This window comes from Anser anser, assembly GCF_964211835.1.
Source record: "Anser anser genome assembly, chromosome: W".
In the NCBI taxonomy this organism is placed as follows: Eukaryota; Metazoa; Chordata; class Aves; order Anseriformes; family Anatidae; genus Anser; species Anser anser.
This window is the reverse complement of record NC_139731.1, coordinates 11,937,213-12,009,301: the sequence shown is the minus strand read 5'-3', so window position 1 is coordinate 12,009,301 and position 72,089 is coordinate 11,937,213. Positions and strand designations below refer to the sequence as shown.

At 44.4% G+C, this 72,089-nt stretch overlaps 1 long non-coding RNA gene across 5 annotated transcripts; it reads left to right on the top strand.

Annotated features, from left to right (window-relative positions):
- Positions 1 to 21,503: 21,503 nt before the first annotated feature.
- On the top strand, positions 21,504 to 42,031 carry LOC310888768. 5 transcript variants are annotated; one of them, XR_014576145.1, is made up of 6 exons: positions 21,504 to 24,786; positions 31,471 to 31,591; positions 32,105 to 32,176; positions 32,791 to 32,852; positions 38,000 to 38,119; positions 38,823 to 42,031. It is a non-coding gene; the product is annotated as an uncharacterized lncRNA (long non-coding RNA). The 5 variants fall into 5 exon arrangements; XR_014576144.1 differs by lacking the exon at positions 32,791 to 32,852; XR_014576146.1 differs by lacking the exon at positions 32,791 to 32,852 and having other exon boundaries at positions 32,105 to 32,238.
- Positions 42,032 to 72,089: the final 30,058 nt, after the last annotated feature.

Here is a 72,089-nt window from a genome sequence, read left to right as displayed (position 1 = left end):
TCACAAAATATTGATGAGATTATGCTGAGGAGAATGCTTGGAATAAGGAACGCTGGCAAAGAAAGGGAGATCTGACTGGCAAGTTCAAAATATAGAGGTGGGTGAAAGGCAACTGAATATTCGATATGGAAAGTAAAAAATAAAAATAAAAAAACAGACAAAGCATGTCTGTTATTAATGGGAAAATATATTTCTCATAATTTGCTTATTGATATTTAGATTTTTTTTAAAGTGAAATAGTACAACTCTAAAAGCTTTTAGGTGTGCAATGTGAACAATTTCCTCTGTGTGCACAAGCACTTGTATTATTCTAACCTTTATTTCATAGTGCTGACTATGTATTTAGTACAGCAGATATTCTAGTTTTGGTAAGTTGATTCTTGTCTATCCATAAAATTCTGCTGACTTCTCTTTTGCGTCTAAATACTTGACTGATTATGGAATATCATGCATTTGTGAGTACATCAGAAGTCTTATTTAACAATTAGCTTCTGGAAAATCAAGAAAAAGCATGTGTCATGCATTTGCCACATATTTAAACCAGACTTTAAAAAAGCCATCTGTTCTACACTTAATTTTTAGGGCGTTCTTTATGATACAAACAAGTGTACCCATTAAAAAGGAAGGTTCAAAACAGTTTTGTGTACCTATTAGGAGTAGAGTTTGTGTGTGCGCACATGTGAGTGTTTATATGATCAGCAGCTTTCTTAGTCTCTAACTGAATTTTTCAAAAACACTGACAATACAATGTGTCTCCTGAAGGTGATGTTGTACAGCTTGTAAGCAAGCTAGAGTCTGAACAAAGACAATAGAGCTTCACGTTGGGTTGTGGGCAGTAGCCACTCATACAACTTGTGGTGCTTGTCTTACTGCTCTTAAATAATTTGAAATTGAGTAAGAGTTCTTTGGAATAATCTATAACCACATATGTGTTGTGATAATATAAGGCTTTGCAATGTTGTCTTACAGATTTTGGATTTTTTTTGTTGTTGTTGTTCAGAGGAGGTACGTTACAGTTATGCTTTGCTTATCCAAAACTGTTCTCTAAAAATTATGGGAACTACTTATTCTGTGTTTAATGGTGGTGGGCAAATTCCTTAGTCCATCTAAACTTAATATCCCCATACAGTGTTTGGACAATAGATTGATGTTATTAGAAACTATAAATCGAAGTTAAATTGAGGGTATAAATCATGCTTAAACCACAGAACAAAATCATGTTAATGTGAAAGTGCAAGTAAGTAAAGGAAGCTATAAGGTAAAGCAATTGCAGAGTTGTAGTGGGTTTACGTGGCAAGGTTTTGGTAGCAGGGGGCCATAGGGGTGGCTTCTGTGAGAAGGCTCTGGAAGCTGCCCCATGTTTGGTAAGGGCCTGTTGTGGTTTAACCCGGCTGGCAGCTAAACACCACACAGCCGTTCGCTCACCCTCCCCCCTCCCTCTCTGGGATGGGGGAGAGAAACGGGAAAGTGAAGCCTGTGAGTTGAGATAAAGACAGTTTATTAAGACAGGAATATAATAATAACAATAATAATAATAGTGATAATGATAATAGTATTAATAATAATAATGTGTAAAAAACAAGTGATGCACAATGCAATTGCTCACCACCCGCTGACCGATGCCCAGCCTATCCCCGAGCAGCCGGCCCCCCACCCCGGCCAGCCACCCCTATATATTGTTTAGCATGACGTCAGATGGTATGGAATACCCCTTTGGCCAGTTTGGGTCAGCTGTCCTGGGTCTGTCCCCTCCCAGATCCTGCTGCACCCCTAGCCTGCTCGCTGGCAGGACAGAGCGAGAAGCCGAAAAGTCCTTGGCCTGGTGTAAACACTGCTCTGCAACAATTAAAACATCAGCATGTTATCAGCGCTCTTCTCATCCTAATCCAAAACATAGCACCCTACCAGCTACTATGAGGAAAATTAACTCTGTCCTAACTGGAACCAGGACAGGGCCCCACTGCTGACCAGAGCTGAGCCAATAAGCGATGTTGTTTTTCACCTCCGTGAGAGCATATTTAAGACAGGGAAAAAAAAAAAATTCTGTGCCACACAGCAGCTGGGAGCATGAGAGGAGTGAGGAACAGCCTTGCAGGTGCCAAGGTCAGTGAAGAAGGAGGGGGAGAGGTGCTCCAGGCGCCGGAGCAGAAGTCCCCTGCGGCCTGTGGTGAGGACCATGGTGAGGCAGGCTGTCCCCCTGCAGCCCATGGAGTACCACGGTGGAGCCGGGTTCCACGCTGTAGCCCATGGAGGAGACCACAGTGGAGCAGGTGGACCTGCACCGACGGAGGCTGCGGCCTGTGGAAGACCCCTGCCAGAGCAGATTCCGGGCCAGACCTGTAGCCTGTGGAGAGGAGCTCACGCAGGAGCAGGTGACCTGGCAGGAGCTGCTGCCCGTGGGGGATCCAGGTTGGAGCAGTTTGCTCCTGATGGATGGACCCCGTGGTACGAACCCATATCTGGAGCAGTTCTTGAAGAGCTGCTGCCTGTGGGCAGCCCACGCCAGATCAGTTCAGCAAGGACTGCATCCTGTGGGAGGGACCCCACAACACAGGGGACGAGAGTGATCGAGAAGGAGCGGTGGAGAAGAAGCGCTATAGACTGACCATAACCCCCATTCCCCCGTTCCCCTGCGCCGCTCGGGGGGAGGAGGTGGAAGAGGGTGGATGGGGGGGAAGGCGTTTTTGGTTTCTTTCCTTTGTTTCTTGCTTCTCTAGCTTGTTAGTAATAGGCAATAAATCTTACTGTCTCCCTACGCTGAGTCTGTTCTGCCCGTCATGATAATTACTGTGCGATCTCCTCGTCCTTATCTCAACCCTTGAGCCCTTTTCATGGTATTTTCTCCCCATTCCTCTTTGAGGAGGGGGAGTGAGAGAGCGGTTGTGGTGGAGCTCGGCCGCCCACCTGAGTAAAACCACCACAAGAGTCTTGGTTAAAATATGCGCAGACTTGTTCAACTTTTCATGATAAATATGAGACATGCACAGCTGTCCCCACAGCAAAAGGTGCCTCGTTTGTGATTGTACTTCATTGACATGGTGGAGCTTGGTGTCCTGGTTTTAGCTGGGATAGAGTTAATTTTCCTCCTAGTAGCTGGTAGGGTGCTGTGTTTGGGATTAGGATGAGAAGAGTGCTGATAACATGCTGATGTTTCAATTGTTGCAGAGCAGTGCTTACACCAGGCCAAGGACTTCCCAGCTTCTCGCTCTGTCCTGCCAGCAAGCAGGCTAGGGGTGCAGCAGGATCTGGGAGGGGACAGACCCAGGACAGCTGACCCAAACTGGCCAAAGGGGTATTCCATACCATCTGACGTCATGCTAAACAATGAATATGGGGGGGCTGGCTGGGGTGGGAGGACTGGCTGCTCGAGGATAGGCTGGGCATCGGTCAGCGGGTGGTGAACATGCATTGTGCATCATTTGTTTGTACACATTAGTAGTAGAAGTACTATTATCATTATTATTTTTTTTTTCCTGTCCTAATAAACTGTGTTTATCTCAACCCACAGGTTTTCATTTCTTTATGATTCTCTCCCCCATCCCAGAGAGGGAGGGGGGAGGGTGAGCGAACAGCTGTGTGGTGCTTAGCTGCCGACTGGGCTAAACCACAACAAGGCTCAGCTACCCATCATTCTGAGAGCATGTGGTCAGCAGCTTGGCAGTTACCTGAACTGTCATGGAGCATCCCTTGCTTTTGCATCAGAACTTAAAGAGAGGTAGAGGTATTGATCATGGTCACAGAACTCCTACTAGGAGTTGAAGATGCAGTGTAGTGCTGTGGTCTCTTCTGTTAGTATGTGATCTCCTCCTCTGTCACCGTCTTCCCTAAGATAAGATACTGGAGAGGGTGCTATTGGTAGGCTGCAGGAGTTTGCAAGAGAAGCAGTCACACTTCTGTTTGTTGGATCAATAGGCTTGGGGGAAATGAAATTAAATAAATAGGGGTTAATGAAATGGAACTTGCACTGCGAAGAGTTCTGTAGATTTGATCAGTGGAGCTTAGGTTAGAAGAACAAAGATAATTCTTCTTGAAGGCTTATAGACTTTCATGTTTGTTTTCCCTTCATGGTAGAGTACATGGTGTGGAAGTATCTCTGAAATCTCTGAACAAACCCCAAATTTGCTTTTCATGAAATACGCTTTTTGTGTTTTCTGCATCTGTAGAAAAATTCTGCTTACTCTTAGCAACTAATAAGTGATGTCTGAGTTGCTGCTTATACCAAGCTCTGAATCTTTATTTTTACTGCACACTGTTTCGTTTGAGACAGTGTTTTAGTAGGAGTTGGTTTGCGCATAGGTAGAAAATGTGTACTTGAATGTATATTTGAATATACACAGCTACCTGTTCAAATACTTGGATACCAGTCCCAGAGCAGCAGGATATACACAACTCTGTGTCCCCTTGGATCTGTCTTTCTCTGCATCCAGTTCTGTTTTCCCAAAGTAGATGCAGGTTGGTGTAATGAGGCTTTTCCTGAACAGCACAGGCCCCCTCCAAAGTTACCAATTTGTTGTGTATCTGACTGCCACCAAACAGAATGGGAAATGTTTAATGCAAAAGCATGGGAATCTGCATAGTAAAATATTAAATCTGAGAAGTACAAGAAAGAGCAATGAGAAATTTATGATAAGGTTGTCAAATGTAATTCAAAGCCAAACATCTCTTAAAACAATAAAACAATAAAACTTCCCTCACACAGTCTGTGTTATCAGATTTTGTGATTTCCAGTTGAACTCGATACGTGTGCTGACATCTATGCAGAATCTTTCCAGTAATCCGTATTGTTATCAGTACGCTGATTTAAAAATCTTTACTCTCTGCACACTCTGAGCAACTGGATGGTAAACAAGCCTTGTTACTTATCTTTACCTTAGACTTTATGTGCAAACTTAAATACCGTATTCATATAAGGGCTGACCTTTTCTACAGTTGCAAACACGCTTCCAAATAAACCTTGAATTATTAAACTACCCTTTAAGTGAATGTAATGCAGTTCTCACGCTACTTTAGATTTCTCTATCTTCCATTCCTGTCTCACAGAAATGCTTCCAAAGGGCAAGTCTATCCTTCATAAGCAAAGTAGCTTTATAGTTTCTTAATTAGGCAAAAAATTCAGAGTCAAAGCTTTTGTTTGAGCAATGCTGAGATCCTATAATAAACATTATGGGCATGGAAGAAACTTTAATTCAGATGTTAATAGGCATATAAGGATCTGTTTCAAGCCATATTAAAGGACTACTGCTGTAATAAAAATTGGGGATTATCTTCTAAATTAGTAGCATCAGTCTGGTGACAGCAGTTCATGTTCTAGTAACTGTGCTGTTCCTGTTTAATTGTGTGCATGTTGTCATGTTAAGGGGTGTAGCTGATTAACCGTTACGGGTCCGGTCGGATTCAGGGTACTGAACTATCACAATCAGAGATTCACCAATAACGCACCAACCAATATGGGTCTGATCGGATTCAGAGCACTGAACTGCCACGGTCACGGATTCACCAATAACGTATAACCACCCTTACTCTAGCCGCGTTCAATGAGAACTGTCACAGCCAGGAACAATGCAGTTAAGTGCAATTTATTACAGCAACAGGTACACAGGTTCTTTGGATTGCCGGCGATAATTTACTGTCTGCAAAAGCAAGCTAGCATGCATGAAATACACAGGTGTGCAGCCTGGAAATTAACGCGTTAAAAGGCACAAAGACTCTATAGAGATTTCTAAGTTTCCGCGGAGACACCCAGTATAACCAAGTGTTCAAATCTCACCCAAAGGCATCCCAATGGGGGGGGGAAGAGAGGCTCAGCCCGTCGACTGATCCCAGGGGTCAGGAGGTCCTCAGGATGGTGTATTCCCTTGTGATGGTACCTCCCCTGAGGGTGGTATCTTCCCCAACGATGGTATCTTCCCTAATGATAGTATCTTCCCCGACATCCCCTCTCTCTTAGGCCAATTTATATTATTTTCTATCTTTTAGGTGGAGCTTGAGTGACTCTAGTCAAGCATATCTTAGTTATGATTGGTGAAAAGTTTTCCCGTCTCTGTTTAAAGGAATAGGCTCCGAGAAATTCAGAGTGCATGCGCAGTGAGGGGTGGTCGCACTTTGGAGGCGGGTAGCTTTTGGGATGGAGGTGTGTTTTGGTATTATAATGATATTATAATGAGCAAAAGTACACTAGAGTACAGCATTTGTCAAAACATGACAGGTCGTTGGCTCAGGGTAGCAAAAAGTGAGGCTTATCAGTCTCGGTGTGCACAAGAACAATCGAGTCCCCACCTGGTCACAGAGCCTAGCCGTGGTGTCTCCACTCCACTCTATGCTCCGTATTGTTCCTTAGAGTCAGCACACCAGGTTCCCCCAGTGCGACAGCATCTAAGGTTGGAAGCCTAGGGAACGCTCAGGTAATGCAGCTACACCCTAACCTGAAAGCCTCTTCGATGCTGTAAGGAATGGTCCAGCAATTCGTGCCACTAAGGGATTTGAAGGGTTAACATTGAGGCCTGGGTTTAGGTGATAAGAGAACAAAGGGATTTCTTCAGAGAAAAACTGCTGACTCTGCACGGACGTGCAGTAACTTCTGACAGCCGGCCAAGAGACCACCAGATAAGGAGGAAGAATATGAGCCTCCCCGTCCAAGCGGCCCCCGAGAGACTAACAGAGACTGATAAGCAGGCGCACCTGGGAGGACTTTGGATTCGGGAAACGAATTATAATAACCCTGCCTCTTTTAGAAGTAGTAATAAATATGTATTAGCCTAGGAGCATAAAAACCAGCTGCCTTACATAACAGGTGTGCGTCCCGGTGGAGCAGAGACTCCCGGCGCACCCAGTGCTGTTTGCTTGCCTCTATTTGTTTAATAAATTGTGAACTTTGATTGTAATCCTATTTGGGACTCAGTCATTTATAACAATTGGGGGCTCGTCCGGGATGGTCTTGGTTCCTGAATTCTGACTTGATCTAGGAGGGGCGCCCCCACCATTTGGTGGCTCCTGTTCGAGTCAGGTCGGGGCTAACGCCATCTTGAACCTGAATAAGGGCAAGCAAAGATTTAGATTTTTTTATGAGCTCCCTTTGCCGGCTGCAGCACTATATTTTGCCTGTAATTCTGCGCGCGAAGATCCGAACGAAGATGACGGAGTCGTAAGTATTTAAGGCGTATACCGTTTGGTTGGGTGGGATTCGGTTGCCTGTGTGTGTGTGAGAGTGTGACTGCGACGGAACGTAGTTCCGAAGCGATTGTGGAGGTCTTCTAACCGCGGTTCCAATCTCCCGTGAGGGACTTGGCCACTGAAGGACCGAAGCGATTCCTATAGGATTCGTGGGTGGGTGATAGGTCCTAAACCCCCTGCAAGACACTCTCACTAAGGCAACCAAGGGCTGTAGGAATTGCCACAGTAAAATTCCTAGATGGGTCAGACAAAATGGAAGACCCGGGACCAGAGAAAAGGGAGCAAATTACCAGACATACCACCAGAAAGTCCATTAGGGATAATGATTAGAAATTGGAACGATAGGGGCCCCAGAAAAGGAAAAAAGTAAATTAAAAATGGTCCAGTATTGTATGATAGAATGGCCAAAGGAGCCTTTAAGACCACATGTCTTTTGGCCTGTTTTCGGATCCTTCGAAGACTGGGTTTGCCAGGCCTTAAATATACATGTTAATTCAAAGGAACCTTTTTAGCCAGGAGGAAAGTGATTATGCAGGATTATGGATCAGGACTTCACGTCCTTTTCCAGCCTCAATATTTACACTAAAAGCAGACGAGAAGTTTGAAGAAGAAGAGAAAAAAAAAATAAAAGGAAAAAGATGATGAATGGGAGCCATTGGATAACCTACCACCTCTATATCCTAACAATCCACCCCCGGTGGTGCATCTTGTAATCCTATTTTGTTCTTAAATGTTTTGACTGTGTCAAGGAGGAAGGTGGGAGCATTATCTAAGTAACAGTTTAGAAGTTTGGGTATATTCGCGGTGGTGTTTGGTCAGTTTCCCAAGTATCGGGGGAGGGGGGCTGACTGATTATCAAGGCGGTAGAACGGAGAGTCACTTCTTTGGTGGTTCGGGCCTGAGCCCTGGGAATTTGGTAAGAAGGGGGAGAGCGAATTTATTTAGGCCTCAATACCTTTTAAACCCCCATCTCGACGGATACACAGGAGTGATTCCTTGTTTTGTGGGGGCTTACTAACAAAGTGCATGAGAAAAATTAGCATTCGGCTTGAAATTCGGTCTTGTTGAAATGTAAATTTTGTGAAAAAGGTGGTATTGTTTGTCTAGAAGACGGAAGGCTGAGTGCTTCAGGTGTTTTTCCGAGGTCCTGTGGATTTATGTTTGGAACGGGGCTCATTAAGAATCTGAAATAGTAAAGTTTGTATGTGGAAAGAAGAGTTTAATCCCAGAGAATTGGGACATTTGGGAAGAAGATTAGGAAAAGATAGTAAAAACCTGCAATAAAAAGGTTTGCGTGGAAATTGAAACAAGGGACAGTAACTAATATAAATAAATAAAAGGGAATGGGAAATCAAGGAAATGGGTAAAATCCAAAACAAAGACGTCCTAAAAAAAAAAAAAAAAGCCTCCTTGGGTGCATATTGGCACATTGGAAGGATACTGTTAGAAATGGGGGGCACAGAAAGCAAGAGGACTTCCACTAAGTATTGCAATCGATGGTGGCCACTTTATGGATCAATCTACTATAACAGTGTCTTGCAATTAATGTTGTTTTTGAGGAGAGAAGGAAAATAGGATGAAATGTTGTATACTGATATGTTGTTTCAGCATCTTGGAGGGAAAAGGGTATGGAATTAAGTTGGCCCCTGACTGAGCCTTTGGTGTTGGCATTAGAAAAGTACAGGCTGGAGAAAGATAAAGGAAGTGTTAAAAGGGTTGTTGAAGGTGTTAAAGGTGTGGCATGTAGTATTTGACAGAGCTGTTTGAAGTTGAATGAGCAGGGAAAGAGGATGTAGGAATGTTAATAGTTCTGCCTCAACCCGAGGCTGAGATCTCTAAATCGCGGGTGCGAGCCCTCTGGGGCAGAGGGACTGTGATGGGTCCGAGAGAGTTGTCATGGAAACAGAAAAGCAGCTAACTCTTAAAACAACCTGAGTTCCTGTGTGAGCTCAGATTGCCAATGGGACCGCTCAGGGAACTGTCAACGATTGCATTCCCCTGACCGACCCCCTCACTGAGACCCTAATCACCCCGGAAATTATGTAAATACCAAAATCTGGTTAAATTGGCTATTGGGAATTGAGAATCTGTTCCAACAAGGTCCAAAAGAAACCCCTATGGAATTTATGGAATTTTTGAATTTTTGGACCAACTTTGAAATGCAATGAAAAAAAAAATGGACCTGGCTTAAAAAAAAAAAAAAAAAAAACAGAGGCAATTGGCTAGCCTCTTTCCAGGGCAATCGGCCCCTGATATCAGAAAGAAATTGTCTTAGGCTGCAGGACAAACTTACAACAGTCAGGAATGACGGGGACCTGGGGCATCTACCCTAGCAGGTCCACTAGTTGAAATAAAGCTAGGAAACGAAGACAGAGGCTTGAATTTTTTTGGTTGTTGTTGGGTACAGGAGCTTCGTTCTCTGTGTTAATTAGTCTGTAAATGTAACAGGAGCAACATATTCAATGTTAAATAGTTTAAAAGGACGATTAGGAACTAAGCCACAGGGAAGGAGGAGGAACGGCCATTCTTACAACCCCTTGATTTGCGTTTTGGGGGTAAGGAACTAACCCATGAATTTTTGTATGTACCAGAATGCCCGATTCCACTCTTGGGACGGGATCTATTAGCCAAATTAGATGCAACAATAACCTTTGAGGATGGAGAATTAATAATGAAGGTACCTGAGTCCAAAGTAGGACAAATCCTAATGATCAAAGATAAACCCTTTGTTAATAGTCCAAGAGAAGTAGAAAATGCAGTTATACCAGCAGTATGGGAAACAGATGTACCAGGGAAGTCGAAACTGGCACAACCGGTAAAGGTGGAATTAAAGGAAGGAGCCAAACCTGTTTGAATCAAACAATATCCACTTAAGATAGAAGCTAGGCAGGGGACAGTGAAAATTATTGACAAATTTCTCAAATATCAGATTCTGGAAGAATGTAAATCGGAATACAATACTCCAATTTTTCCAGTAAAGAAGACAAATGGCGAGTATAGATTAGTACAAGATCTTAGAGCAATAAATGAAATAACAAAGGACATTCACCCGGTAGTAGCTAACCCTTACACATTGTTAACATCTGTGAAAGGGAAATATAAATGGTTTACCGTGATAGATTTAAAAGATGCCTTCTTTTGCATACCTCTTGATAAAGATAGTAGAAAATTATTTGCCTTCAAATGGGAAAACATATTGAAGTTTTTGTACCACATATGGTAACAACCATGTTAGAACAAAAGGGGGGGGCCACTGGTTATCACCCAGCCGGATGATGAAATATCAGGTAATACTAACTGAACAAGATGACATAACCTTGAAAACGACTAACCTGTTATATCCAGCAGTATTTCTAGGAACTGTTCCAGAAGAAGGACTGTTGGAACACAATTGTGTGGAAATAATCGAACATACTCACGCCAGCCGCGAAGATTTGAAGGATGTACCCCTTGAAAGGTATTCAGTGGGAATACCACACTCCGTGGCACCCACAAAGCTCAGGGAAAGTAGAAAGGATGAATCAAACAATAAAACAACAATTGGCTAAGTTAATGATCGAGACACAGCTGCCCTGGACGAAATGCTTACCATTGGCACTTTTAAACATAAGAACTAAACCACACAGTGAGACTGGATTATCATCATATGAAATGTTATATAGTATGCTGTCCTGGTTCCAGTTAGGACAGAGTTAATTTTCCCTCATAGTAGCTGGTAGGGTGCTATGTTTTGGATTAGGATGAGAAGAGCGCTGATAACATGCTGATGTTTTAATTGTTGCAGAGCAGTGTTTACACCAGGCCAAGGACTTTTCGGCTTCTTGCTCTGTCCTGCCAGCGAGCAGGCTGGGGGTGCAGCAGGAGCTGGGAGGGGACAGACCCAGGACAGCTGACCCAAACTGGCCAAAGGGGTATTCCATACCATCTGACGTCATGCTAAACAATATATAGGGGTGGCTGGCCGTGGTGGGGGGCCGGCTGCTCGGGGATAGGCTGGGCATCGGTCAGCGGGTGGTGAGCAATTGCGTTGTGCATCACTTGTTTTCTTACACATTATTATTATTAATACTATTATCATTATCACTATTATTATTATTATTGTTATATTCCTGTCTTAATAAACTGTCTTTATCTCAACTTACCGGCTTCACTTTCCCGTTTCTGTCCCCCATCCCAGAGAGGGAGGGGGGAGGGTGAGCGAACGGCTGTGTGGTGTTTAGCTGCCAGCCGGGTTAAACCACAACAGCCCTTTTGGCGCCCAACGTGGGGCTCGAAGGGTTGAGATATCGACAAATCTGACCAGAGTGTGTTAAACTAAAATTGGTATAAGTATTGGACCTGCTTAATAGTTGCTAGTCACGATGTTGATAGCCTTAATCTCCAGTCTGCTGTACCTGTATTCCAAATTGAGTTTTATAGTGCGTTACTTTCTGTATGTGCTCCCTGTTGCACTGTTTATCCTTTCCGGGCCCTGGTTTAAGATTGTTATGGTACTGTGCGGTGTAGCAATGGCTTATGAAATGATGAAATATCTGGTCACGACTTTAACCTGGTATTTGTACTCAGCACTGACGTCGACTCTATACTTTGGAACCCATATCTCGGAAACTATTAGCAATTACACCTATTGCCTGTTTTCGTTAGGGAGCCAATCTGTGGAGGGGACAGGGGAAGACATGTTTCCCTACCTGTTCACTCTCCCTTTCTCCTTCACCACCACCCTCTTATCCCCCGAGCTAGTTACGGTGGTTCTCCGAGATGTTGAATATCCTTGGGATACTCAGACCAGCCTGCTCTTGTTGTTATGTCTCCTGGATGCGCTTCAGGTTTTGTGGAGGGTTAAACAACTACTTAGGAATCTCATCCGGAGATCTGTCTTGAGGCGGGATAGTTGGCAGTGGCAGGGAGTATGGGAGGATATGGGCAGGTTTCTAGAGCAGTGGTCACCTCCAGTGTTTTGGACATTCACCCCTGAACAACTGCAAAATCCTAAAAAGCTGGCAGAATGCTTGAAAAAAAGGTGTCATGACTCTGGCAGTTCCAAAGTGACACAAATCACTGTAGCGTGCTGGGGTCTGGCTTGTGCCTATCAAGCTGCAATTGATGCTACTAGCAACCTAGCTCCCGCTCCTGCAGCCGTTCCAGGTCCAGCTCCTGCAGCTGCTCCAGCTCCAGCTCCTGCAGCCGCTCCAGCTCCTGCAGCCACTCCAGCTCCAGCTCCTGCAGCCGCTCCAGCTCCTGCAGCTGCTCCAGCTCCTGCAGCCGCTCCAGCTCCAGCTCCTGCAGCTGCTCCAGCTGCAGCTCCTGCAGCTGCTCCAGCTCCTGCAGCTGCTCCAGTTCCAGCTCCTGCAGCCACTCCAGCTCCAGCTCCTGCAGCCGCTCCAGCTCCTGCAGCCGCTAGAGCTCCAGCTCCTGCAGCCGCTCCAGCTCCTGCAGCTGCTCCAGCTCCAGCTCCCGCAGCCACTCCAGCCCCTGCAGCAGCTCCAGCTCCTGCAGCTGCTCACACTCCTGTGTCTGGGTCAGAGAAACGAGCTGTAGCAGTGCAAGTTGACCCCGCAGAGGGTATTCCAACCCCTGTGGCAGACCCTGTGGCTGGGTCAGAGAAACGAGCTGTAGCAGTGCAAGTTGACCCCGCAGAGGGTATTCCAACCCCTGTGGCAGACCCGGTGTCTGGGTTAGAGAAACGAGCTGTAGCAGTGCAAGTTGCCCCTGTAGACAAGGTGAAAAAATGGTATAGAGGCTCAGGTCGTTTAGAACGCAGACAGTCTTCTGCTAAGTCTGGGCATAGTGAAGATGAGGCTGGGCCATCAAAGGTGCAGGAGACTGAAGATGAGGATGGGGATGTCGAAAAATCAACAGTAATTACCCGGACTCTATACCAGCGTGAGCTACGAGATGTGTGAAAAGATTTTGGTTGCTGCATAGGTGAGCAGCTTGTCACCTGGCCGCTCTGGTGCTGGGACACCAGAGCCAATTATGTGGAATTAGAGGGCAAGGAAGCCAGGCGGCTGGGATCCCTTGCTAGAGATGCAGGCATTGACAAAGTAATTGGAGATGGAGCACGATCTCGCAGCCTCTGGAGGCATCTCCTGTCAGCTGTGCAGGAAAGGTATCCCTTCAAGGAAGAACTTGTATGTCTTCCAGGCAAATGGACCACCATGGAGAAGGGAATTCAGTACCTGAGGGAATTGGCCATACGGGAAGTAATTTATAAGGACCTAGACGACGCACAAACATCCACAGATCCAGATGCAGTCCGGTGTACACCACCCATGTGGCGGAAGTTTGTACGGAGTGCACCATCATCATATGCCAGCTCATTGGCAATACTAGCCTGGAAAGCGGAGGAGAATCCCCCAGTGAATGAAGTGACTAAATTACTCCGGCAGTACGAAGGAAATCCCTCCTCTTCCCTACAGGCCTGTGTCTCGGCTGTGGAGAAACTCTGAAGAGGTCCACCAACTTAAAGAGAATTTACCTTCCCCTCCACCTGAACGAACCAGTGTCCACCAACTAAAAGAGAATACTTTGGAGAAACTTTCTGAAAAGATCCACTAACTTGAAGAGAGATTATTTTCCTCCCCACCTGTACAAACCAGTGTCTCAGCTATTAGGGGTAAACGTTCATCTATGCAAGGAAGACAATATGGTGGGCACACACACCGCGCCACCCTGTGGTTTTACCTACGTGACCATGGAGAGGACATGAGAAAATGGGATGGAAAATCTACTGCGACCCTAGAGGCACGGGTACGTGAATTGCAAAGGAAAACAATTGGGAAAAAGGAGTTCTCTGAAAAGTTTGCTGCTTCAACTTCCAGCAGGCAGTCCTTTAAACACAGAAACGAAGATTCTGACCAGGACTAGAGGGGCCCTGCCTCCAGCCAGGGGGAGGAAAGGGACAATCGAGTTTATTGGAGTGTGTGGATTCGATGGCCTGGCACGTCAGACGCACAGAAGTATAAGGCTTTGGTAGACACCGGTGCACAATGTACTCTAATGCCATCAAGCTATAAAGGGCCAGAGCCCATCTGTATTTATGGTGTGACGGGGGGATCCCAGCAGTTAACTGTATTGGAGGCTGAAGTGAGTCTAACCGGTAATGAGTGGCAAAAGCACCGTATTGTGACTGGCCCAGATGCTCCGTGCATCCTTGGCATAGACTATCTTAGAAGAGGATATTTCAAGGACCCAAAAGGGTTCCGCTGGGCTTTTGGCATAGCTGCCTTGGAGACAGAGGACATTAAACAGTTGTCTACCTTGCCTGGTCTCTCAGAGGACCCTTCTGTTGTGGGGTTGCTGAGGGTTGAAGAACAGCAAGTGCCGATCGCTACCACAACTGTGCACCGGCGGCAATATCGCACCAACCGAGACTCCCTGAGTCCCATCCATAAGCTAATTCGTCAACTGGAGAGCCAAGGAGTGATCAGCAAGACTCATTCACCTTTTAATAGTCCCATATGGCCAGTGCGAAAGTCTAATGGTGAGTGGAGACTAACAGTGGACTATCGTGGCCTGAACGAAGTCACGCCACCACTGAGTGCTGCAGTGCCGGACATGCTAGAACTCCAGTAGGAACTGGAATCAAAGGCAGCCAAGTGGTATGCCACAATTGATATCGCTAATGCATTTTTCTCCATCCCTCTAGCAGCACAGTGCAGGCCACAGTTTGCTTTCACTTGGAGGGGAGTCCAATATACTTGGAATTGGCTGCCCCAGGGGTGGAAACATAGCCCTACCATTTGCCATGGACTGATCCAGTCTGCGCTGGAGCAGGGGGAAGCTCCTGAACACCTGCAGTACATGGATGGCATCATTGTGTGGGGTGACACTGCAGAAGAAGTTTTCGAGAAAGGGAAGAAAATAGTCCAAATCCTTCTGAAGGCCGGTTTTGCCATAAAACAGAATAAAGTTAAAGGACTTGCACGAGAGATCCAGTTTTTAGGAATAAAATGGCAAGATGGACGTCGTCAAATCCCAATGGATGTGATCAACAAAATAACAGCTATGTCTCCACCAACTAGAAAAAAAGAAACACAAACTTTCCTAGGTGTCGTGGGGTTTTGGAGAATGCATATTCCAAATTACAGTCTGATTGTAAACCCGCTCTACCAAGTAACCCGGAAGAAGAATGCTTTTCAATGGGGCCCCGAGCAACGACAAGCCTTTGAACAAATTAAGCAGGAAATAGTTCATGCAGTAGCCCTCGGGCCAGTCCGAACAGGACCAGATGTAAAGAATGTGCTCTACACCGCAGCCGGGGAGAATGGTCCCACCTGGAGCCTCTGGCAGAAAGAACCTGGGGAAACTCGAGGTCGACCCTTGGGGTTTTGGAGTCGGGGATACAAAGGATCTGACGCCCGCTATACTCCAACTGAAAAGGAGATATTGGCAGCATATGAAGGAGTTCGATCTGCTTCGGAAGTGGTCGGTACTGAAGCGCAGCTCCTCCTGGCACCCCGACTGCCGGTACTAGGCTGGATGTTCAAAGGAAGGGTCCCCTCTACGCATCATGCAACTGATGCTACATGGAGCAAGTGGGTTGCACTGATTACTCAGCGGGCTCGAATAGGAAACCCCAGTCGCCCAGGGATCTTGGAAGTGATTATGGACTGGCCAGAAGGCAAATACTTTGGGATATCATCAGAGGAGGAGGTGGTCTGTGCTGAAGAAGCCCCACTGTACAACAAGCTACCGGAAAATGAGAAGAAATATGCCTTGTTCACTGATGGGTCCTGTCGTATTGTCGGAAAGCATCGGAGATGGAAAGCTGCTGTATGGAGTCCTACACGATGAGTTGCAGAAGCTGCTGAGGGAGAAGGTGAATCGAGTCAGTTTGCAGAAGTGAAAGCCATTCAGCTGGCTTTAGATTTTGCTGAACGAGAAAAGTGGCCAGTTCTCTATCTCTATACTGACTCATGGATGGTAGCAAATGCCCTGTGGGGGTGGTTACAGCAAGGGAAGCAGAACAACTGGCAGCGCAGGGGCAAAGCCATCTGGGCTGCTGCATTGTGGCAAGATATTGCTGCCCGGGTAGAGAACCTGGTTGTAAAGGTACGCCAAGTAGATGCTCATGTGCCCAAGAATCGGGCTGCTGAAGAACATCAAAACAACCAGCAGGTGGATCAGACTGCTAAGATTGAAGTGGCTCAGGTGGACCTGGACTGGCAACATAAAGGTGAATTATTTATAGCCCGATGGGCCCATGACATCTCAGGCCATCAAGGTAGAGATGCAACATACAGATGGGCTCGTGATCGAGGGGTGGACCTGACCATGGACACTATAGCACAGGTTATTCATGACTGTGAAACATGTGCTGCAATCAAGGAAGCCAAACGGTCAAAGCCTCTTTAGTATGGAGGACCTGGGAGGACCTTGGAGTACTGGTTGATAGTCGGCTGAATATGAGCCAGCAGTGTGCTCAGGTGGCCAAGAAGGCCAACAGCATCCTGGCTTGCATAAGAAGCAGTGTGGCCAGCAGGTCTAGGGAGGTGATTGTCCCCCTGTACTCGGCTCTGGTGAGGCCGCACCTTGAGTACTGTGTTCACTTTTGGGCCCCTCACTACAAGAAGGACATGGAGGTGCTCGAGAGAGTCCAGAGAAGGGCAACGAAGCTGGTGAGGGGTCTGGAGAACAAGTCTTACGAGGAGCGGCTGAGGGAGCTGGGGTTGTTCAGCCTGGAGAAGAGGAGGCTCAGGGGCGAGCTCATCGCTCTCTATAGGTACCTTAAAGGAGGCTGTAGAGAGGTGGGGGTTGGTCTATTCTCCCACGTGCCTGGTGACAGGACGAGGGGGAATGGGCTAAAGTTGCGCCAGGGGAGGTTTAGGTTGGATGTTAGGAAGAACTTCTTTACCGAAAGGGTTGTTAGGCATTGGAATGGGCTGCCCAGGGAGGTGGTTGAGTTGCCATCCCTGGAGGTCTTTAAAAGACGTTTAGATGTAGCCCTTAGTGATATGGTTTAGTGTAGGACTTGTTAGTGTTAGGACAGAGGTTGGACTAGGTGATCTTGGAGGTCTCTTCCAACCTAGATGATTCTGTGATTCTGTGATTCTGTGACGATGGCTGAAATATAATATTTATATAAATATAAATAATATAAATATAATATAAATATAAAATATAAATAATATAATATAAATATAATATAAATATAAAGAATATAAATATAAAATATTTATATTTCAGCCATCGTCACAGAATCACAGAATCACAGAATCATCTAGGATGGAGAGGCCTGGCAGACTGATTACATCACACTCCCTCAAACCCGCAATGGCAAGCGCCACGTACTTACAATGGTGGAAGCAACCACCGGATGGCTGGAAACATATCCTGTGCCTCATGCCACCGCCCGGAACACTATCCTATCATGCACCAGCCTCTGGAAAAGTTGAGCGATACAATGGACTGTTGAAGACTACACTGAAAGCAATGGGTGCTGGGACATTCAAAAATTGGGATACACATTTGGCAAAGGCCACCTGGTTAGTCAATCCTAGGGGATCTGCCAACCGAGCTGGACCTGCCCAATCAAACCTGTTACGCACTGTAGAAGGGGATAAAGTTCCTGTAGTGCACGTAAGAAACATGCTGGGTAAAACAGTCTGGGCTACTCCTGCCTCAGGAAAAGGCAAACCCAATCGTGGAATTGCTTTTGCTCAGGGACCTGGATGCACTTGGTGGGTAATGCAAAAGAATGGGGAGGTCCGGTGTGTACCTCAAGGGGATTTAATACTGGGTGAGAATAGCCCATGAGTTGAATTGTAGTATGTTAATTACTATATAATACTGTATGTCATCACTACCATGATTGCTATATATCATAGATGAAAATGGTGATTAATTACAAGGTATTGGACAGAGTGTAACCTGAGCATGACATAAATGGTATGGAATAAGGGGTGGATATCTGTCCTGGTTCCAGTTAGGACAGAGTTAATTTTCCTCATAGTAGCTGGTAGGGTGCTATGTTTTGGATTAGGATGAGAAGAGCGCTGATAACATGCTGATGTTTTAATTGTTGCAGAGCAGTGTTTACACCAGGCCAAGGACTTTTCGGCTTCTCGCTCTGTCCTGCCAGCGAGCAGGCTGGGGGTGCAGCAGGAGCTGGGAGGGGACAGACCCAGGACAGCTGACCCAAACTGGCCAAAGGGGTATTCCATACCATCTGACGTCATGCTAAACAATATATAGGGGTGGCTGGCCGTGGTGGGGGGCTGGCTGCTCAGGGATAGGCTGGGCATCAGTCAGCGGGTGGTGAGCAATTGCATTGTGCATCACTTGTTTTCTTACACATTATTATTACTAATACTATTATCATTATCACTATTATTATTATTATTCTTATTATTTTATTCCTGTCTTAATAAACTGTCTTTATCTCAACTCACTGGCTTCACTGTCCGGTTTCTCTCCCCCATCCCAGAGAGGGAGGGGGGAGGGTAAGCGAACGGCTGTGTGGTGTTTAGCTGCCAGCCGGGATAAACCACAAGAATGGGAAAGAGCGCATCTTCCAGGACCAGGGGTAATACCGGCAGGGCAGAAATAACCACTTGCCGATCCTGGCTGGAAGAATAATAGTGTGCAACACAGAAATCATATGAGAGACTTGGGGTCAGAATGAGAAAGTACTTGGGGATGAATCCTGAGGACCTGGTATCCCAAGGGCTCTTGAAAGTTCATTTTGTGATTGAAGCCTGGCAAGATACCCAGAAAATGCTCCAGAAGGTGGGGGGATGTAGTGAACAGTCACTGGTGGCCCTCCTGCGGGAGACCCTGAACGTGTGTGCCAAGAGGAGAGATGAGAAGGAAAAGCAGAGAGTGAAACTAATGGTATTGACAGTGTAGCAGGTAGTGAGGCAGAGGGTTGCAGAAAGAGGAAGAAAATCTTCAGGGGGAGTCAGGGCCAGGATGGAAAGGAGAGGAAGAGAGATGAAGGAATGGCAGACAAGGAAAGATCAGGGACAGCCTTTGAATAGGAGGAGAGAAGGAAAATGGGAAAGTACAGGCTGGAGAAAGATAAGAAGAAGTCTTAAAAAGGGTTATTGAAGGTGTTAAAGGTGTGGTATGTAATGTTTGACAGAGCTGTTTTTTGAATGAGTTGGGAAAGTTGAATGAGCAGGGAAAGAGGATGTAGGCATTATCTAAGTAACAGTCTAGAAGTTTTGGTATATTTGCTGTGGTGTTTGGTCAGTTTCCCAAGCATCGAGAAGGGGGGGGCACGGAGGGGGCAGAATGCTCCACCAGGGGCCTCTCCACAGGCCGCAGGGAGCTTTGGCTCCAGTGCCTGGAGAGCCTCCACCCCCTCCTTCTGTGCTGACTTTGGTGTCTGCGGGGAGGTTTCTTACTCCTCGCTCTCCCAGCTGCTGTTGAGCAGCAGGTTTTTGTTTGTTCGTTTGTTTATTTTCGTGGATGTGCTCTCACAGAGGCACGGACTGTGTTGCTCATGGCTTGGCTCTGGGCAGCGGTGGGCCCCTCTGGGGCCGGATGAAATTGTCCCTTATCTGCCATGGGGCGGTTTCTGGATTCTCCTCGTGGGGGCTGCCACTACAGCGCCCCCCAAACCTTGCCATCAAACCCAATACACTGGGGCAGCTAGGTCATTACTGGCCTGTAAAGTATCAGGGATTAAATTAACTAATGAAACCCTAAAAAGTGATGGGGGTAGAAGGGGCTGGGATAACATTGCCACCTTTGGGGGATACCAAGCTGAGACTAGGGGATAAAATGATCTCTGGGCAATTATTGTATGTACCCAAGGCAGGGACTAACTTGTTGGGAAGGGATTTGATGATGAAATTGGGCATTCAAATAGTAAGTTGTTAGACTGGAATAACAGTGGTATTAATGGGGTGCTCTCAGGCCCTGAGAGCAAAGATATATTCACCTCTGACTGGAAAGACCCTGAAGTGGGGGCAGAAGCAACAATACAGATGGACAGTTTTACCTCAGGGGTTTACAGGGCCACCGATTAATTTGGGCAAAGTTCTAGAACAGATTTTGGAGCAATTCCAACCTCCCAAGGAGGAATTTCTATTACAAAATGTGTATGATCGTTTATTGTCAGGACAGGAGAAAACAGTTATGAAGGAAGCTACTAACAAGCTATTCAACTTTCTGGGAAAGCAGGGCTTGGGAGTATTGAAAAATAAATTACAATACGTAGAAAGAGAAGTCAGGTATTTAAGGCATCTAATGTCTGAGGGAAAACTGAGAATAAATCCAGAGAGGATTCAGGGAATTGTTGAAAACTAAGAAAGAACTAAAAAGTTTTTAGAGAAAGATTTTTTAAGGAATCAGGAGCCATGAAGTCTGAGGGAAAATGGATACTCCCTGATGGGAGAGAAATGCTGAATAAAGCACCAATGAGGCAAATATGATGTTTTACATCAAGAGAGTCATTGGGAGGTGCAAGCAATGTGTGATGTTGTGCTAAGACAGTATGTCTGTGTAGGAATATACACTTTAGTGAAGCAAATATGCAGAGGATGTACCATATGTCAAAAGGCAAATAAAAAGGTCATTTGTAACTCACCTAGAGGGGGACGGGAGCCAGGGATTCGACCTTTCCAAAGTATACAGGTAGACTTTACTGAGTTACCTACAGCAGGGAGACTTAAGTACTTGCTTGTCCTAATTGACCACGTGACTGGATGGGTGTAAGCTTTCCCCTCGGTATCTGCCACTGTGAACACGGTGGCTAAGGTATCACCGGAGCAAATATTCCCTAGATATGGGATAGCTGAAAACATTGATTCAGATCAAGGAAGCCATTTCACTTCACAAGTACTGCAAGGGTTAATGCAGGCCTTAGAGATTGAGTGGGATTTTCACACCCCCTGGCACCCCTTCTCTTCTGAGAAGGTAAAGGGAATGAACCAGACATTAAAGAAGCCATTAACTAAATTAGTGTTAGAAACCCAACTTCCTTGGGTAAAATGCTTACCTTTAGCACTCCTGCAGGTTCAAACAGCACCAAGAAACGATATAGGAATTTCACCGTATGAGATGCTGTTCGGATTACCCTATCTGGGCAGAAGGGGTGAGATACCACAATTCGAAACAAGAGAGTTTTCTTAAGAACTGTGTTCTGGGGTTGTCCTCTTCTTTGTCATTTCTCAGGACCCGTGGGAACTTGGGTCCTGATTCAGACCTGGAAAAGATCGACTCCGGCCTGAATGGGAAGGACACTTCCAAGTACTACTAACCACTGGAACAGCCATAGGAACTGCAGAAAAAGGTTGGACTCACTATACTCGAGTGAAGGCATCCCTCGACCCTAGTACCTGGGAAGCTGTTCCTACAGAAGACTTGCTAGAAGCTGAAATTGAAGAGAAAAATCTCATAGTGGACTCTGAGCGGGATAAGAGCTTGCAATTGTAAACTAACCTTTTATTTTCACACGTAACTAATGAGTGTGACTTGTGATTGAGAGAAAGGACAGACCTATAGTGAATTGAAGTGTTCCCAAGGGGGGTTTGTTCTAGTAGTAGTGTATGTCTTATTCTTTGTATTGATAATTATTTGGAAACCTAAGGGTTAAAAATAATGACAGGGAAAAATCAATTATTAATTTTGTTTTTAGTGACTGTAGGCCTCAGAGAAAGCCTTGGTCAATTGGCAACTTGGAAAAGGCATGACCAGATAATAGTAAGATGGGATACCCCATAAAAATATGGGTGACTGTGACAGAGGGTTATGTACCACAATCCGTCATGTTTGATGCTTGTGAGGTGTTAGCTTGTGGAGATTTAAATGCCCAACGACAATTGAGCAGAGAGAACAAATAACTGGGAGAGACCCAACAGCCAGATTGAGAATAGCTGTATGGAAACAATCCTCTATTGCCATCAGAGAAAGGGAGAAACTCAAGGAGAAAACAGGAGAGAAAACAGGAGGCTCTCTTTGAAATGCGGCACTTCAAACATTTGAGATTGAAACAGGGCATGGGGATGTGAATGCCTGGATAGAATGGGTCAAATATACTGTCCAGAGTCTCAACCATAGCGATTGCTATGCTTGTGCCTCGGGATGACCGATTGCCCAGATAGTGCCCTGCCCATTGGGGTGGACCAAGGACTCCCAGGGGATGCAATGTATGATTGCATTGTACCAAGAAAAGACTGCCTGGGGAAATGAGGCCTGTAAGTCTCTCTCTTTGCTGTTCCCTTCCTTGCGTGATAGCAATATCAGGGTTCCCCCTGCATTCTCCACAGCTATAGGTAACCATACAGCTTGCCTCTCACGGCAGGGTGTGAGTGCTACCCAGCATCTGGGAGAATTTGCCTTGTGCACGAGGACCTTGAATGCTACCGAGGACTTGATGGGAAACTGCTCAAGACTTGAGATCCCCAGGGCAGATCTCTGGTGGTACTGTGGAGGGAAGATCTTACGGTCCACCCTACCATCTAACTGGAGAGGCACTTGTGCACTTGTTCAATTAGCTATACCCTTCATCCTGGCATTTGAAAGAGAAACATCACAAATACCCAGAAGAAGTAAAAGAAGCTTAGGAGTATCATTTGATGATAGAGCGTACATAGATTCTATTGGGGTGCCTAGAGGAGTTCCCGATGAACAGGAAGCCAGGAATCAAATTGCTGCAGGATTTGAGTCACTGTTCTGGTGGGTAACAATCAATAAGAATGTGGATTGGATTACTTATATTTATTATAATCAGCAGAGATTCATAAATTATACAAGGGATGCGATAAGAGGAATCGCTGAACAACTAGATGCCACCAGCAAAATGGCTTGGGAAAACAGAATAGCATTAGGTATGATGCTTGCGGAGAAAGGAGGTGTGTGTGTGTGATACTGAGCAACCATTGTTGCACTTTTATACCCAACAATACTGCCCCGGATGGCACAGTAACTAGAGCATTGCAAGGGTTTACCACCCTTGCCAGTGAATTGGCAGAAAAATTAGGCATATTTACATCCTTGATCGTAGTAGCAGGAGTTTTGACAGCTGTTGGTTGTTGCATTATCCCCTGTGTAAAAGGACTTGTCCAGTGGTTAATTGAAACTGCACTATTGAAACAAATGACCACGAAGCCACCACCTTACTCAGATAAGTTGATGATATTAGAGGAAATGGAAAGCAAAGAAGGTGAAGAAGAGGAAGATATCTACCAAATTACACCTTAGAGAAAAGTTTTGCAAAAATCAACAATCTATAAAAAAAGAAAAGGGGGGAATTGTGGGAATAAAAATGTTGTTTTTGCAGAGTTACATTGTTTAAAGGTAAGGAATGGGGTATTGAGATATGCACTACTATCTCAGTGAAGTAGTAATTTATTCGCGATTGCAATGGCGGGCGTCCCACAAGCAGGAGCGCGCCTACTGGTTCCAAAACACAGTTTATATACTTTTTGATGACAGGACCCTCCCCTGTTTCCCCACTGGAGTGGGTAATCCAGGTTCACAATCTATCTGATGCTTCATAGACAATGCCTGGCCTTCAGTTGCCAGTCTGTTAAATTTCAAATTTCTTTAGACTTTTTTACTGTTTGAAGTGGTAATGTTTCTTCACTTATCTGACTTGACTTGACACCGTGATTTACACCTAATTGTTCTAAGGAGTCTGGTTGTCTGCATTTTACAAGGTCGCCTGCTAAGTTTTCTTATCACTGCAAGCATATCTCAGTACCCCATTCCTTACCCTTAAACAATGTAACTGCAAAAACAACATTTTTATTCCCACATAATGTAGCAGCAAAACTGTTGCCTGGAGAGTGTGCCTGCTGAGAGCCAGACGCAATTTGGAAACAGTAATAAGTTTCCCCGGATATGACTATTTTCACTCTGCTTTAAGGGGGAGAGAGGATGGAGAAGTGTTTTTTCCTAATGGGAATGCCCTTGAAAGAACAAGCAGGTGCAATCAAGGGAAAAATATACATATTGTGCAATTAATGTGATATATGGAGTAATAATTCGTGTCAAGAAGATGGTTGATGTTACTAAAGAAGTGGGAGATGTGGGAGTGTGGCCATGGGGGTCGACAAGCCCCATGGTTGGTGATAACATCGGGCTCTTAACGATGAGGCCATGAGGAATGTAAAGAGTTTAGAGGGAACAAAGAAGAGTGATTCAGGAGACGCCATGCCTTCTCGGGTTGCTTTTTCTCCCGCCTTTAAGGCATGGAAGTTGCTGGGTGTTTGCTGGTTGCCAGGCAAAGTTGTTTGACCAATGAAGAGTTAGTGGAAAAGGACTGCTGTGGGGCAAATGGTATAAGAAGGGAGCCTGTCCTCAGTATGGGATGCAACACGATATGATGAAGTTCTGTCATCAATAAAGTAGTAGCAGTTACTGATCCTAAAAGAACCCTGGTGTCCGTGTGGTCGTTACGCCGCAAATGGCACCCGAACAGGGACCTGAAGAAAAATAGGAACAGGGACATGAACAACAGGAACAGGGATAGGCTAACAGAACAGGGGCCAGGACAGGAACAGGGACGCTGATCGCCTAATGAAGATGGGTTCGGCCAAACTCAGCAAACCGCTCAAAGAAGCTCGTATAGAAAGTCGCTGGAAATAGGCACACCGGAGCTGGAAGGAAGCTCAAGCTTAGAGAAGCGGACCCGCGCGCACAACTGCCCCTCGCTGGCCGAAGGTAAGCAGTTGCGTGCTATGGGGAATCATATGTCCTTAGAAACAAAGACTGTCCTGGTAAACTTACATCTTATTACCTTTATTAACAATCAGACAGTTTATGATCCTGAAACATGGGACCAAATTGAGGTCAAGGTGTGGGACTCTGCTACTAAAAACGACAAGGTTGCGGCGGGATCGCTTGGCACCTGGCGAGCAATCTCTGAGGCCTTGAAGAGCCGTGTGCGACCACAATCAGAAACGTGTGGTTTGCCAGATAGTGAGGGAGCTGCGGGCTCGTCCACCGATCCTTCTGCTACACCATCGGCACAACTATTACCATTATTATCATTATTGTTATTGTTATTGTTATTATTGTTATTATTATTTTCCTGTCTTAATAAACTGTCTTTATCTCAACTCACAGGCTTCACTTTCCCGTTTCTCTCCCCCATCCCAGAGAGGGAGGGGGGAGGGTGAGCGAACGGCTGTGTGGTGTTTAGCTGCCAGCCGGGTTAAACCACAGCAGTCCTTTTGGCGCCCAACATGGGGCACGAAGGGTTGAGATAACGATAGATCTGACCAGAGTGTGTTAAACTAAAATTGGTATAAGTATTGGACCTGCTTAATAGTTGCAGCTGCAGGAGCTGGAGCGGCTGCAGGAGCTGGAACGGCTGCAGGAGCTGGAGCGGCTGCGGGAGATGGAGCGGCTGCAGGGGCTGGAGCGGCTACAGAGTCGATCCTAGGGGTTGGAGTGGCCGTTGGGCCTGTCACAGGACTTGGAGTGGCCGCAGGGTCTGTCACAAGGTTGATAGTAGCATCAATTGCAGCTCGATAGGCATAGGCCAGACCCCAGCTCGCTACAGTGATTTGTGTCTCTTCGGAACTGCCAAAGGCATGACACCCTTTTTTCAAGCATTCTACGAGTTTTTTAGGATTTTGCAGTTGTTCAGGGGTGAATTTCCAAAACACTGGAGGTGCCCACTGCTCCAGAAACCTGCCCATATCCTCCCACACTCCCTGCCACTCGCAACTATCCCGCCTCAAGACAGATCTCTGGATGAGATTCCTAAGCAGTTGTTTAACCTTAATCAAAACCTGAAGCGCATTCAGGAGACATAACAACAAGAACATGCTGGTCTGAACATCCCAAGGATATTCAACATCTTGGAGAAATATCGTAAGTATCTCGGAGGACAAGAGGGTGGTGAAGGAGAAAGGGAGAGTGAACAAGTAGGAAAAAATATCTTCCCCTGTCACCTCCACAGATTGGCTCCCTGATGAAAAAAGGCAATAGGTGTAATTGTTAATAGTTTCCGAGATATGGTTTCCAAAGTATAGAGCTACGAGATGTGCGAAAAGATTTTGGTCGCTGCATAGGCGAGCAGCTTGTCACCTGGCTGCTCCGGTGCTGGGACACTGGAGCCAATTGTGTGGAATTAGAGGGCAGGGAAGCCAGGCGGCTGGGATCCCTTGCTAGGGAACTGACAGTTTTGCACTGACAAAGCAATTGGAGATGGAGCACCAGGCTACAGCCTCTGGAGGCATCTCCTGTCAGCTGTGAAGGAAAGGTATCCCTTCAAGGAAGAACTTGTATGTCTACCAGGCAAGTGGACCACCATGGAGAAGGGAATTCAGTACCTGAGGGAATTAGCCATACGGGAGGTGATTTATGATGACCTGGACAACGAACAAACATCCAAAGATCAAGAAGAAGCCAAGTGTACACCACCCATGTGGTGGAAGTTTGTACGGAGTGCACCATCATCATATGCCAGCTCATTGGCAATAATGGCCTGGAAAGAGGATGAGGAACCCACAGTGGATGAAGTGGCTAAACAACTCCGGCAGAACGAAGAAAGTCTCTCCTCTTCCCTACAGGCCTGCGTCTCGGCTGTGGAGAAACTTTCTGCAGAGGTCCACCAACTTAAAGAGAATTTAATCTTCCTCCCCACCTGTACAAACCAGTGTCTCAGCTATCAGGGGTAAGCGTCCTTCTGTGCAAGGAAGACGATACAATGGTTACACACCCCGTGCCACCCTGTGGTTTTACCTACATGACCATGGAAAGGACATGAGAAAATGGGATGGAAAATCTACCTCGACCCTAGAGGCATGGGTACGTGAGTTGCAAGGAAAGCAATCGACTGTCCTGGTAACCTTACATCTTATTCCCTTTATTAACAATCAGACAGTTTATGATCCTGAAACATGGGACCAAATTGAGGTCAAGGTGTGGGACTCTGCTACTAAAAACGACAAGGTTGCGGCGGGATCGCTCGGCACCTGGCGAGCAGTCTCTGAGGCCTTGAAGAGCCATGTGGGACCACAATCAGAAACGTGTGGTTTGCCAGATAGTGAGGGAGCTGCGGGCTCCTTTACCGATCCTTCTGCTACACCATCGGCCCCCCCCGCCGCTGCTGCCATCGCAGGCCTTTGCTGTTACGCCCCCTGGTGACCCGAACGTTCCTTTTGATCCAGGCCCTGAAAAGGAGCCGGATCTTTTTCCCTTCGATCCGGGAGGAATAGGATACATAAGGCCCGAAGGCCGAGTTGCTTAACATCTTAAAGCGAGACATATTGTTCCCACGACTAGCCCTGGAAGTCTCCGGTGTTTGTAATCAAGAAAAGGAATGGAAAATGGAGACTGTTACATGATCTGAGAAAAATTAATGAAGTCGTGGAAGATATGGGAGCACTTCAACCAGGATTACCAACTCCAGATATGCTCCCCCAGTCATGGACATTAATAGTAATAGACTTAAAGGACTGTTTGTTAAACACTTGCCAGAATTCGGAAAACTTTGCCATGTTTATGTTTCAATTGATACCTTTTCTGATTGTACATATGCATAGGCGCACTCGGGTTTCTTATGAATATGTAAAAGCAATGTACTATATACTTAGAAAGTTCGACGGTTCTGCATGCATGTTGGTAGAGCGTAGACTCCCCACGCACCCAGCCCTGTTTACTTGCCTTTTATAAATATTACTAAATTCAGATTGAGTTGTATCTTCATTTATAACAATATACCTTCTTTCTCTATTCCAGTGATCCAGACCTGAGGAAATACAAAATGCTTGTTAATTTGAGGAGCTGTGGTTCACTTTACCTACTTCTAAATTTTGAATTGTAAGGAGGAAAGAATTTCATTATCCACTAGATTGGGAAGGAGGAAGTTTCGTGTCTTACTGTGTGTAGATGTGTTGCCTTTTGGTCTGGGCATGGGAACCATAGTCACAAAATGAAATCCCGGCCGTAGGCGAGACAAATGACTTGATTTATTGCTCTTTGAAACAGCTCTGTTTAGATTACTCAATCATATCTCTATTTTGAGCTGGGGCTGATTTTAGAATACTGTTAGTGAGAAAAGAGACTACCACCCGGAAAACCAGCAGAACACACCCCGTTTCAGACAATACTATTTGAGACCTTAGAGCTGTAAATGATGTAGATGATGTGCATGTATTAATGAGGGGTATAATAGGTTTCAGTGAAAGTGGGAGATAAGATGTGTTAATCTTGTATATTAAATAGTCCTACAACCATGAACCTTAGAATGAGGCTGTTATTAAATCTTTTCTTCGCTGGCTTCAGTTCAGTGAAACCAGTGCTTTTCGGATTGACATGTTTAAAGCCAGATTTTACCAGAAAGGACTAACTTTCTGAAGCCTTTGGTGTCATTCTGTTGTCATTCTTAGGTAGCTAGAGATGTGCGCTGCACATCATGCAGAAGAAAATCTTTGCAGCGCTCTTACATGAGGTACTTCCCTTTTTTGGAGTTTTGGGACACCTCCTTTAAAATTAGCATTATAATGCTTGTATGGAATTTTATTTGCCCTCAATGGCCTTTTAGGAAAAGGAGCATTGCATTTTTCTCATCAACAGTGCTGCAAACAGACTGTGCTCTAACAAGGTTAGAAAGACTGTCAGAATAGCAATAGTTTTAATAGAAAAAATATCTAGAATGATATGTGGTTTTTACATTCTCGCTGTTCTAGTTATAACACTGAAGGCATTTCCATAAGAAGGACAAGATTTTCTGGGCTTGCTGGCGTTTACTTTTTGCATTTCGGTCCAGTGATGTTTGTAGATTTTTGTCTCACCACTTGTACCATTTGCAGCTAGTTGAATTAAAATCTATGTGCTCCTGTCTGAGTGCATTCTTGTTTAAAAAGGGGGGGAAAGAAAGTTGAAATATCCTGGCCTGATGCAGATTGTGTAAGATACAGAGAGGCAACCATGGGAGATAGCAGCAGACAGAAGAATTCCCCATTGGCCAGGTTTCTTTTCCAGTGAGGACCTGAACAAGGAATCTCTTGCTCTGGGAGTAATGGGAGCTGCTCGCCTGGCTGAAGGGAAGCCTGCTTTTCTCTGTCAACATTCCCATTTGAGGGCTGTAAGGAAAAGGTTCAGTGAGAGACATCAAGTATATAAAATTAAGAGTGATGATTGATTGTTTCCTGCAAAGAAGCAGCAAGACAGACACCACTGTGTATTCTCAGGTGATCTCCATTCTGATAATAACCAAGACCAAACCTGATTACCTTCGTTATAAAATGAGGCGATGTTTTGTGATCTTGCATTCTCATTCTCTGCAAAGCAGACACCTTTTTGATTTACTAAGCATGTTCTTTAATTGAGATGGAGGTGCTATAGCTCTGCCTTTGGTGAGTTCAGGTTTTACATTCCATTTCTCTTTTGCCTCTCCATCCCCTTTTCTCCATGCATCTGACTCTGAGCTCGCATTTATCCTGTTAAATAACTCCTGTTACTGTGTCTAAACATAATAGGCTGACCATCCTTTCTTACATACTTCAATTCCCACATAGACTAAAAGCACCTTATCTCTCCTCGGGCTTCTGCTTGGAGCTCTGTTGTCAAATTGGAGCAAAGAACACGGCTGTTTTAATATCAGCTAGCACTGATATGGCAAATGGCTTTGTGTAAACAGGAACGGTGGCTACTGTGAAAGACTGGGAATTCTCACAAAGGCCTGTAAGTGAAACAGCAAGTATTTCCAGTGATAGGTGCTTCATGTAAAGCTGCGGCTGACTGTGTCAGAGGAGAGTGTCATTTGAGGAGGACTGCACGTCCATGTTTCAAAACGATGTGTTAGATCCCTCTATGTAAGAAAATTAACCTCCAGATTTGACAAGCTCTCTGTGCAAGTTTGGTTAAGAGAACTGTGATATCCAAGCGGATCACTAGGTGGAGCGACAGGTTCATTTTTCCTCTCGCAGGGGCTGACCAGTGCTTTTGTGGGCTTTGCAGATGCACATATGGTAGAATATTATCATTTTATGGTTACAATTATGAGCAATTTCATAGAAAATGAAAGCTAAGTTATGCAGTGTTCCTTTTATTTGTTTAATTTTGTGCTCTAAATATGTAAAAGGAAAAAACAGTACTCTGTGTGTGGATGGTGATAGGTGCAATACCTGCTTTTTTGGCTTCACCTTCTGACACTGTGCAGGTTGAGAGTATTTTCTGTTGTTCACAATGAAATGTGTGGTGTTGTTCTCAGGTGCCGGGACTGTTCTGCATGGAAATTGTACGTGGCTGAATCTCTGGGCTCCTTTTTTTCCCCACAAAAAAAGGATCATATATTTACTGGCTGATACACAAATGCATAAGTAACAAGTTTCCTAACAGTTTCCAGTGGAAGAGGCAGGGTAGCTGTGCCATCTAAGCAACTGCCAAAAGAAATCTTGAAATTCTGAAAGTTGCTGTTGACATTGGCAAAGCTCCCCTAAAAGGAGCAGATATGTTCTGAGAAAGCTCTTGCCAGTGTGGAAAACCTCCTGCCATTGCAGTTGTTAAGCCATAAGTAACTTTTTATGGCCCGTGGCAGGACCGGTAGTTGGTTATGATGATCTGCATGGTCTGTATTTTGTGTATTCAGGTTCTTAGTTTTTTCTGTTTTCAGATTCCTTGTGTTCGTTATTGTGAAAAAACATTTTCAGTGGTGTGAGTAGTGGCCCAACTTGTTTTGTGTGTGCTGTATTCTTCCTTCCTTTTCACTAGAAGAAACTCATTAGCACAGCTGGGCTGTGCAATAAACCTTTATTTTCTTTTTTTTCTTTGCCTGTAAGTATCCTTTTGTTTGTGTTAATGAAGATAAGGCTGGAACTGTGTTTTCCACTTGGAATGGAAAGTGCAAGCCCTGAGATGTTTTTTGCATTTATTGATCCAGGCACATCTGCTGGCATATGATGGTGTGTGATGTTTTTGTCCTTACCCACCTTTGAACCAGAGAACATGGCAGATAAACTGTCCAGGGTGATTGGCATATCCTGTGGGAAGGATTTATAATACATAGGATCAAATCTTATACCCCAAACTGCTCTTGCATTTTCAAAATATGATAGATTTCTCTGACTTCATATACAATGTTGGGAATTAGTTCTAGGTTTAAATGCTCTCCTTGCTCTCTTTAAACCATACTGGTTATCTTTTTGTTTGGCCAAGTTTTAGATGCACTACATGTATATTGTGCATCTCAATATTTTTCAGTATTTTTAAAGTGATCTTGGGAATTTCATCATCTAGGTGGAACAGAGCATCTTGGTGGATGATATAAAACTCAGGATGTCTATAAAAGAAATAATAATAAAAAAAATGCAAGTATTACGAATAAATCATACTGGTGATTAACCAGGGTAGGAATTCTTATATCTTTAATTGCTTTTTTTTTTTTTTTAGGATCAGTTTTAACAGTTGTCCTACAGATGGTATGGGTGGAAACTGAAAGATTATTTCTTGAAAACAACTCGTTCAGCTGTTCAGGAAACTACTTTTTTATTTCTGTTCCCACCTGATATCAGTAAGTCCAGAGAATAGATTTGAATGTGATACTTTACATATGCTTCCTGAAAGCTTAAAATGACTGCTATGGCTTTTTCTCTAACTTTGTGCTGAACTCTCTAGCTTTCCTTAAGGTAGGTAACCATAACTTAACTAATTTGTATGCACCATATGCAGGCTTGGCTCACTTCAAAGTGTAATCAAGTCATGAACTAATTACAATACCATATTCCCAAAGAACGTAAATTTAATTTACCTTCTAACAGAACGGGAATGTATTAAGCAATTCCTTGATACAAGAGCTGCAGCATTCAACAACATAATGCTGATGCTTCAAACAGAAGTGAAGTTCTTAACTTTTGTGGACCTTCTGACCATTTTCCCTATGCATCTTCCCTTTTTATTCTCGCATCTTGAGTTAATTTACTGACTGGATAACAATATTAAAATATTCAACTGTAGATTAAAATGTAACTGTTGGACTCCAGATTGCAGATCACTCTCTTATTTTACGTGACTTGCTTCTTTATAGCGTATTCAGAAATGTGCTTCCTGAGGACTTTGGATCAGAAGAAGACTGTGTTTTGAACTGAAGGCTCATAAGGTTCAGACCTGCACCAGATGATTTCTTTTAATACAAGTGGCTGTGCAGAAAATTCCCTACAGGTTCTTAGCATCATTGTGCCAAAGAGTCCACATAAACTCAGTTATATAAGAACGAGCTAAGTGAAGTTGTTCATAAAACATTTTATTAACTTCAGTCTTTGCAGCATCTTTAGAGTTTAGATAATAAACCTTCGTAGAAGTTACCAGTCTTTACCCTTTCTCAGAACAATGGTTCACATAGGTTCAAGCTACTTACTTTAATTTCTCTTAACTTTAAAGGTAGAAGAAATGTGTTGGGGTGACTTTGTTCTGTGCCTGGATGGTTTGATTTCTGAAATGCAGTCTTGTTGCTTTTCTGAGACGAGATTGTCAAAATGCAGAACTATCTATATATTGAACGCAAGTTGTATATTAAAAGTAAATGTGGGTCAGCTTCCAATGAAGTATGTAATTGTTTAATGCTAAAGGAAAGAGCTTAGAATATCTTAGTTTATATTTTAAAGTGTTCCTTTTAGATGTTAATTTATTAATACCAGCAGCTTATTTTTATTCATACGACTTTTCATATGTAAGTAGATGAAGCGGCATTATTTTAATCCTTTCTTTGGCTAGGAAGGAGAGAGAGCCTGCAGGTGGAAATCAGAATGGCATACATATTGCTTCTTTCCCAAAAGGCATAGTATCTTTCTTCTATTGATATGCAAAATTTTAAAGTAGAAAATGAACCTCATTGCCTCATGTCAAAATACTGAAAAAATATATGCTTGGATGATGCATGGAAAAATGTGGGCTCACTTCAGACTGAGCACACTTGTAGTGGAGTTTGCCACGAGGCTGTCGGGGGCCTTCAGGGTTCTGCAGACCCTGTGCAAACCCTTGTATCATAAGCATTTAAGTGGAGATCGAGCCTTACTTGTCAGTGGCATTTTCTAAGACATTTTTGGACTAATGAGTAACAGTGCAATAGGATGTCACAGTCATACAGGGTGCTAAAATTGTAGACACAGAAGCATGTCTATTCAGTGGATGTGAGCTTGCTTTGATGTTCAAGTTGCCGGGCACAGTCCAGTTGCACTCTGGAAATGGTGTAGTTGCAGCCAAACATAAAACAAAACATCAAAGCACAGTAAACTGGTTTAAGCACGATGTGCTAGATGCTGTGCTGTTGTGGCTGCACAACTTCTTGAATAGAGCTGGCTTAAACACACCTAGTTGGAGAGCAAGTGGGCAAGCTTGGGTCTGCCCGCAGCTATCTGAATAGACTTTTCTTTGGGGACTTAAGCCCTCTTTCAGTGCCCAGTCTAGCTTCAGCAGCCTTGATGCTTGGGAAGTCTCTTAGGATGTGTCCGCATGGGTGGATGTAGACAATCTTGCACTCTAAGCTAATCAGCTGCAGGATGGATCCGGGCTGTTAGTGCTGCACCTGGGCTACGTGACTTACCCGACAGCTACAAGACTTCCGTGCTGGAGCTGGCGTGTGGAGCGTGGGACTGCTGGGCTGCACCTGTGTGCGCAGATGTGCCCAAAGACTCCCCGTGCCACAGTTTCTCCAGGTGTAAAATGCAAATGCTATAGCTTATGCCTTTACCAAAACTGCTCGTGACAAACTGTTGAGGAGTGAGTCACTAGGTGAGGAGTTCTCATACACTGAAAACACAACAGGGCCTTTGTTACTGGTTTGATTGCCAAAAAAATATCTTGTTAGTAGTGCTCTCCTCTTATGGTAATAGCTTCTATAAAACTTTTTTCCAGCCCCAAATTCCTGTGATTGGAGTCTGCTTAAATGATTTTCTTCCCTTACAATAAAGGGTGGTAAAACCAAGCACTTCTGAAATGATACAGCATAAAAAAATCTCTCTAAAGAAAAAAATCCTGTTTGTTTTTGTCTTTCTTTCTTACGAGAAGTGATTTGGGAAAGACAGAACTTCAGCAAATAGCTCACCCTTGCAGAGTGGCCGGTGCTGGCTACATTTGGAAACCTCTATTCTAGATGGGCAGGCCAGTGGGTATCTGAATGGCTGAAAAGAGGACATTGCACACAGAAAGATGTGGAGGTTGATGTGGAGAACTCGAAAGCTATCTAGGAAGTTGCTGGATGCTCTAAACCAAAATATTTTGGTTTTTAAGGTGAGCTTTACTTACAGTCAGAGAAGCAGTGGAAATGCTGTACTGGGAACGCTACTGGAGGTCAGGTATGCTTGTGGCTAGTACTTTTCTCCACCTCTTTTTTTTCCTCCAAATTCTGGGGAAGCAAGGCTCTGTAGCTGGCTGTCCTGCTTCAGCTTGTGAGCGGGCTAAAAATATTCAGCAAGGATTAAGCTGGGCACAGTTGGTATGGTCTTAGCAGACATAAAAGCTTGAGGCTTTAGGAGTCGAGCTGGAGAAAGAGTAGGATTGAGACTTTGCAAGGTGGAGGGACCCTACCAGGCAGGGTGCTGCTGCTGGAAGAGTAGCCCCTCTTCCAGCTGCACGTTTCCTCTGCTTGTTTTGTGCCAGCTCCTGTGCTTAACTGACCCTTTGATTTGTCGGTTCGGTTCGCTAAGCCCTCAGGATAAGCGGGGGGTTTGGGAGAGCTGCAGAGCTGGTGCAGATGGAGGGGTGAGACTCCTGGGGGTGAGCAGAAGTGTGTCTCTGGCAGCAGTCGAGCATTAGGTTGGCTGTGCCTTCTTCTGAAGCCTCACCCATAAGAAATGTTCCTTGCCTAACGTTCCTCTCCCTGGAAATCTGTTCCTGGCCTCTGTAAGCATGCCACTGCTGCATGCAGTGGTCCCTCTTCGCAAAGCCAACTCTATCTCCACTGAGGATATTATCTCTTTAGAGCCATAAATGAACTCTTAATTCTATGACTTGCATTCAGTGATGAAATTAACTAACTTATTCTGTAAAACATATAGTCCTTGCAGTATGACATGTAAATGTAGTGTTGAAATCTTAACCTTTGCATTTCTGAAGTTGATTTTTTTGTCATGTCCTTCCCACCCCCCGTGAACAACCTAAATACTTTATTAACAAACTGCATGAAGTGTATTACTAGGATATGTTCAAATGCATATTTCTTGAATATAAAACTACAGTTTAGTGAAATGCCAAGTACCACTTCTCTCAGGTAACTAACATCTTGTAAATCCAATTTTTGTGCTCCTTTGTGAGTGTTTAGGCACACGCAGTTTTCTGTGGATTGCAGATCTGCAGGACTTGTTGTCTTATAGGTTTCTTCACCCTTATAGCAAATCCTGTTTCTTCTTTTATAAACCAAATTATGAAAATATTTGTCATTACCTATGTATTTGTTTGGAGACCACATTCCCATTGAACATGTGTGCCCCCATTATACCTGAAAGACTTAAATATTTTTGTGGCAGTGTTTGTTGTTTATTACCTGGCTAATTTGTAGGGGAGGAAAAAAAAAGATCATCTTGCTGCTTTTAGCAAAAATTCAATAGAATGGTAGAGTAAGATCTAATATTAAAGCTTTTTTTAAGAAAGTATTCTGCAGTAAATGTACCAGCACATTATGGAGAATTATCATAGTTAGAGCTATTATACATGTGCCTGCAACGAAAGAACAGTTTTTTCTTTTCTTTTTTTTTTTTTCCTTCCCTATTTGAAGCTTGATGTTTACTTACTTAATGAGCAAAGCAGGGCTTTGGACTATGGTGGCTGTAACAATATGTTGCTTAATGCAGAGTCATTGTCTGAATGAATGAGATTTTAATCTTCTAATACAGGAAGTTTTAACCATAGTTACATTGCTGATGGAATCTTCAAAGAATTTCAGAAGTATCTCAGCTGCCATTCAGGCTCATATTAACTATTGCCCTTCTCACTTGTTATCCCATAACTGGCTCTTGGACAATTAGAATTTGCTTTCCTAACACTAATCTTGCATGTCATGTTTGTAAGCTGTATTTTAAATAAATTTGGCAGCTGCAAGTAAGAGGTGGCAGCATCATGTGCACAGCAGGCGCTCTGCAGTCTGTAAAACACTATTTGGGCATCTCTCGTGGTACCCGTGCACCACGTATGTATGTGCTACTGTGAGGGCAATCTCATCTGGCTTCCAGACACGGCTGGTACCAACATTATGGTAAGAGTGCGAGTGGGTGCACGGCCGTCACTCGTGACCCCAGGGCCATTTTGGGTACTCGTTCTGTGTGCCAGCAGTGTGCTAGCTGGAGGGAGAATAGGGTGAAATCTGTTTGGTGGGGAAGGGGCTGCTGGAAGCAAAGTGAATTAAGAGGGCTGTAAAAAATTGATAAAGATAGGACTGTCTGTTTTTATATTCTGCCACACAACATGGGTTTAAATGAATTTCCCTATAATTTGTCTTCAAATACCGACATTTAACTCTTAGGCGGTATAAATGAACTGGCTTTTTCTAGAGTAAAATTCATGCCCTGTGTCCAGGCTAATATGTTCACCTACTATAAACATTACTGCCTGTGGTTACAACCGGAATAAAAAAATCCTTTTATATACATCATAGCTGGCAGAGACTCCTGAGACCACCACAAATCACTTCAGCCTTTTGGTGTTCTCTGACAAAATGAACTGAAATGTAAAACAGCCCAGGCTTCAGGCAGGCTGACTCTGGAAAGCAATTAGCTTGTTTAGACCATTGTTTGTATCCTCCTGTATTTCCAGGTGCTGAGCAAAGGTGGACTAGGAGCTCTCCTGATTGATTTAAACACTGGGCTTTAATAACCTCCCATTCCTTCCTTCCTAAAATGTTTTGCTCATTCTCTGTGTAGCCTTTCATTTAAAACAAAGCAAAACCGACAAAAAGAAAACCTGGCAAGTTCCCCCTTCCCCCAAAAGAACAAGAAGAAGGGAAGGAAAAAAAAAAAAAAAAGGTCATAACAGGGAATAACAAAGCAGTGAGTTATTTATGCAGCCACGATTGGCAAAAATGATTGCAACATGAATTTGCCCAGAAGCAATGATTAGATCATAAAAATGTTAAGGAAATCTGTAACTCAACACCATTTTATAGATTGAAGAAGTTTTTGTTCCCTACCTTAATTGCAGTGACTTGTTATTAAAGCATTTATTCAGAGTAATCTCTTTGGACAGCGAGCCCTTATCCTATCTGCATGCATAATTAAAAGTGAGGGGGGAGAAGGGGGAGCATAAATGGTTTACCATGCTACATGAGCAAGGGAGGGAATTACACAATGACAGGTGAAGAGCAGATTTATCTCCTGTTGGAATTTCAGTGCTGCAAGCAAGGCAGGACACTGTTGCTTGCTAATATCCTTGCAAACACCACAGTTGCTGCTTCTCCAGATTACTGTCCAAAAATCATTGCTGGTCTCTAAAAGGCCTGTAGCGCTGCATCTGTGGCTGTGGGTTTTTGAGCTGTCAGTGCTCAAGCAAAGAGATTGGATTTGGGTATGTGGGCTTAAGAATCCATGTCTCTGCTTAAAAATGGACTATTAACTTACTTGGCTGGCTATTTGTTTATTTATAAATAAACATTGGTAGTGTCTGGCTTTGCTGAATACAAATCAGAGTGTTGTAATTGTTCCAACTGAAACAATGTCATCACCTGCCTCCTGCTGCTGTCCCTTTTCCAATGATAAAAGAATTTGGTGCAATTCTTCTTTTTCCACTCTCTGAACAGAAGGAAGGTTGTATTTGAACATTCATCTCTAGACAGATATATCATCATTAAGCAGTTCTCAAACACATGGTATCTGTTTTTAAATTGTACTGTTATGGATCTGAATCGGATTTACACGGAGTAAGTTGGTATATATTTGACTCTAACTATTCACGAAACAGTATTTTTTCCTTAACTTCTGATGTCTTACCTCTGCAGCAACAGTACAGGGAATGCCAGGAACTTTTGAGCCTTTATCAGAAGTACCTAGCTGAGCAACGGGAAAAACTAACGCTCTCCCTCTCTCAACTCAGTGCTGCCAAGGAAAAGGAGCAGAAGGTAAGCTCTTTTTTCCATCTCCTTTTTTAATGACATATTCAAAACATCTTCTCTCTTCTAGAACTGTAACTTGAGTATGTTGTCTTGTATTTTACGACGTTGGTATCTATTTAGTGATTGGTGTCCCATGACCTTCCCTTAATACGTGAATTACAGGAAAAGAAAAAAAGAAGCAAGTTTTGGATCAATAAAATGGGTGAAGTTAATTGACCACGTTGTAGTGCAGTAGGAACCATAGGAACCCATGCCTTTGCTAAGCAAAAAAAGATAAGATGCTCTTCTGGTTTCTGTCCTTTTGTTTCTTAAACAGTGGAATAATTACAGTCACTATAGATACAGCCTTTCAAATTTTCACTGTGGCTTTTGATGACTGAAAAGGAGATTACAGATGATGTGTTTGGTTAATAAGAGCTTTCTCAAGTCTGTAAGGCAGCCCATCTGATTTGAGCTGTTTATAGAAGATTCATAATTATTTATGCTGTTTAAAAACAGAAAACATTGACTAGAGATACGTGTTAAATTAAGTGGTAAAATGGTTCTCAGATGTATATGCGGAAAGACTTGAAAACACGGTTGCTGAGATTTTTTTTCTGATAACTAGGTACTTGATTTGTATCCCTGTTGATAGCAGACAATACCCTGAAAATTGAGGCAATTTATGCAAGTGCTCTACCTAATGTTTTTACCTGCTGTTCTCTTTCAGTAGTTTCTATCAGTAAACGTCGATTCAGAGGCTATCCTACCAAAAAAAAAAAAAAAAAAAGACCATGGCTTTTTTAATAGGTTGGGCCCTGGATCTTTCTTTTGCTGATGATTATTAAAGACTTCTAATATGGCCAGAGGTAAAGTCATCAGGGCAGAGTATCCAGGAGGTGGCCTGACTCTGGACTCTCAGTGGTTCCCTGCTAACAGAACTGCACAGACAGATCCTACTTCTCAAAAGCCTGTGAAGGTAGGGCTGCGCTTTTAATTCTATTCAAGAAGTAGGTAGCAATACTGACTTCATTGGCAGTAGGAACAGGTTATTATGTGTTTTTTAAAAATGTTGCTGTTTGTCAGGCTTTTGGCCTTATAAGCATTTCATTTCTATTCTTTTGTATTTTTATCTGCCATCCATTTCGTGATGGCTTTGAGTTCAAAACAAGAACCTTTTATTTTCTCTGAGAATGGATGATGCTTGTGTTCTTGCCTGTGATATGCAATCCGCTGGGGTTCTCGGTGGAAAACAATCCAGAGGAGCCCACACGGTCCAGCAGAACTGTGACAGCTGAGTTTGGGATGATGCTGTTACTTCTCTGAGGTTGAGTTGTGCTTGAAATCTTTCACCTTTAGCATTTCACCTTTAAATATGTGATTGTAAAGTCATGCAGTCTAATTCCACCTACAATTCTAATACAGAGATATAGATAATAGGAAGCCTTCAGCCTATTAACTGTCAAATTAGCACCTGAGCTACAGCAATCCATGTTCATCTCTTGTTCTTCTGTCTTCCTAAGCACTCTGTCAGTGTACATACAGAGACTTCTCTGAACTTGTTTTCTGACTTCATGTGCAAGTTCTATCAAGCTTATCTTTGATCCCATTAGTTCTTTATACTTACAGGCACTTTTGTCCACAAATGCAAATTCAGATATTATATCTAGGTTTGTCTTGACATTTTATTTACAGTACCTAGTGTACAGCTCCAGCCTAGCAGGTCTGAAATTACCCTAGCCTTCTTGCCCCATGCAAAGCTTTGTAGGCATAGAGAAAAACTGTCAAAGCACGTTTCAACTGGTCTGTCTCATAATTTGCAAAATCTTTGTAATGTTCTTAGATTTCCTCTTCAATTTTCTCTTCTATGTAATCCTGGTGATCATGGAGCTGTTTATTTCTTGAATACATTTGGCTTTATAACTTGTTACCTTTTTTCCTTCCAAACAAACGCTTCATGCTATGTTTCTCCTCACAGCTCAAACTGTGGAGAGATTAGCAGGACTGCCTCAGTGCTTCAATTCTTTCCCTAACATGCTCTTCCATGTCATAGCTATCAAAAACAAAGGAAAGTTGCTGGGCTGCTTTTTGGACCATCACGTTATTTTCACACACCTCTTTTGCTGCTCTCTTTTGTCACTTGTCTTAATAACAGAACTGTGAACTCCTAGGGTCATCGTTGGTCTCTTTTTTGTTCCTTTTGAGTGTTGTCTTAATACAGCAGTTCAGACAAGCCTAGGGCTTGCATTTTGGTGTCCTGCCTCATCAGGTAATGTCACAGAGGAGCATAGCATGGAGGGTTTTTTGGGAGGTAAGAACTGGGGGAGAGGACATACCCATAAACTTTTCTCCTGCTCTGAGTGCTCCTTATTCCTGCTCTCTCTGCCCTGCTGAAGATTCTACAGTCTCCCCCCTATTTATTTTAAGGTGGAGTTTGAAAAAATCCATCTTGTTTTGATATTAGGCTAAGGGAAGTCTTCCTGACTTTTGCATGAATCCTTGACCATGGGGAATCTGTTCTCTATAGTTTGTTTTGATTGGGTGAAGGAAATTCTGGCTGGCTGGCTTTAAATCAGTAGATACTAGCTTGCTACCTGGTTTTCACTTCTTTGAACCCTCTAGGTGAGGTAATAACCCAGTTCAGGTGACCGCTGATGTTACAGGGGCATCTGTGCTTCAGTGTAAGATGCTGCTCTGATTTTTCCTGCATCTTGCAGGAAGACGGGACTGCACAGTGTGGGAATGGAAATGTTGTTTTTGCAGTGTTACATTGTATAGAAGGAAGGAATGTGGTATTGAAATATGCTTACAGTGATAAGAAAGCTTAACAGAAAACCTTGTAAAATGCAGACAGCCGGACTCCTTAGAGCAATTAGGTGAAAATCACGGTGTCAAGTCAAATCAGATAAGTGATGAAACATTACCACTTCAAACAGTAAAAAAGTCAAAAGAAGCTTGAAATTTAACAGGCCAGCAACTGAAGGCCAGGCATTGTCTGTGAAGCATCAGATAGATTGTGAACCTGGATTACCCAGTCAATGGGGAAACAGGGGAGGGTCCTGTCATCAAAAAGTATATAAACTGTGTTTTGGAACTAGTGGGTGCGCTCTCCTGCTTGTGGGGCGCCCGCCATTGCAATCGTGAATAAATTGCTACTTCACTGAGATCCTCGCCTGAGCCTAAGTTATTGGCTACGGAGTGTTTCTCACAATTTGGGGGCTCGTCCGGGAGCCAGTCACCTACCGGGGAGCCCCACCGCCGCAGCAGCAGGAAGGCATGCCCCGCTGATTTCAGCGGTCCTGTGCATCGACGGTGGCGGTTCTGCGGAGAGCTGACAGAGGGCCCGAGACTGATTAAAGAGGCAGGATCCGTGAAGTAGTGGGGAAAGGAAGAAGGTAGGCACTCCGGTGTTAGTGTTGGGGAGAATCGAATGGATGTTTTACTAATGTCTCTTAGGTGATGGGACATACAGTATAATTAAATATCATTAAATGTACTTACATTATCAAGTAATCTATGTACACTGGAAACTTAGGGAGTACATTGAACAATCAAAAGAATCGTTGGAGGGGAACCCTGGGAGGGAATAGGTACAACCTGACCTTGGATAAGGGCCTGGAGATGATGAAGTGAGTTGAAGCAGAACCGAGGAGCGGAGAGAGCATGCGTCGAATAGAAAGGTGAAAAGTTTAGCGAAGAGGAAGACTCCTTACTTCATCTGGACGACCACCTGGACGACCACCAGAGTGCGCCACGCATGTGCAAAGGGGAGGGGAGCTAATTAGAATGAAAAGCGAGGCTGATGTTGCAACCTGTAATGAATATGTATACCTGACGCAATGTTGTATGTATAAATAACGGCTGGGAAGTAACGGGACTTGAAGCCAGATTTGGGCACCTGCCCCGGCTTCCAGCGCTGAATAAAGCACCTTCATATAATCACTTGGTGGTTATGTGGTTGCTACGCTAACATTTTGGCGACCCAGATGGGACAGCGTGGGCACTGCTGAGGCGGATCGTGTCTCGGTTTCGCTCCAGCCGGCACCGAGGGATTCTCGGGGAGCAGTCGACCACGACCGACCTCCGCTGCTCACGACGTACCACTGGAGTGGTAAGCAAAGGTGCTTTCAACTTTGGGTATTCGGTACCGATTTGGTTGGGAAAGCCTGCCGGTCAGACGCGGCGAAAGCCACGCTCGGTTGGGCAGGGAGCTCCCGGGGTAAGCCTAGGCGCCGTCCGTTAGACAGAGCGAAAGCTCTGCAGGTTCGGCATTGGTAATTGTATTGGTTTGTGCTGAAGGGTCAGCACCTGGTATTATTGGTATGTAAAAAGCGTGCTGCTGCTGCTCCGGCAGCTTTTGGGAAAGCACGCTGCTGCTCCGGCAGCTTTTGGGAAAGCACGCTGCTGCTCCGGCAGCTTCCAGAAAGTGTGCTGTTGCTGCTCCGGCAGCTTTCGGGAGAGTGTGTTGCTGCTCCGGCAGCTTTCGGAAGAGTGTGTTGCTGCTCCGGCAGCTTTCGGGAGAGTGTGTTGCTGCTCCGGCAGCTTCCGGGAGAGTGTGTTGCTGCTCCGGCAGCTTTTGGGTCCGTATCATAAGCTCAAAATGAAAAAGATTAAAGAAATTCTGGGAAAAGATGTACCTATCCCGCGGACATCCCCGCTGGGGTGTTTGCTAGCACACTGGAAAGAGGGAGGTTTTGGTCAAGAAATGCGGAAAGGAAAGCTGATTGATTATTGTAATATTTGGTGGCCACAGTATAAACTAGAGGACCAAGAAACTTGGCCTGAGAATGGAACATTGCAATATAATACAATCTTACAATTAATGCTATTTTGTAAGTGGGAAGGAAAATATGATGAACTGCCGTATGTGGAATTATTCTTTTATTTGCGCCGAAAGCCTGAATGGCAGCATGCTTGTGGAATAATGGTGCTTGAAGTTTCAACTGAGGAACGTTGTTGTGCATGTACTAAGGAGGGACGCTGTATACAGCATCAGGCAATAGAGAATAATAAGTATTATGGGAAATGAATAATGGAAATATTGATTTGGAAGTTGCGCCGTCGGCTCCGCCGGAAGAGCCAGGACAGGGAGGGAAAAGAGAAAAGGAAGATAGCAGTAGTGATGGAGAATCCCCGACTTTAGTCTCCCCTGTGTCACATAGGACCCGGCAACAGCGAAGGGCAGGAGAAACTATAAACGAACAGGGAGGGAAAATAATCGCTCTCCTCAGGCAAGGAGTGGGGACAGAAGGACCGGTATATGTTAAGGTGCCTTTTTCAGCCGGGGACTTAATGATATGGAAACAAGCAGCCGGCACCTACAGGGAAAACCCAGATAAAGTAGCCAGGGTAATGAAAATGATAATTAAAACCCAAAATCCCGATTGGGATGATCTCCAGGTGATCCTGGATACTTTGATGGACTCGACAGAAAAAGACATGGTATTGCGGGCAGCCAGAGAGAGAGCCCGAGAAGATATATGAAATGGATTAGTGCTTGGAAATCTAGATCAAAACTTCCCCACTGAGGATCCCCAATGGGATTATAACACAGGGGATGGAATAAGGAGGCTGAAGAGATATCAAGATTGGGTACAAGTCGGGGTACAGAATGCCATGCCCCGGACTTATCAAAGGACTTCCATCTGTTTGTGCATGAGAGACAACGATTGGCATTAGGAGTACTGACCCAGCGACTTGGGAGCTGGAAAAGACCTGTGGGGTATTTTTCTAAACAATTGGATGCGGTAAGCGCTGGATGGCCCTCGTGTTTAAGGGCCGTGGCAGCCACAGTCCTTTTAATACAGGAAGCCAGGAAGCTCACATTAGGGAAACGAATTGAGGTGTTCGTGCCACATATGGTGACTACGGTATTGGAGCAAAAGGGGGGCCATTGGCTATCGCCCAGCCGAATGATGAAATATCAAGCTATACTAACTGAGCAAGATGATGTAATCTTAAGAACTACTAACTTATTGAACCCAGCAGTGTTTCTAGGAACAACTACGGAGGAAGGAGACCTCAGTCATGATTGCGTGGAGATCATCGAACATACCTATGCCAGCAGAACAGACTTAAAAGATCAGCCTCTGGAGAGACCAGATTGGGAACTTTTCACGGATGGAAGCAGCTTTGTGGAAAATGGGACTCGTTTTGCAGGATACGCGGTAACTACATCAAAGGTAGTGATTGAGGCAAATTCCCTACCTCCGGGGACTTCAGCCCAACGAGCAGAAATAGTCGCCCTGACACGAGCCCTGGAACTAAGCGAGGGTAAGAACGTGAATATTTGGACAGATTCAAAATATGCATTCGGGGTAGTTCATGTACATGGGGCATTATGGAAAGAAAGGGGAATGCTATCCTCACAAGGGACTAATATAAAATATCAGGAAGAAATATTGAAATTAATAACAGCTGTACAGAAACCCCAACAGGTGGCCATAATGCATTGTAAAGCCCATCAAGGAGGGGCGTCAGAGATTGCAGATGGTAACAGACTGGCAGATTTGACGGCCCGGAAGGTTGCGCGTGAAGTATGGAAAGTAATGGCTCTAATTCCATCAAAGGTAGGCCTCTCTTGTTTTAAATTACCTAAAGACCCAAAGTATTCAGCAGAAGATGAGAGACTTGCAAATTTGATGAAGGCCCAGAAGAATCCTGACGGCTGGTATGTGACTGCGACAGGACAACTTATAGTGCCTCCTATAGTAATGCGAGAAATCTTACAAATAAAACATAATGAATGTCACTGGGGTGCAGGAGCAATGGTGACCTATTTGAAACGAGGTGTCATCTCGGTACACATGTTAACAATGGCAAAGTCAGTAATGTCAAAATGTGAGCTTTGCTTAAAGAATAACCCGGTAGCAAGGAAACATGCTGAGATGGGGAGAACTAGAGCTGGAATAGAGCCTGGAGATTACTGGCAAATAGATTTCGTGGAACTGCCTAAAGCAAGAGGTTATAAATACCTATTGGTAGGGGTTGATACTTTTTCAGGATGGCCGGAGGCCCTTCCCTGTCGCACCAACCAAGCAAAGGAAACGGTAAAATGGTTACTACAGGAAATAATCCCTAGATTTGGTGTACCATTGGGTATTTCTTCAGACAGGGGACCACATTTCATTGCCAATGTGGCTAAGGAGGTTAGTAGGTTACTGGGAATCACCCAGAACACCCTATCCCACTTACTCCACCCCCATCCTATAGTACTAGCGTTAACAAGCAGGCATAGAGGAATCAATAAGATAGTAGACTAACGAAGATGCGTTAAGATTATACTTACTAATCTCTATATCAAGTTATACTCACTAACCTCTACTAACCTGATTCAACCTAATAGTAATGAAAATACTTGCTCTTGGTATGAGTGAAGTATTTTCAAAGGGGGGAAATGTTAGTGTTGGGGAGAATCGAATGGATGTTTTACTAATGTCTCTTAGGTGATGGGACATACAGTATAATTAAATATCATTAAATGTACTTACATTATCAAGTAATCTATGTACACTGGAAACTTAGGGAGTACATTGAACAATCAAAAGAATCGTTGGAGGGGAACCCTGGGAGGGAATAGGTACAACCTGACCTTGGATAAGGGCCTGGAGATGATGAAGTGAGTTGAAGCAGAACCGAGGAGCGGAGAGAGCATGCGTCGAATAGAAAGGTGAAAAGTTTAGCGAAGAGGAAGACTCCTTACTTCATCTGGACGACCACCTGGACGACCACCAGAGTGCGCCACGCATGTGCAAAGGGGAGGGGAGCTAATTAGAATGAAAAGCGAGGCTGATGTTGCAACCTGTAATGAATATGTATACCTGACGCAATGTTGTATGTATAAATAACGGCTGGGAAGTAACGGGACTTGAAGCCAGATTTGGGCACCTGCCCCGGCTTCCAGCGCTGAATAAAGCACCTTCATATAATCACTTGGTGGTTATGTGGTTGCTACGCTAACACCGGGTTTTAAGAATTGATCCGGTAACTCTGTGCACAGACCAAGGTAAGAAATATGAAGTATTGCTTTGGGGGTCGGGTGAGACTCTGTGTGATGTGTGATGTGTGATTGAGACGTACTTTTGTACGAAGCGAGTGTGGAGTCCTGATCCGCGGTTCCGTAGCTCCGCGAGGGGCGCGGCTGGAGACGGACGAAGCGTGAGATAAGGGAGAGAAAGGAAGAGTCTCGGGAAATTTGGTGTACGGTAATCCTTGCACGGGGTAGTGCTCGGAAGTACACCAGGGAATCTGGTAAACTCATAGGTGTGCGGTAGCCCTTGCACGGGGAAGTGCTTGGCAGTACACCCCATTTTCCAGAATAGGAAAAATGGGAAATATGAGTTCCAGGGGACAGGGAGATATCCCTGGGGGAGTGCCTACCGAAAGTTCTTCCTGAAGAATTATAAGAAATTGGAAAAATAATCTCAAAATTGGAGGAGATGGTAAAAAAAAAAAATAAATAAAAAAAAATGGTTAAATATTGTGTATTAGTCTGGACAAAAGAACCAGTTAAGGAAACAGCAGTATTTTGGCCAAAATATGGGCCCGATGAAAATTCAGGCTTGAAATTTATGTGTAAACAATAAGATTCCTTTTTTTTTTGGAGGAGGAGCCAAGTTATGCTCCCTATAATCCTAATATTGCACCGGTGGCAGCAGCAGTCGCTCCAGGAAAGGAGACAGGGACTGCAATTAACACTGTCCCTAGAGAAGAGCATACTCTAGGCTCTGGCAAGAATTAGAACAAGGTAGAAGAGGTACTGAGAATTTTGCCTTCCCTGATACTAACAGCACTAACGCTAACTGTGTATCCTCTTAAGTGAACTTCCCCCCCTCCTTACCAGCAGAGAGGTTAGGAGTTTCCTAGGACCTAACTTATACTCTTGGGGAGGGGGAATTATGTATATAAATATGTTGTTTACAGGGAAAGAAATGGGAATGATCAGGAGGAGAGCTGCTATACAAAAATGGGAAAGAACTCATCCTCCAGGACCAGGGGTAATACCGGCAGGGCAGAAATACCCACTTGCCGATCCTGGCTGGAAGAATAATAGTGTGCAACACAGAAATCATATGAGAGACTTGGGGTCAGAATGAGAAAGTACTTGGGGATGAATCCTGAGGACCCGGTATCCCAAGGGCTCTTGAAAGTTCATTTTGTGATTGAAGCCTGGCAAGATGCACAGAAAATGCTCCAGAAGGTGGAGGGGATGTAGTGAACAGTCACTGGGGGGCCCTCCTGTGGGAGGCCCTGAACGTGTGTGTCAAGAGGGGAGATGAGAAGGAAAAGCAGAGAGTGAAACTAATGGTATGGACAGTGTAGCAGGTAGTCAGGCAGAGGGTTGGAGAAAGAGGAAGAAAATCTTCAGGGGGAGTCAGGGCCAGGATGGAAAAGAGAGGAAGAGAGATGAAGGAATGGCAGGCAAGGAAAGCTACCCGTGTTGTGGCCTGAATCTTAGCAGGGACAGGCTTTGATGGGATGTTTTAAGTGTGGGCAGGCTGGCCACTTCAGGTAGGAATATCCGGAGTGGAAGAAGGAGGAGAGAAGGAAAATGGGATGAGGGAGAAAGGTATGGAATTAAGTTGGCTAATGACTGAGACTTTGGTGAAAGTACAGGCTGGAGAAAGATAAGAAGAAGTGTTAAAAAGGGTTATTGAAGGTGTTAAAGGTGTGGTATGTAATGTTTGACAGAGCTGTTTTTTGAATGAGTTGGGAAAGTTGAATGAGCAGGGAAAGAGGATGTAGGCACTATCTAAGTAACAGTCTAGAGGTTTTGGTATATTTGCTGTGGTGTTTGGTCAGTTTCCCAAGTATCGAGAAGGGGGGGGCGGGGGGGGCAGCCTGCTCCACCAGGGGCCTCTCCACAGGCCGCAGGGGGCTTCGGCTCCAGTGCCTGGAGCGCCTCCACCCCCTCCTTCTGTGCTGACTTTGGTGTCTGCGGGGAGGTTTCTCACTCCTCGCTCTCCCAGCTGCTGTTGAGCAGCAGGTTTTTGTTTGTTTGTTTGTTTGTTTTCGTGGATGTGCTCTCACAGAGGCAGGGACTGTGTTGCTCATGGCTTGGCTCTGGGCAGTGGTGGGCCCCTCTGGGGCCGGATGAAATTGTCCCTTATCTGCCACGGGGTGGTTTCTGGATTCTCCTCGTGGGGGCTGCCACTGCAGCCCCCTCCCGAACCTTGCCATCAAACACAATACACAGGGGCAGCTAGGTCATTACTGGCCTGTAAAGTATCAGGGATTAAATTAACTAATGAAACCCTAAAAAGTGATGGGGGTAGAAGGGGCTGGGATAACATTGCCACCTTTGGGGGGTACCAAGCTGAGACTAGGGGATAAAATGATCTCTGGGCAATTATTGTATGTACCCAAGGCAGGGACTAACTTGTTGGGAAGGGATTTGATGATGAAATTGGGCATTCAAATAGTAAATTGTTAGACTGGAATAACAGTGGTATTAATGGGGTGTTCTCAGGCCCTGAGAGCAAAGATATATTCACCTCTGACTGGAAAGACCCTGAAGTGGGGGGCGGAAGCAACAATACATATGGACAGTTTTACCTCAGGGGTTTACAGGGCCTCTGATTAATTTGGGCAAAGTTCTAGAACAGATTTTGGAGCAATTCCAACCTCCCAAGGAGGAATTTCTGTTACAAAACGTGTATGATCGTTTATTGTCAGGACAGGAGAAAACAGTTGTGAAGGAAGCTACTAACAAGCTATTCAACTTTCTGGGAAAGCAGGGCTTGGGAGTATTGAAAAATAAATTACAATACGTAGAAAGAGAAGTCAGGTATTTAAGGCATCTAATGTCTGAGGGAAAACTGAGAATAAATCCAGAGAGGATTCAGGGAACTGTTGAAAACTAAGAAAGAACTAAAAAGTTTTTAAGACAGATTTCTTTAAGGAATCAGGAGCCACGAAGCCTGAGGGAAAATGGATACTCCCTGATGGGAGAGAAATGCTGAATAAAGCACCAATGAGGCAAATATGATGTTTTACATCAAGAGAGTCATTGGGAGATGCAAGCAATGTGTGATGTTGTGCTAAGAAAGTATGTCTGTGTAGGAATATACACTTTAGTGAAGCAAATATGCAGAGGATGTACCATATGTCAAAAGGCAAATAAAAAGGTCATTTGTAACTAACCTAGAGGGGGGCGGGAGCCAGGGATTCGACCTTTACAAAGTATACAGGTAGACTTTACTGAGTTACCTAAAGGAGGGAGATTTAAGTACTTGTTTGTCCTAATTGACCACGTGACTGGATGGGTGTAAGCTTTCCCCTCTGTATCTGCCACTGCAAACACGGTGGCTAAGGTATCACCGGAGCAAATAGTCCCTAGATATGGGATAGCTGAAAACATTGATTCAGATCAAGGAAATAATTTCACTTCACAAGTACTGCAAGGGTTAATGCAGGCCTTAGAGATTGAGTGGGCTTTTCACACCCCCTGGCACCCCTCCTCTTCTGGGAAGGTAGAGTGAATGAACCAGACATTAAAGAAGCAATTAACTAAATTAGTGTTAAAAACCCAACTTCCTTGGGTAAAATGTTTACTTTTAGCACTCCTCCAGGTTCAAACAGCACCAAGAAACGATATAGGAATTTCACCGTATGAGATGCTGTTCGGATTGCCCTATCTGGGCAGAAGGGATGAGATACCACAATTCGAAACAAGAGAGTTTTCTTAAGAACTGTATTCTGGGGTTGTCCCCTTCTTTGTCATTTCTCAGGACCCGTGGGAAATTGGGTCCTGATTCAGACCTGGAAAGGATCAACTCCGGCCCGAATGGGAAGGACACTTCCAAGTACTACTAACCACTGAAACAGCCATAGGAACTGCAGAAAAAGGTTGGACTCACTATACTCGAGTGAAGGCATCCGTCGACCCTAGTACCTGGGAAGCTGTTCCTACAGAAGACTTGTTGGAAGCTGAAATCGAAGAGAAAAATCTCATAGTGGACTCTGAGCAGGATAAGAGCTTGCAATTGTAAACTAACCTTTTATTTTCACAGGTAACTAATGAGTGTGACTTGTGCTTGAGAGAAAGGACTGGCCTATAGTGAACTGAAGTGTTCCCAAGGGGGGTTTGTTATGGTAGTAGTGTATATCTTATTCTTTGTATTGATAATTATTTGGAAACCTAAGGTTTAAAAATAATGACAGGGAAAAATCAATTATTAATTTTGTTTTTAGTGATTGTAGGCCTCAGAGAAAGTCTTGGTCAATTGGCAACTTGGAAAAGGCATGACCAGATAATAGTAAGATGGGATACCCCATAAAAATATGGGTGACTGTGACAGAGGGTTATGTACCGCAATCTGTCATGTTTGATGCTTGTGAGGTGTTAGCTTGTGGAGATTTAAATGCCCAACGACAATTGAGCAGAGGGAACAAATAACTGGTAGAGACCCAACAGCCAGATTGAGAATAGCTGTATGGAAACGATCCTCTATTGCCATCAGAGAAAGGGAGAAACTCAAGGAGAAAACAGGAGAGAAAACAGGAGGCCCTCTTTGAAATGCGGCAGTTCAAACATTTGAGATTGAAACAGGGTATGGGGATGTGAATGCCTGGATAGAATGGGTCAAATATACTGTCCAGAGTCTCAACCATAGCAATTGCTATGCTTGTGCCTCCGGAGGACCGATTGCCCAGATAGTGCCCTGCCCATTGGGGTGGACCGAGGATTCCCAGGGAATGCGATGTATGATTGCATTGTACCAAGAAAAGACTGCCTGGGGAAATGAGGCCTGTAAGTCTCTCTCTTTGCTATTCCCTTCCTTGCATGATAGCAATGTCAGGGCTCCCCCTGTATTCTCCACAGCTATAGGTAACCATACAGCTTGCCTCTCACGGCAGGGTGTGAGTGCTACCCGGCATCTGGGAGAATTTGCCTTGTGCACGAGGACCTTGAATGCTACCGAGGACTTGATGGGAAACTGCTCAAGACTTGAGATCCCCAGGGCAGATCTCTGGTGGTACTGTGGAGGGAAGATCTTACGGTCCACCCTACCATCTAACTGGGGAGGCACTTGTGCACTTGTTCAATTAGCTATACCCTTCACCCTGGCATTTGAAAGCGAAACATCACAAATACCCAGAAGAAGTAAAAGAGGCTTAGGAATATCATTTGATGATAGAGTATACATAGATTCTATAGGGGTGCCTAGAGGAGTTCCTGATGAACATAAAGCCAGGAATCAAATGGCTGCAGGGTTTGAGTCACTGTTCTGGTGGGTAACAATTAATAAAAATGTGGATTGGATTAATTATATCTATTATAATCAGCAGAGATTCATAAACTATACAAGAGATGCGATAAGAGGAATCGCTGAACAACTAGATGCCACCAGCAAAATGGCTTGGGAAAACAGAATAGCATTAGATATGATTCTTGCGGAGAAAGGTGGTGTGTGCGTGATGCTGGGCAACCGTTGTTGTACTTTTATCCCTAACAATACTGCCCCGGATGGCACAGTAACTAGAGCATTGCAAGGGCTTACCACCCTTGCCAATGAATTGGCAGAAAACTCAGGAACAGACACTTCCATCACAGGATGGTTGGAATCTTGGTTTGGTAAATGGAAAGGAATGATAGTGTCCATATTTACATCCTTGATTGTAGTAGCAGGAGTTTTGACAGCCATTGGTTGTTGCATTATCCCCTGTGTAAGGGGACTTGTCCAACGGTTAATTGAAACTGCACTTTCGAAACAAATGACCATGGATCCACCACCCTACTCCGATAAGATGATGATATTAGAGGAAATGGAAAGCAAAGAAAGTGAAGAAGAGGAAGACATCTACCAAATTACACCTTAGAGCAAAATTTTGCAAAAATCAACAAATTATAAAAAGAGAAAAGGGGGGAATTGTGGGAATGGAAATGTTGTTTTTGCAGTGTTACATTGTATAGAAGGAAGGAATGTGGTATTGAAATATGCTTACAGTGATAAGAAAGCTTAACAGAAAACCTTGTAAAATGCAGACAGCCGGACTCCTTAGAGCAATTAGGTGAAAATCACGGTGTCAAGTCAAATCAGATAAGTGATGAAACATTACCACTTCAAACAGTAAAAAAGTCAAAAGAAGCTTGAAATTTAACAGGCCAGCAACTGAAGGCCAGGCATTGTCTGTGAAGCATCAGATAGATTGTGAACCTGGATTACCCAGTCAATGGGGAAACAGGGGAGGGTCCTGTCATCAAAAAGTATATAAACTGTGTTTTTGGAACTAGTAGGCGCGCTCTCCTGCTTGTGGGGCGCCCGCCATTGCAATCGCGAATAAATTACTACTTCACTGAGATCCTCGCCTGAGCCTAAGTTATTGGCTACGGAGTGTTTCTCACAACAGTTATAGTCTGTACTGAAGCATGGCTTTGTTATCCCCGTTATGAGCTGTTCTTTCTTGTTTCTGTTCATTTTTCCTTTTTTTTTTTTTTCCTACTTGCTTGTTTTGATTCGTTCCTAATGCTACACCTGTATCTTGACATCGCTTGTTTTCTGTCTGTCTGGCTCCCTCATTCTTGCTGTATGATAATGCTGATTGTGATCTGTCCCTTCCCCCTGAGCTTAGATAGGAATTTGAAAGCATCTCCTTTTGGTGTCTAAATGCCGGGCTGGGCTTCGTGTTAGAATAAGACAATTAACAGGTCAAGAGAACCCCAGTGTTAGCGAACTGCCATGGCATTGTTGCAGAAAGGTGGAGTTGTGCAGGAGGGAAGCGACTGCAGTAGCTGTGCACACGTAGCTGAAATGCAGCCCTGGTTCTCAGCTGGACTGAACTAATGCAGCTACTTTGGTGTTTGCTTTTATTTTTGTCTGTTTTAGCATCACATAATGGTAACAATAATTCTGAAGTCACATTTTCCTCTTACCTGATGTTGCTTCTTTATAACAAAAGCTAGCCTTGAAATTTAAAGAAGGTGGTAGTGACATAAAAATGTGAGGAAAATGGTGGTGAGATTATTTAAGACAGAACTCTCGTGGAGTCAATAATCAGTAACCGGAGCATGGAACTTCCTTTTTGTGAGATAAAGTTAATTCAGCTTGAAAAGATACTTAAGGTGACATGAATTGAATTATTCAAACTGGCCTTCTCAGCATTAACTCTAGGTTAATATCTCATGATGCCTCTGGTTTCATTACAGGAGTTTTAAGTACATAACTTTTTATAATAAATTCAATACCTACAAGCTGAACTGAAATTGGTTTACCTACTACCAACCCATAAAAAGAAGCATTAATTGTAAAGTGGATATTAAAGTGGTCACTAAAGTTAACTCAGGTTCAAAGAGATAGCTCTTGTGTAAAGGAAGTGAAAAGCTCTACTGAACAATAGGCTTCTGCCCTGATGTTAATAGAAAATACTATCCGTTTTAAAATGTAGTTAAATCTCTTGTATCAAAAATGATTTTTGAATGTTCTTGCTGCAGCTCTCAACTGTTCAGTCTTGGCCATTTTCAGAAGCTTTACATGGAGAAGTAAAGAAAATTGCACTTGTTCTAGGTAATCAGGGCTGACCTAGTTATATAGTTACTGCTTCAATGCTATCTCAGTGGCAAGAATCCAGTTTACCTTGGCAAGTTCCTGGCTGGTGAGTTTGTACATGTTCTGCAGCATAGGGTGGGACTTCACTCGCAAGAATGGGACAGGAGGCTGAGTTTTTACAGGACTGGGATTCTCAAGCTATTTCATCTAAAAATAAGGATAATGCCTGACCTGTAGTCTCAGCTTTGCCTATTAGCCTTTGAATTTACAAGTACAGATGGCAGCTTTTGTTTCATATTTGTAGAAGATTATCAACACATCTGCTAACTCCCTTGATTTACATAGGTTCTTGTTGCGTATGTGTTTTAAGCTTGGGTTCTTTCCCCCCCATTTGTAGAAATGCAATAGTTATGGGGTGGAATTATAGGCAGAAAGGAGTATCAATAAATTATTTTCAGTGGGATATCTGCACTCGCCCCTTCCTGTATATTATGTCATCTGTCTCCTGTTGTTTGGTGTTTATATTTCAGTAATGCCAGAAGCCCTCGTCAGGAATGAGGTACTGTTGTGTACTAAGCACTGTGCAAGCATACTGAAGGACATGGTCTGCTTTGGGAAGATTGTAAAATCTTAAGATTAGCTTTTTGGGAGGAGGCTAATATATTTTATTTTTTTTACCTTTTTAAAAAATGTTATTTCTCATGACTTGCTTGCTCATCTTAAACATTGTTGACACAGTTGTGGTGTCATTTCACAGTTAAGTCCAAAGGAAACCTTTTCTTGAAAGGACTACAAAGTCTTGCTTTCTTTTCATGTTAGTGAGTAAAATTCATGTCCATATCATTGTCATTTTTTGCCTTAATAAGGGTAATTATATACTAAAGCTTCAAATATTAGTTATGATTATTTTTTCTTTTGATAAAAGATATTGAAACAAGTCAGTCTTCAGAAGCCTTTCCTTTCTCATTTTCCCCATGTGATAAATTAGTAGGGGGTTTGTTCATTGTCTTCAAGGATGTAAAGAATCTGATAAGGTTTCGCAATTCACAACATTGTGATAAGGGGATTAAGCGAGTAGATAATGAGGAAGGGAGGTTGGGAAAACATCCTTGTTAAAACAAAGGATTCTGTGAAGCAACCCACCGCAAGACATCCTGTTTGCCGCTTCACGACCTCCCCCTCCCTTGAACACGAGTACAACGCGTGAAAAACAACGACCCCCAACAACGGACCGCGCAGCTTCAGAAGGCTCAACAAGTCCTGACAAGCCGGAACTTGGATGCTATAAAACAGTGACGCTGGAAAGGGAAGTTGTGTGCTGTGGCGGAGCGGAGACTCCCCAGCCGCCCAGCGCTGTTTTGCTTGCTGATCGCTTACTCAATAAACTAATTCTTTCTGGCTAAAAGAGTAATTTATAACACCCAGACTTCTCCATTCCTCTTCTTTCAACACGAGTCACCTTTAAACACACTCTTAGTTTGCTTAAAGAAAAAAATAAATCCCACATATGCAAAGGGTTTTGAATGCTATAAGGTAAACCTACATGATAGAATTTACTTCGTCTGTTTACCCAGTTGTACTGGAACAATGGATGAGCCGCTCTGAAATATACTTGAGAACTGGGATAATAAATAAAGAATTAATTTGACTGTTGTCCCAAAGGTATTGGAATAATTTTAGGAGACCAGAGACAGAGGTTTAGCTTGAGTAAATACTGGGAATAGCCTTTCCTTACCTGTGCTACTTTAGGCACTGTGCTACTTTACCTCTGATCTCTTTCTGTGCTTCTCTTATCTGTGAAAGAGAGATAATGCTTTTTGTCCTCATTCATTCTATTTTCTGCAGAGGAAGTCAGGTTTTGGGAATCTCTTCATGTGTGTTCAAAGTGTTCAGCGATATTTCAAGCTTAGTGTCTGGAGTAGGCTACCATGTGTAAGGGGAAAAAAAGGCGCGTTTTCCTTTTACCTCTAGGTTACTTGTCCTACTAGATTTACCTGTCTTTTATAAAAAATGCTAACACCAAACTGCAATGAAGATGGACATAAATATTTAAACTAAAAGGAAACATCAGTATTGAAATACCTGTGTATTGCTAATATTCACAGTACAACTACATCTGCTCTTAATCCCCTGGAAAAGCGTGCCATAGCAGGACCATTGGGCTCTCATAACAGCCCTGTCTACTCGCATGCAGTGAATGATGCTGTATTTTAGTGGTTGTAAGCACTTGACTCTCAGTTCTCTGCATAAGTGAGGTCTTAGCAATTCACTGCTTAACAGATCTATGCTGCTTGACTGTCTCTTTGCTATTGTTCTATCATCTTCATCAAGCTTGTCTTTAGTCTCTTTAAGGTCTCTTGATTTTCTTTTTCTTTGAAGGTTCCTCTTTGTTTCATCCACCTGGCTTTAAAAACTGTCTTTCCTGTGGAAATCTTTTACTTAGGTGGACATTCATATCTGCTGTCTGTTTTTCTGTTGGGGGATAAATCTGGAAAGAAGGCAATGCCTTCTGTTTCAGCAAAACATTCTCTTGGCCTCATAAGCTTTTGATGATATTGCTGCTATTCTCAAATGCTATCTCTGGACTTTGAGAATTTGAGAAATCCCTAGAACTAACTGTTCTTTGAGAACCTCCTGTTCTTGAGCACCAATTTACAAACTCCTAGGTAAGATATTGCTGTTCCTTCAGTGTAACCCTTATAGTGGCTCTTGGGAGAGAGCTTTGTGACCATACTCGCCAGCATCCTCTACATCTCCTTCTGAAGTGTGGGTGAAGATTCTTCAGTGAATGTAAGGTCTCTCAGGACTGCATTTGCAGTCAAAGATTTTGTAATACGCTACAGGCCTTCAGGAAGCAAGCTTCTGTTCTGCCCTGTTCTGCCCTGCTCTGTGGAGTTAGCTATACAAGTTCTTTATCAAGTCAAGCAAACAACCCAGCTGTCTACCAGTATGCTGGCACTTCTAGTAGTATAGTCCATTCGACCTATGCATATGTCTTTGGTTTTGCTGTCTTTTGGCCTTTTTTTTGAATGCTGAGACTCTTGAAAATCAGTTTCTCATGTACATCTTATATCCTTGACTTACCAGTTTCTGGTATCAAGAAACCAGACTTATAAGATTCCTCTAAGTATGGCAGGTCCTGTGTGTTGTGATCAAGATTACATGTGTGAATTTTCTGACTTGTTGAAAACTAGCCTTGGAGACATTCAAAACTGAACTGAACAAGGAACCTTGTTCAAGTAACTTTGAAGCTGGCCTATGCTTTGGGAGGGGTTTGGACCAGATGCCTTGTGGAGTTCCCTTCCAGACTGAATTCTTGTGTGATTCTATTCTGTGCTGTGTCTTCCCCATCCCTCTTCAAGAGAGAAATCATAATGTAAAAACTTGCTTTGGTAAGAAGTGAAAATGCTTCTGGGCTAGTAGCAGTAGTCCTACAACTGGACCCTTATTTCTTAAAGTGGAAATGATTGGAGTTGCTTTCTGGCTATTGAAAAGAATTAGAGGCTGTAGACTCATCTAGAACTTCATAACCTAAATGACTTTATGCAGAAGTTTAAATTCCAGATAGTAGGTGTGATATTAGTGATTATTATATTGGAAGGGAAATTGGTTACCATTTCTTTTTGTGCAAAGCACACATTTTTGTGTTTTGATCAGGTTGCTTAATTTGAAATGCCTTTGTTTAATGAAGGCCAGGTTCAGGGCACTATAGGTTGGTCTTCATATGGCAGAAAGATTTTTCGTGAGAGCCAAGGCTGTAATTTTCTTTCAGCTAAGAGGGTGGGAATTTGTTACCCGTCTGTACCAGGATGATTGCCTGCAGAAATATCTCTTCGAGTTAGTTCTGAATACCCTAAGATTTAGCTTGAGTTTTTCATTTTGAGCTGCAAGAAGTTCAAACTTAAAGTTAATCTAATACACAGCTTGCCATTTGAAGTTTATAAGGACTCTCCTGGACTCTCCTCCTCGGATTTTATCCACTATAGAACAAATTTTAAAGTTCTTGAGTCAGCTTATGTGTCTATATAAGCAGAATACAGCAGTTGTGGTGACATCAGCAAACATTATGCATCTATGGCATTTATTGCAAGATTGTGTACAGGGTGCATGCAATTATAGTTTAGAACAGCCTGGTCACCTATCTCTTAAGAATTAATCCATTAAATGTCATTCCATAGCATTTTTTTAGTTGGCATCTATTCATGGCAGATGCCAGGAATATCTGAAATGTCCTACAATCAGGTTTATAGCAAATACCTGTTTCTCTTCATTTTGGAAATTCGCTCTTATGATTTCAGTTTGGGGCATATGCGGACAAAGATCATGCAGACATTCAGGACCCAGCAAACATGGGTTCATGAGGGGTAGGTCCTGCCTAACAAATTTGATTTCTTTTTATGATAAGATCACCCATCTGGTCGATCAAGGGAAACCAGCTGATGTGATCTTTTTGGACTTCAGCAAAGCTTTTGACACAGTTTCCCATAGGATCCTACTGGACAAAATGTCCAGCATACAACTAAACAAAAACATCATAGGATGGGTGAGCAACTGGCTGACGGGCAGGGCTCAAAGGGTTGTGGTAAATGGGGCCACATCTGGCTGGCGGATGGTCACTAGTGGGGCCCCGCAAGGCTCCATTTTAGGGCCAGTCCTCTTCAATGTTTTTATAAATGATTTGGATGTAGGACTAGAAGGTGTTTTGAGCAAATTTGCCGACGACACCAAACTTGGAGGAGTTGTGGACTCGGCTGAGGGTGGAAAGGCCTTGCAGAGAGATCTGGACAGATTGGAGAGCTGGGCAAACACCAACCACATGAAGTTTAACAAAAGCAAGTGCCGGGTCCTGCACCTGGGAGGGGGCAACCCTGGCTATACGTACAGACTGGGCGACGAGACGCTGGAGAGCAGCCCCGCAGAGAGGGATCTGGGGGTTGTGGTTGACAGCAAGTTGAATATGAGCCAGCAGTGTGCCCTGGCAGCCAGGAGGACCAACCGTATCCTGGGGTGCATCAAGCACGGCATCGCTAGTCAGTCGAGGGAAGTGACTGTCCCTCTCTACTCTGCGCTGGTGCGGCCTCACCTCGAGTACTGTGTGCAGTTCTGGGCACCACAGTACAAAAAGGATGTGAAACTGTTGGAGAGTGTCCAGAGGAGGGCGACGAAGATGGTGAAGGGCCTAGAGGGGAAGACCTATGAGGAGCGGCTGAGGTCACTTGGCCTGTTCAGCCTGGAGAAGAGGAGGCTGAGGGGGGACCTCATTGCAGTCTACAACTTCCTCGCGAGGGGGAGTGGAGAGGCAGGTGACCTATTCTCCTTAATCACCAGTGACAGGACCCGCGGGAACGGTGTGAAGCTGAGGCAGGGGAAGTTTAGGCTGGACATCAGGAAGAGGTTCTTCACCGAGAGGGTGGTTGCACACTGGAACAGGCTCCCCAGGGAAGTAGTCACTGCACCAAGCCTGTCTGAATTTAAGAAGCATTTGGACTGTGCACTTAGTCACATGGTCTAAACTTTTGGGCAGACCTGTGCGGTGCCAGGAGTTGGACTTGATGATCCTTATGGGTCCCTTCCAACTCGGGATATTCTATGATTCTATGATTCAGGACTATCATTAACCAATGGTGATTCATAGTACCATCAGCACAAATGGGGATAAATTAGTTTCTTTTCACAGTATCACAGATTTCTAGGTTGGAAGAGACCTCAAGATCATCGAGTCCAACCTCCGACCTAACACTAAGTACTCCACTAAACCATATCCCTAAGCTCTACATCTAAACGTCTTTTAAAGACCTCCAGGGATGGTGACTCCACCACCTCCCTGGGCAGCCCGTTCCAATGCTTAACAACCCTTTCGGTAAAGAAGTTCTTCCTAACATCCAACCTAAAACTCCCCTGTCGCAACTTTAGCCCATTCCCCCTCGTCCTGTCACCAGGCACGTGGGAGAACAGACCAACCCCCACCTCTCTACAGCCTCCTTTAAGGTACCTGTAGAGAGTGATAAGGTCGCCCCTGAGCCTCCTCTTCTCCAGGCTGAACAAGCCTAGCTCCCTCAGCCGCTCCTCATAAGACTTGTTCTCCAGACCCCTCACCAGCTTGGTCGCCCTTCTCTGGACTCGCTCGAGCACCTCCATGTCCTTCCTGTAGCGAGGGGCCCAAAACTGAACACAGTACTCGAGGTGCGGCCTCACCAGAGCCGAGTACAGGGGCACAATCACTTCCCTAGCCCTGCTGGCCACACTGCTTCTTATACAGGCCAGGATGCTGTTGGCCTTCTTGGCCACCTGAGCACACTGCTGGCTCATATTCAGCCGACTATCAACCAATACTCCCAGGTCCTTCTCGGCCAGGCAGCTTTCCAGCCACTCATCTCCCAGCCTGTACCTCTGCTTGGGGTTGTTGCGCCCCAGGTGCAGGACCCGGCACTTGTCCTTGTTGAACTTCATACAGTTGACCTCAGCCCATCGCTCCAGCCTATCCAGATCCTCCTGCAGAGCCTTCCTGCCCTCGAGCAGATCGACACACGCACTTAGCTTGGTGTCATCTGCAAACTTACTGAGGGTGCACTGGACGCCCTCATCCAGATCATCGATAAAGATATTAAAGAGGACCGGCCCCAGTACCGAGCCCTGGGGGACACCACTAGTGACCAGCCTCCAACCAGATTTGACTCCATTCACCACAACTCTCTGGGCCCGGCTATCCAGCCAGTTTCTAACCCAGCGAAGCGTACGCCAGTCCAAGCCCTGAGCAGCCAGTTTCTTGAGGAGAATGTTGTGGGGAACGGTGTCAAAAGCCTTACTGAGGTCAAGGTAGACCACATCCACAGCCTTTCCCTCATCCACCAAGCGCGTCACTTTGTCATAGAAGGAGATCAGGTTCGTCAAGCAGGACCTGCCTTTCATAAACCCATGCTGACTGGGCCTGATCGCCTGCTTGCCCTGCAAGTGCCACGTGATGACCCTCAAGATAATCTGCTCCATGAGCTTTCCTGGCACTGAGGTCAAACTGACAGGCCTATAGTTCCCCGGGTCTGCCCTCCGCCCCTTCTTATAGATGGGCGTCACATTTGCTATATTTTGTCTATGCAGAAAAGCTGCCAATCTGAAACTGATGCTGACAAAGCTAGCTACATAGATACGTGGTTTCTCAGGGTGGCAGAGCTATTTCCTAAGCCTTAAAGTAGGGGAAAACAAGTGATGCCCTCTGACCCATCTCTCAGGTCTGGATTACCCAGAGGTTGGTCTCTGCCTTAAAATGCATAGTCGTTTTTAGTCAATCTGTAATAGATATGTGTGATTCCATGTTGTCTTTCCCCATCTGTTTTCCTCTCCATTAGCAGCAGTAATTCTGTTGGCCTGGAGCAGGCCAAGCAAGTTTTCAGGGTGGATTCTGTTTTCCAAGGTGTAACCTCAAAAACTACTTGTACTTTCTGGAGTTGGGTCATGAATATCAGTACCTTAGTTGAAGACTGTCAATTTACAGTACGTCTGATGAATGTGTCTGCCCTAAAACTTCAGATGGAGGACTTCTCGCAATGAAATAAGGACCTTGGTGCCTTCTATGGCAAGGTCAGGGACCCACTCTTGCAGGCTAATGTTGCTTTTAAATCTCAGCAGAAGAACATTTACTGAGTCATATCAGGAACGCCATTTGAGTCAGGGGGTACTCATGTTCGTGGCCACAGGGGAAAAAAAAGCCTTAAAATTTTACTAGAGAACTTGTTTCATTAAATAGCTTGATTGGCTGCAAACAAAGTACCTTGTGAGCTATTCTGGATTTCAGGTGATGGCTGTGAAGACTACTTCTCTTCCTAAGATCTATACATTCACCACATCAGCCTTCATTTTGACAGTGCTCTACTGTTACTGCAACTTCTTGGCACAACTCTTCTTTTGGGATTTTTATCCTTCAGTGGCTTGTTCAGTCACGCATTCCATGACTGCAGATGATTATGATTTAGGGATGGTTGTTAGTGTCCCTCATAATGAGCGTATCAATTTAGGTATGGAGCTGACGGAGACTGTACAGTTACTTTTATCTGTAACTTCTTCATTAAGTGTGTGTATTCTGCTTTTGAGACCCTGGAGATTTTACAGCTGAGAGGAAAAGAGCATCTGGGATGCATAGCACTGTTCAGCCAGCAGCGTTTCTGTGCATACATGTGAGAAGGACTTGCTTGTGTACCTTACCAGCACTGATGAAGCAAAAACCTTGTTCTGTATGTCTGGGAGCATGTCCAACCACCATGTGAATGTGTAGGCAGATGGACTTGTAACTTCTTGTTTCTCAAACCAATACGTAATACCTGGTGAATATTAAAAAAAAAAACTCTGACTGAAGCACCAGCACAAGTTCAGCATTCACAATAGACCTGGTTTCAGTTAGGATAGAGTTAATTTTCCTCCTAGTAGCTGGTAAGGTGCTATGTTTTGGATTAGGATGAGAAGAGTGCTGATAATATGCTGATGTTTTAATTGTTGCAGAGCAGTGCTTACATTAAGCCAAGCTTTTCAGCTTTTCAGCTTCTCGCTCTGTCCTGCCAGCGAGCAGGCTGGGGGTGCAGCAGGAGCTGGGAGGGGACAGACCCAGGACAGCTGACCCAAACTGGCCAAAGGGGTATTCCATACCATCTGACGTCATGCTAAACAATATATAGGGGTGGCTGGCCGGGGTGGGGGGCTGGCTGCTCGGGGATAGGCTGGGCATCGGTCAGCAGGTGGTGAGCAATTGCATTGTGCATCACTTGTTTCGTATACATTATTATTAGTAGTACTATTATCATTATTATTATTATTTTCCTGTCTTAATAAACTGTCTTTATCTCAACACACAGGCTTCATTTTCCCGTTTCTCTCCCCCATCCCAGAGAGGCAAGGGGGAGGGTGAGCGAACGGCTGTGTGGTGCTTAGCTGCCGGCCGGGTTAAACCACAACAGTCCTTTTGGCGCCCAACGTGGGGCACGAATGGCCAAGATAACTACAGATCTGACCGGAGTGTGTTAAACTAAAATTGGTATAAGTATTGGACCTGCTTAATAGTTGCTAGTCACAATGTTGATTGCTTTAATCTCAAGTCTGCTGTGCCTGTTTTCCAAATTGAGTTTTATAGCACGTTACTTTCTGTATGTGCTCCCTGTCCTGATGTTTATCCTTTCCGGGCCCTGGTTTAAGATTGTTATGGTACTGTGCGGTGTAACAATGGCTTATGATATGATGAGATTTCTGGTCATGACTCTAACCTGGTATTTGTACTCAGCACTGTCGTCGACTCTATACTTTGGAAACCATATCTTGGAAACTATTAACAATTACACCTATTGCCTTTTTTCATTAGGGAGCCAATCTGTGGAGGGGACAGGGGAAGATATTTTTTCCTACTTGTTCACTCTCCCTTTCTCCTTCACCACCCTCTTATCCCCCGAGCTAGTTACGGTGGTTCTCCAAGATGTTGAATATCCTTGGGATACTCAGACCAGCATGTTCTTGTTGTTATGTCTCCTGAATGCGCTTCAGGTTTTGTTGAGGGTTAAACAACTGCTTAGGAATCTCATCCAGAGATCTGTCTTGAGGCGGGATAGTTGCGAGTGGCAGGGAGTGTGGGAGGATATGGGCAGGTTTCTAGAGCAGTGGGCACCTCCAGTGTTTTGGACATTCACCCCTGAACAACTGCAAAATCCTAAAAAACTGGTAGAATGCTTGAAAAAAAGGTGTCATGACTCTGGCAATTCCAAAGAGACACAAATCACTGTAGCCTATGCCTATCATGCTGCAATTGATGCTACTATCAACCTAGTGACAGACCCTGCGGCCACTCCAACCCCTGCAGCCACTCCAACCCCTACAATGGACCCTGCGGCCTCTCCAGCTCCCGCGGCCTCTCCAGCTCCCGCGGCCTCTCCAGCTCCTGCGGCCTCTCCAGCTCCTGTGATAGCCCCAGCGGTCCTTCCAGCCCCTGTGACAGGCCCAGCAGTCATCCCAGCCCCTGTGACGGGCCCAGTGGTTGTTTCAACCCCTGTGGCTGGCCCAGCATGTATTCCAACCCCTGTGGCAGGCCCTGTGGCTGGGTCAGAGAAACGAGCTGTGGCAGTGCAAGTTGCCCCTGTAGACAAGGTGAAAAAATGGTATAGAGATTCAGGTCGTTTAGAACGCAGACAGTCTCCTGCTAGGTCTAGGTATAGAGAAGACGAGGCTGGGCCATCAGAGGTGCAGGAGGATGAAGATGAAGATGTCGAAAAATCAACAGTAACTACCTGGACTCTATACCAGCGTGAGCTACGAGATGTGCGAAAAGATTTTGGTCGCTGCATAGGTGAGCAGCTTGTCACCTGGCTGCTCCGGTGCTGGGACACCGGAGCCAATTGTGTGGAATTAGAGGGCAGGGAAGGCAGGCGGCTGGGATCCCTTGCTAGAGATGCAGGCATTGACAAAGCAATTGGAGATGGAGCACGACCTTACAGCCTCTGGAGGCATCTTCTGTCAGCGGGTGGTGAGCAATTGCATTGTGCATCACTTGTTTCGTATACATTATTATTAGTAGTACTATTATCATTATTATTATTATTATTTTCCTGTCTTAATAAACTGTCTTTATCTCAACACACAGGCTTCACTTTCCTGTTTCTCTCCCCCATCCCAGAGAGGGAGGGGGGAGGGTGAGCGAATGACTGTGTGGTGTTTAGCTGCCAGCGGGGTTAAACCACAAGAACAATTTAATTGATAAACAAGTAAGCAAGCTTTGAGTACGGTATTGTCTATGGCTGTGAAACGCTATTATTTCCTACTTTTTCTAAATACAGAAACACAGAAATAAGTGCCAGTTCGAGGTTTTTTTTAATTTTTTTTTTTAACTTGAACATTCTAGTTGATCCACAGACATCAGCCTTTTGCAACATTATCTTAGGCGCTTTGTGTGGATTCTGTAGCTTCAGATAAAACCAAGAGCCAGTGGTATGTCTGGAGCAAGTCCTTTTTAGTTGAGGAAATAAGAGAATGTTCTTTAAATATTTAAGACTTTTATTTTCATTTTATCCATGGGAATGTCGTTAAAGGGACATGAGAGGTTTGGATTAATATTTTTCATTACTTGATCTGACCATGAGAGTTTTGCATACAAGTGAACTACTGGGGCTGCTGCTGTGGTCTACAAAGTAGGTGAGGGCTGGCAAGCAGTTTGTGAGAAAAATCTCAGTTTTCTTCAGACAGGATCTTCTGTGAAGCTATTTTATTCGCAATTGCAATGGCGGGCGTCCTGCCAATTAGGAGCACATTTTAGTAAACAAATCATAACCTTTTATTCCCTATTACCCGACACCTGATCACCTCCCCTGTTTCCTCATTGGCTGAGTACTACAGGTTCACAAGCTACTCGATGCTCCTCTATACTATATATGTACAATTTTTCTTTTTTTCAACCCTTTAATTTCTCCCTTTTCCCTTTATTTTTACCTTTCTTATGTTTTGAGAACCTGTGATCTTTGTTTTACTGTTCCCACACTGCTCATCCTGTTTTTCTCAAGCTTCCACCTTATTTTGGAACAGTGAGGCCTTCTACTGTCCACTAATCTACTTAGCATTTCTCCTTGTTATGACTACACAACTACTTTTGAATACAGAAAATTAGTTATCTACTGCAAAAACACAACCAAATGGTTCTAAATCCCCAGGAACTGTCATCTTGAGCTACTCTTGTTGTTGTTTTTTTTTTTCCCAAATATTTTTGAGATCAGTCAAATTCGTCCCATTTGATCTACATATATACAGCAACTAGTATTAATTACAGTGCACGCTCCTCCTTATGAGGTTATTAATAAATCTAATACTATTCAATTCTAGAGTACTATTTTTGCAAACTTATCAAACTTATTTTCTAGTTCTTCAGTTATAGCTGAAATATTTACAATAGCTTTTTCTAATTCACTCACCCCTAACCAAGGTAAAAACCACCTTGCAAAACTGTGAAATGCTAGAGAATTTTACTAGACGATTATCTGGAGTCCGCTTAATTCTGCATGTGGTCTCAAGGGGGCTTTGGCTTTGTGGGTCTTCAATAATAGTTACATTTGGAATTATTGCCTCCAGGGTGCAAGCTCCCTTCCATCCTAGGGGCAATACCTTCCTGGCTTTATGGCCACATAGCCAGTACCACCCCTTAACTTTTGGGACAGGCCATCTGGTTACAGGATTCTCATGTTGTATCTGGTGTGCATTATGTATATTAGCATTCCCATGGCTACCATATTCGGTACAGCATGGATTATTCCCTACTTCATGGATATTTCCACACCCAGGGTCAGTACTATTGCCCCCTGAGTTTCTGTCAATGTTGTTTAAAAGGCACCTTTGATAACACAGTATGTTGTAGCCAGGATTGTGTGTAGGGAGCTCAACTTCAAAATCTGTTCCTTCCCAGGACTGAGTATGATCTGTCATTTTCAGAAATCTAGAGAATCCAGACACAGTTGCTGCTGGAAATAGCAATCAGGGACAAGGTCTTTTCAGTCTTTCTAGGCATCTGGGTGCAAATCCAACAATTATTTCGAGACAGGACTCGAGAGATATTCTGGATTAATTGGAAATGCTGATTTTTCCCTCCATCCTATCGCTAATCCATTGAGAATAGGTATTACTAAGATAAACTTAAAATACATCATTTCTCTCTATATATACACCCCTATAATAATTAAGAAATGATAATTAAGAAAAACAATAAAAATCACAAACTAATAAGGACTCTTCTGGTGGGGATTGAATACCCCCCTTTCTCCCACTTCCAGGGAGTGTTCCCTGGAAACACTCCAGTTCTGTGTAATTCAATCCCTTTTACTCATTAATTCATTAAGAATTCTTCTAAGGAGAAGTTAAAGGTTTACAATAGATAGTTTTAACAGTTTTAACCTTAAAAGTCTTTGTTAATGCAGTCTCTCTGGTATCAGGATTAACTGATGCTTTTACCCAGGAATGAGTCCACCCTTTCTCAGCCGTTCTTCTTGTCGTCTCAGTAGTCAGGAGCACTTGGAACAGTCCGTCCCACTCAGGTTGCAGCTTCGATTCTCTCCATGTTCGCATCAGATCCCAATCTCCTGCTCGGAATAGATAGATCAGGGCTTCCAAGGGTGGGGTTTGAGCTAATGATCCACAGGTCCTGAGAGAGGACAAAGAGGACGACAGCCTCAGTATATAGTTCTTAAGAAAAGCATCTTTTGTCTCAAACTGAGGCAATCCATTCCCTCTGTCCAGGTACAGCAATCCAAATAATATTTCATATGGTGAAACTCCCACATCTTTTCTTGGTGCAGTTTGAATTCGGAGAAGTGCCAAAGGTAAGCACTTTGTTTAGGGAAGCCGAGTTTCCAGAACTTACTCAATTGCTTCCTTACTGTCTGATCCTCTCCACCCTTCCAGAAGAGGAAGGATGCCAAGGAGTGTGAAATTTCCACTTAATTCCTAGAGTCCACATTAGCCCTTGCAATATTTCTGACATAAAGTGATTTCCTTGATCAGAGTCAATATTTTCAACAATTCCATACCTGGGAGTTATTTGTTCTAGAATTACTTTAGTTACTATGTTGGCAGTCACGGATACTGAAGGGAAAGCTTCCACCCACCCTGACAAATGATCGACCAAGACTAATAAGTATTTAAATCTACCTACTCTAAAGAGTTCTGTAAAATCTACCTGTACATTTTGGAAGCGTTGAATTCCTGGTTCTCGCCCCCCTTTGGGCTGACTGCAGATAATTTTCCTATTTACCTTTTGACATACTACACAACTCCTGCATACTTGTTCAGCCAGAGTATATATGTATTCCTACACATACATATTTCCATAGCACAGTGTCACACGTTGCTTGAATTCCCCAATGACCCTCTTGAGGCAAAACAGTTAATATTTGTCTCATTAGCACTTTATTCAGCATTTCTCTTCCCTCAGGGACTATCTGTTTTCCTTTGGACTTCATGACTCCTAATTCCTTAAAAACCTCTTTCACTTAAAAGTTTTTACTTCTTTTTAGTTTTGGGTAAGTGTTGTGGTTTTAACCCGGCCGGCAGCTAAACACCACACAGCCGTTCGCTCACCTTCCCCCCTCCCTCTCTGGGATGGGGGAGAGAAACGAGAAAACTGAAGCCTGTGGGTTGAGATAGAGACAATTTATTAGGACAGAAAATATAATAATAATAATAATAATATGTACAAAACAAGTGATGCAAAATACAATTGCTCACCACCCGCTGACTGATGCCCAGCCTATCCCCGAGCAGCCGGTCCCCCCAGCCTGGCTAGCCACCTCTATATAATGTTTAGCATGACGTCAGATGGTATGGAATACCCCCTTGGCCAGTTTGGGTCAGCTGTCCTGGGTCTGTCCCCTCCCAGCTCCTGCTGCACCCCCAGCCTGCTCGCTGGCAGGACAGAGCGAGAAGCTGAAAAGTCCTTGGCCTGGTGTAAACACTGCTCTGCAACAATTAAAACATCAGCATGTTATCAGCACTCTTCTCATCCTAATCCAAAACATAGCACCCTACCAGCTACTAGGAGGAAAATTAACTCTATCCTAGCTAAAACAAGGACATATATCCACCCCTTATTTCATACCATTTATGTCATGCTCAGGTTACACCCTTTCCAATACATCCCAATTGACCACCATTTTCATTTATAATATATAGGATGTTCACTGAGTTTGCATGGTCCATGACTGACTTTGGGCTCCATCTGTCATCGCAGTCTTTCAGGGCAGAAGAGATGGTGTGTGATGTTGGATTGTCACACGCTGAAGCCCGTTCTCATTCCATCGCATCACTTTGCTTGTCCAATTCTGTCAAAATTCATTCATCATTATCTGCGTAGTTGTTACTGAGATACCATTAATAGGACATTGACATATAGGAATCATGGTAGTGATGACATTCAGTATTAGATAATAATTAACATAATACAATTCAACTCATGGGCTATTCTCACCCAGTATCAAATCCCCTTGAGGTACACATCGGACTTCCCCATTCTTTTGCATTACCCACCAAGTGCATCCAGGTCCCTGAGCAAAAGCAATCCCACGAATGGGTTTGCCTTTTCCTGAGGCAGGAGTAGCCCAGACTGTTTTACCCAGCATGTTTCTTACGTGCACTACAGGAACTTTATCCCCTTCTACAGTGCGTAACAGGTTTGATTGGGCAGGTCCAGCTCGGTTGGCAGATCCCCTAGTGTTGACTAACCAGGTGGCCTTTGCCAAATGTGTATCCCAATTTTTGAATGTCCCAGCACCCATTGCTTTCAGTGTAGTCTTTAACAGTCCATTGTATCGCTCAACTTTCCCGGAGGCTGGTGCATGATAGGGGATGTGATACACCCACTCAATGCCATGTTCTTTGGCCCAAGTGTCTATAAGGTTGTTTCGGAAATGAGTCCCGTTGTCTGACTCAATTCTCTCTGGGGTGCCGTGTCGCCATAGGACTTGCTTTTCAAGGCCCAGGATAGTGTTCCGGGCGGTGGCATGGGGCACAGGATATGTTTCCAGCCATCCGGTGGTTGCTTCCACCATTGTAAGTACGTGGCGCTTGCCGTTGCGGGTTTGAGGGAGTGTGATGTAATCAATCTGCCAGGCCTCTCCATATTTATATTTCAGCCATCGTCCTCCATACCAAAGAGGTTTTGACCGTTTGGCTTGCTTGATTGCAGCACATGTTTCACAATCATGAATAACCTGTGCTATAGTGTCCATGGTCAGGTCCACCCCTCGATCACGAGCCCATCTGTATGTTGCATCTCTACCTTGATGGCCTGAGGTGTCATGGGCCCATCGGGCTATAAATAATTCACCTTTATGTTGCCAGTCCAGGTCCACCTGAGCCACTTCAATCTTAGCAGCCTGATCCACCTGCTGGTTGTTTTGATGTTCTTCAGTGGCCCAATTTTTGGGCACATGAGCATCTACATGGCGTACTTTTACAACCAGGTTCTCTACCCGGGCAGCAATATCTTGCCACAATGCCGCAGCCCAGATGGGTTTGCCCCTGCGCTGCCAGTTGTTCTGCTTCCATTGCTGTAACCACCCCCACAGGGCATTTGCTACCATCCATGAATCAGTATAGAGATAGAGAACTGGCCACTTTTCTCGTTTAGCAATATCTAAAGCCAGCTGGATGGCTTTCACTTCTGCAAACTGACTCGATTCACCTTCTCCCTCAGCAGCTTCTGCAACTCGTCGTGTAGGACTCCATACAGCAGCCTTCCATCTCCGATGCTTTCCCACAATACTACAGGACCCGTCAGTGAACAAGGCATATTTCTTCTCATTTTCTGGTAGCTTGTTGTACAGTGGGGCTTCTTCAGTACGGGCCACCTCCTCCTCTGGTGATATCCCAAAATATTTGCCTTCTGGCCAGTCCATAATCACCTCCAAGATTCCTGGGCGACTGGGGTTTCCTATTCGAGCCCGCTGAGTAATCAGTGCAACCCACTTGCTCCATGTAGCATCAGTTGCATGATGTGTAGAGGGGACCCTTCCTTTGAACATCCAGCCTAGTACCGGCAGTCGGGGTGCCAGGAGGAGCTGCGCTTCAGTACCGACCACTTCCGAAGCAGATCGAACTCCTTCATATGCTGCCAATATCTCCTTTTCGGTTGGAGTATAGCGGGCCTCAGATCCTCTGTATCCCCGACTCCAAAACCCCAGGGGTTGACCTCGAGTTTCCCCAGGTTCTTTCTGCCAGAGGTTCCAGGTGGGGCCATTCTCCCCGGCTGCAGTGTAGAGCGCATTCCTTCCATCTGGTCCTGTTCGGACTGGCCCGAGGGCTACTGCATGAACTATTTCCTGCTTAATTTGTTCAAAGGCTTGTCGTTGCTCAGGGCCCCATTTGAAATCATTCTTCTTCCGGGTTACTTGGTAGAGCGGGTTTACAATCAGACTGTAATTTGGAATGTGCATTCTCCAAAACCCCACGACACCTAGGAAAGTTTGTGTTTCTTTTTTGCTAGTTGGTGGAGACATAGCTGTTATTTTGTTGATCACATCCATTGGGATTTGACGATGTCCATCTTGCCATTTTATTCCTAAAAACTGGATCTCTCGTGCAGGTCCTTTGACTTTATTTTGTTTTATGGCAAAACCAGCCTTCAGAAGGATTTGGACTATTTTCTTCCCTTTCTCAAAAACTTCCTCTGCAGCGTCACCCCACACAATGATGTCATCAATGTACTGCAGATGGTCAGGGGCTTCCCCCTGCTCCAGCGCAGACTGGATCAGTCCATGGCAAATGGTAGGGCTGTGTTTCCACCCCTGGGGTAGCCGATTCCAGGTGCATTGGACACCCCTCCAAGTGAAAGCAAACTGTGGCCTGCACTGTGCTGCTAGAGGGATGGAGAAAAATGCATTAGCGATATCAGTTGTGGCATACCACTTGGCTGCCTTTGATTCCAGTTTGTACTGGAGTTCTAGCATGTCCGGCACTGCAGCACTCAGTGGTGGCTTGACTTCGTTCAGGCCACGATAGTCCACTGTTAGTCTCCACTCACCATTAGACTTTCGCACTGGCCATATGGGACTATTAAAAGGTGAATGAGTCTTGCTGATCACTCCTTGGCTCTCCAGTTGACGAATTAGCTTATGGATGGGACTCAGGGAGTCTCGGTTGGTGCGATATTGCTGCCGGTGCACAGCTGTGGTAGCGATTGGCACTTGTTCTTTGACCCTCAGCAGCCCCACAACAGAAGGGTCCTCTGAGAGACCGGGCAAGGTAGACAACTATTTAATGTCCTCTGTCTCTATAGGCAGCTATGTCAAAAGCCCAGTGGAACCCTTTGGTTCCACTATGCCAAGGATGCACGGAGCATCTGGGCCAGTCACAATACGGTGCTTTTGCCACTCATTCCCAGTCAGACTCACTTCAGCCTCCAATACAGTTAACTGCTGGGATCCCCCCGTCACGCCATGAATACAGATGGGTTCTGGCCCTTTATAGCCTGATGGCATTAGAGTACACTGTGCACCGGTGTCTACTAAAGCCTTATACTTCTGTGCATCTGACGTGCCAGGCCATCGAATCCACACAGTCCAATAAACTCGATTGTCCCTTTCCTCCCCCTGGCTGGAGGCAGGGCCCCTCTAATCCTGGTCAGAATCTTCGTTTCTGTGTCTGGAGGACTGCCCGCTGGAAGTTGTAGCAGCAAGCTTTTCAGAGAACCCCTTTTTTCCGATTGTTTTTCCTTGCAACTCATGTACCCGTGCCTCTAGGGTCGAGGTAGATTTTCCATCCCATTTTCTCATGTCCTGTCCATGGTCATGTAGGTAAAACCACAGGGTGGCACGGGGTGTGTACCCTTTATATCGTCTTCCTTGCACAGAAGGATGCTTACCCCTGATAGCTGAGACACTGGTTTGTACAGGTGGGGAGGAAGATTAAATTCTCTTTAAGTTGGTGGACCTCTGCAGAAAGTTTCTCCACAGCCGAGACGCAGGCCTGTAGGGAAGAGGAGAGACTTTCTTCGTTCTGCCGGAGTTGTT